This window comes from Panthera leo, chromosome B2 (genome assembly GCF_018350215.1).
Source record: "Panthera leo isolate Ple1 chromosome B2, P.leo_Ple1_pat1.1, whole genome shotgun sequence".
In the NCBI taxonomy this organism is placed as follows: Eukaryota; Metazoa; Chordata; class Mammalia; order Carnivora; family Felidae; genus Panthera; species Panthera leo.
In genome coordinates, this window is record NC_056683.1 from 46112055 (window position 1) to 46184143 (window position 72089).

At 35.3% G+C, this 72089-nt stretch overlaps 1 non-coding gene across 1 annotated transcript; it reads left to right on the top strand.

The window, feature by feature from the left end:
- The first annotated feature begins 15768 nt into the window (after positions 1-15768).
- LOC122220818 lies at positions 15769-15875 on the top strand. The gene has a single exon (XR_006202998.1). It is a non-coding gene; the product is annotated as a U6 spliceosomal RNA (small nuclear RNA).
- Positions 15876-72089: the final 56214 nt, after the last annotated feature.

Consider the following 72089-nt stretch of genomic DNA (forward strand, 5'->3'; position numbering starts at 1 on the left):
GGCGGATGTCATAGGGGAAAACTGGTTTGTGATGTGATGCGTCAGGTACAGGCATCCTTTAGGGCAGTTCAAATTTAAGAGTTGCTGTATCTGAAGAAATTAACAGTTAAGTCCATGTTCTTCCTTATAAAGCTTGGTGATAAGGAATTTCCTCAGACATGTCTGTTTATCAAATCTGACTCTCTCCTGTCATTTTCAAATTACTATCTGAACATCCTCCTTTCTTTTTTCTTCTTCCCTCCCTTACCCACACATGTAAGTCGCCCAACATTTATAACATTTATGAAAGAAGAAATAAAGGAAAACTGATGAAGAATATGGAAAGTAACTATTAAAAAAAACAGTTGTGACAGGAGCACCTGGGTGGCTCAGTGGATTAAGCTTCTGACTTTGGCTCAGGTCATGGTTTCATGGTTTGTGGATTTGAGACCCTCGTACGGCTCTGTGCTCACAGCCTGGAGTCTGCTTTGGATTTTGTCTCGCTATCTCTCCCTACCCCTCCCCCGCTTGGACTCTGTCTCTCTCTCAAAAATAAACAAACAAACAAATAGACAGACAGACAGACATTTAAAAGAAAACAGTTGTGACAGTGGTGAAGACATGATAGAAACTTTTGTATCTCTTGAGAGTAACAAGCATAAATATTCCTGAAAAGATAATCTTTATTGAGCTTTTATTTCAAGTTAGTGATGTGTAGGTACTGTGGTCAAGGCACTTGCAAGTTTTAAGGAAAAACAATCTTAGTAATGAGCAGAGTGTGCTGAGTGCCTGAATCATGGTGGTAGTGGGTGGTGGTGGGAAACTGATTAATGCTGAAGATATTTGGAACAATATCCAAAGCAAGTGTTAATCCAAAGACCACAATGGATTTCTGTAAAATCAAGTAATAGTAGGCTAAATAGAATACCACAAGGGTCATTGCAAAAATATTAAAATTGTAGAGAATAATACAATGGTTTCTCTTTTTCTGGAATTCTGGTAGTGTCTTTCTATACCTCTATGTGTGTCTTTATTCCAAAAGATCGATTTAACATGGGAAAGGCTACAAAAATGAAGAACCATGATTAATAAGGTAGGGATACGAAGGGTTACAATAGTATAATAAATTACATGTATGAAGAACCAACGGTAATAGTTTAAGTAACTCATGAATAGAATACCTTCTTCTGGAAATCCTATCACATAAGAGATAGCATTGTTCTAGAGTGATAAATCCAAGCACTTGTGACACAGGTGAGAAAATTTAGCTCAACAGAGGTTGAGTGACTTGCTCAAGATCACAAGGGAAAATATTCCATCTCAAATTTCTCATTTCTTCACAAAAACTCTGAAGTATTATAGGACCCTCATATCCAGCTATTCTAATAGATTTATCCACCTGCAAGGCAATAATCTCCAAAAACATGCCCACATCTAACTCATTATGTTTCCAGCCTTAACCTGCTTCTTCTGCAACTTTTAATCTCAATGAAGATTAAAGAAGACCATTTTCCCCAGTCCAAGAGAAAACACTACCAGTTATGTTGGGCCCTGATTTCTCATGTACGCTATTAATTATGGTAGCCTAGAATTTGAAGTCAGAAAAAAAAATGACAGAATTTAAGTTTCCATGTTCTCTGCAAGGATAAGCACTGGATACATATCTATTTCAGATGCTTAAGATGGAATGCTCAAATCAAATGCATATCCACAAAACTATATTTTATGGATGGTATAAAGTTTTTCACTTATTTTATACTATGTAATTGGAGAGAGCACTTAGTATACAAAATGGTGTAGAATTTGCACAGGATCATAATTGGCATTTTATAACTGGCAGAGTTTGTTTAAACAATTCTCCAAAATATATCGTAAATTCATTCTTTAAAAACAGGCAGAGGGGCGACTGGGTGGCTCAGTTGGTTAAGTGTCTGACTTCAGCTCAGGTCATGATCTCATGGCTCGTTGGTTTGAGCCCCATATCGGGCTTTGTGCTGAGAGCTCAGAGCCAGAAGCCTGCTTCACATTCTGTGTTTCCCTCTCTCTCTGCTCCTCCCCCACTCACACTCAGTCTGTCCCTCTAAAAAATGAATATTAAAAAATTAAAAAAAAAAACAGGCAGGAAATTTTTCTTGAATAGTATTAAAAAACAACTAATTCCATAGTTTTAATAAAGTCAAACAAAAAATTTAAAAACTTTCTTTTCTTGAACACATATATGAAAAGGACTGAGTATCTACATTTTTATAAGTTAGAAGAATTAACATTTGAATTATTAATATGTGGCAAGTTGCCAAAAGAGGAGATAGATATTCACATTTAAAAGATGGTAAAAATGAAGCTCAGGGGCACCTGGGTGGCTCAGTCAGTTGAGCGGCCGACTTCGGCTCAGGTCATGATCTCGCAGTCCGTGAGTTCGAGCCCCGCATCAGGCTCTGTGCTGACAGCTCGGAGCCTGTAGCCTGTTTCAGATTCTGTGTCTCCTTCTCTCTGACCCTCCCCCATTCATGCTCTGTCTCTCTCTGTCTCAAAAATAAATAAACGTTAAAAAAAAAAATTAAAAAAAAAATGAAGCTCAGAGGGGTGCCTCAATAGCTCAGTAGGCATCCCTACTGAGTAGTTATGCGTTCCACTCTGGCTCAGGTCATGATCTCCAGGTCCATTGGTTCAAGTCCCAAGTCAGTCTCTGTGCTGACAGCTTGGAACCTGGAGCCTGAGGCGGATTCCATGCTGCCCTCTCTCTCTCTGCCCCTTCCCTGCTCATTCTCTCTCTCTCTCTCTCTCTCTCTCTCTCCCTCCCTCCCTCCCTCCAAAATAAATAAACAAAAAAAAAAAAATTTAAAAGAAATGAAAGTCACAGAATTCAAGTTATATGGAAACACTTGAGGTCGGGAATAAATCAACTCTATATGATTATAAAACTCATGCTCTTTCTGCTGTACTTAATAATTCACCAGTTAAAAAGCCATTAATGAGGTAAAATTAATCTGATGCTCTTCAGAACATGTGGATCTTTGAATCATTCAGTTTAACAAGCATTTATTGACTCCCTCCAATGGACCAGGTGCTGTTTAAGATAAAAAATGTAATCAGTTCAGTTTGTGCCCTCTAGGTGCTCACACTGCAGCAAGAAAAATGGACTCATGATAGGAACCTACTATAACAGTGAACAGAGATTGAAAGTATAGTGTCAGAGGAAGGAAAAGAAGACCAAAAGTTGATTGAGAATTAATTAATTAAGATTGAAATCTTCCCTGATGCGATATTTAACAGCCCAAATTTCTGTAAATCCTTAAATAGGAGTAGTCATTCTGAATAAACCCTGAGGCAGGAGGAAGGCAAAGGCGCCTTTAGTGCACATTCCTGAGCACAGAGAAATGAAGAGAAAGCCCATCACACTGAGTGCCTGACAAGAAGCTGAGGTTCTGAACAGCATCCATCAGAAGAGAGAAGCCAGGTACACAGGACTTCCCTGACTGGAATGGCCTGAATCCATTTGGGGGCGGGGGGGTGAACCATTTATAATTTTCCCTCTAGTCAATATTTCACAAAATTATGGGCAAGTACAGAGAGAAAATCCAAAAATCAGAAATTAAAATAAGTGATGTTTTAGATCAAAGAAACCACTAAAATAGGAACAAGCTAAATTGATAGAGGGAGGTAAATGGAAATCTCTCAACTGTGAAATTGTCATCCTTTATCCAAAATATAGTAGCCTTTAGAACTGTAAATTGCCACCTAGTACTGACTGAAGGAAGAATTGTCTTAACAAAAAACAGTCACTCTGTTCTTCACTAACCTTGGTTCTATCCAAATAACGCCTGAATAGCTATGAGGCCAGAGGAGGCTTTTAAATTGTACAAATAAAACATATCATCAATATAAGCTATATGTGAACATTGGGAGTTAAACTAAAGACTCTGTGGCAAAAATGGTCAGTAAGGTTGCTTTAGAATGGTAGAATATGTTTATAGTCCCATTGCAGTTGGTGGATATATGTTTTTTTCATAAAAAAAGATACTTCAATGTAATTTTTTCCTCCCCGATTAAAAAACATTTTCAGCTCTTTTTAGTCCTCAATTAACTTGGAGGACAAAGACTCCGTCTCCTTCACTTGAGAGGATGTTTCCTTCCTGGCAATAATGAGATGAACATAGCTAGAGTATAGGGAATTCTTACTATGCACACTTATGAGGACTTTGCATGTCCTGCGTTCTCAGGAATATTGTACCAATTCACACAAGCCTAGTCCAAAGAGGAAGAGCTTTCAGGTCCAATGGGTGTTTCGTGGGTATTCGGTCAGAAATCTCTCAGTGAGGATGTTCTGTGCGTGCATAACACATTACTACAGTGGCTGAAACTCCTAACAACATTGCCGCTCAACCACGGCTTTTCTCAAAGATGTCTCAAATCAGCTCTTTTTCTTCCTTTCCAAACCATGGTAGCAGGGTACCAATTTCTGGTACCTTTTACACATGATGACAGAAAAATGACATTTATAGGAGAGACCTGTTAGAGGAGTAGGGAGAGAATAGGACTAAATTAGTCCCATCTCCACCATGTGCTCCGATCTTTGGTGCAAAGAACCCTCCTTCACTGTGACAGATGCATTTTGCTATTGGATACAGAGGTTAGGGAACCAAGTACAATAAAAGAAGCATCAATTTCAAGTCATCAATTTCAAGACGTGCCGTCATGGGACTGCTACAGGTTTTATCACAAATGAGGTTTGTTACTGTGTGCAAATCCCTTTGCTTCTGTAGAATTCACCCTCTGTGTCACCATAAAGTGAAGACAAAGAGAATTCCAAGGTACTGTTTACTTATAAAATGACATTTATCTATTCTTGAGGATATATAAGGATCAGAGAGTCAATGCCTCTAAACTCTATAGATTTGTAATGAAAAATTCTTAACAGATTGAATTTAAGAGGGAAAAAACCCACATATGTTTGAGTTACACTAATATTGCACTTTTATGGTTATAGTTAAAGTATTTTTCAAAAGTACAATTATGAATTGTATAAATATTGATAACATACAAGTATATTTCCTAGAGATTACTTCAATAATGGTTTTTCTGAATGTTAAAGAAACACCAAAATGGCAGCTACGGCTAGAATATACCCTTAGGATCATACATACACCCATAGCCACATAACCAAAACTTGAAACTATCCTGACTTCCCTGAAATGCTAACTCTAAGAATAATCCCAGCTGATATTCTTTGGAGATTCACAGGGATTTTCTATGTACCAGTCATGTCAACTGAAACTTCTACTTCTTCCTGTTTTTGTTCCTTCCCAGTCTTTGTGCTTTTTATTTTTCTTGCTTTAATCCACTGGCTAAGAACTCCAGTAAAATATTAAATACAAGTAATTGGAGTGTACATCACTGAATATTTCCAAACGTAGGGGGAAACCATTATTCTTTCACCATTATATATTAGCTGTAGATTTTTCATAGATATTGCTGAATAAGCAATTCCCCATCACACATAATTAGCCAATTTTTTTTTATCATGAATTGGTGCCAATTCTTCTAAATCACCCACTCAAAATATACCTTTATTTCCTTTTTATTAAGAAGCTGAATAACAGAAATTGATATTCAAATATTAAGTCAACATCCAACTTTACATTGCTAGGATAAAACCCAATTGGCCAATATATATTACATTTAGATAATGCTATTTTGAATTACTAATATTTAATTAATAATATATCTGTGCATGAGGAATATTTGTCTTAACTTTTCTTTTCTTATAATGTCATATTTTAGTATCAGAGTTGGGCTGGACTCAAAAGATGAGGTGATGAATTTTCTCTTTTCAATTTTTTCAAAAAGAATGTGTGGAAGTTTTGTGTTTTTTCTTATTTAAATGTTGATATCCTTCTAAGAAACTGATTCTTTAATCGTTATGAAATGCCTCTCATAATCTTTGATAATGCACCTTAAATTTTATTTTGTTAGATATTAAAAAGACTATATTAGTTTCATTGTATTTATACCTCAAGGTATATCTTTTGCTGTCTACTTTCAATCTCCCTGAGCACTTAAAAGTACATCTCTTATAGATAACAAAATTGGATTTTTCTCTTTTTCAGTGTGAGAATGTCTACCTTTAATTAGCTTGTTTAAGCCACTTATATTTAATGTAATCATTGATATGGTTGAGTTTAAATTCACCACTGTACTAATATTTTTCTATTATTGTAGCTGTTTGCTGTGTTGTTTCCTCCCTAATTTCCAATATTTGGGGCTTGAATTTTTTTAATATTTCATTTAAATTATTGGATTTTTAGCTCTTCCTCTTTATATTATTTTTAAGTGGTTTCTCTAGGAATTGCAATACACATCTTTAGCATCTCCTACTCTATATAGAATTAATATCATACCAATGAAGTTTTGGGGTGATGGTGGGGAGGTCTGGAGCCGACAACCAAGAAAGAATTCTTGAAGATGTCTTTGGTGCAAAAAGGTGATTTTATTAAAGCATGGGGACAGGACCCATGGGCAGGAAGAACTGCACTGGGATTGTGAGAGGTAACTCATTATATACCCTCAGGTTGGGAGGGTGTTAAGAGTAAATCTTTAAGGTATTTTGGAAGCAAGTTTTCCAGGACCTTGAGGGCTAGCTGTTGCTAGGGAAATGCCACTTATTGCCGTTTAATAAAACCCCAGCCATGAGATCCTTCAGATGTATATCAGGAGGCCATAAGCTTGGAGTATGATTGCCAGCCTATATTTTGGGGGCAGTTGAGATAAAGGAAGTAGACTTACAGTATCCTTGAGGTTGGGATAATGTTAAGTTAGGGTTCTCTTTTGCCCCTAGCAAAGTGTCATCATCAAAGTAACTGAGCTTCTAGAGGGAGGTCAGTCTGACGGTTTCAAGGACTTGTCAATGGACTGTAGGCAGTAAGGGAATTTAATTTTTCATTTGCCTTAGTTTCCCACATTACCATAGCAAGCACTTAAACCCCTTTCCTTTGTTCTTGGGTAGTCAGGAGTGTCTGAGGAATATCACACATATTCCACCTGGGATGGGGCAGGTGGGTGCCAGCCTGTATTTTGCCCTCAGCTTGCTCCAAGCTGTCTCATCAATGCCACTTCATTTAAAATGCATTAAGTTTACAATAGCATAATCACATTTACCCTTTCATCCTTTGTAAAGATGTTATCATAGATTTCCTTTTATATGCATTATAAACTGCCCAATAATCTTTGCTTGTTTGCACTATACAGTTATTTTATAAAGAAACAAAATAAAGAAAAATAGTCATGTGCTTATAGAATACTTAGTATTTCTTTTTTTAATGTTTAGTGTATACTGATGCTCTTTATTTCATTTTATAGATTTGAGTTTTCAAATAGAATTATTTTCTTCAGCTTCAGAAATTTCTTGTAATATTTCATTTAGAGAAAGTCTGCTATCAACACATTCTTACAGCTTTTATTTTGTTTAAACAAAATATTTCACCCAACTTTTGAAGGATAGTTTCAGCAGATATATAACTCTAGGTTGATTTTTTTTTTCATCTTCTGAAATATTTCCTTCCATTTTTATCTGGTTCTTCTTTTTTCCTGATAAGAAATTAGCTATCATATCTTTTCTTTTTCCCTCTAGTTCATAATATGTCTTTACTTCTTTTGTTGCTTTCAACATTTCCTCTTTATTTGTGGTTTTCATCAGCTTGACTGTGATGTACCTAAGTGAGTTTTTCTACATATTAATTTTTGAGTTGCTCTGAACTTCATGGATATATATATTAATATTTTCACCAAAGTTTCAAAGTTTTAAACTGCTATTATTCTCCAGTACATATACATTACCAATATATACCATATCTATTAGTATTTCTTCTTCTAATGTTTAGTATTTATGATGCTCTTCATTTCATTTTTCAAGTAGTATTATTTTTTCAGCTTCAGGAACCTCAATATTCCATTTAGAGTAAGCCTGCTGTCAACAGGAGATAGATATAGACATAGACATAGACATAGACATAGACATAGACATAGACATAGATATAGATATAGATATAGATATAGATATAGATATATAGTGTTTTTTTGGCCTGTCCTTCTGGGACTCCAGTTGCACCATTACAGCACAGATTATTGAGACCATTCATTATTTTTTTCCCAATTCTCAGAAAACTTCTATTGATTCTATTGATTTCTTTTTAAGTTTACTAACATTTTTTTTTTCTCGGTAACTTCTAATCTGTTTACTATGCCAACCCAGGACAATTTTCATGTCCAATATTGTACATTTTAGCTGCAGAATTTCCATTTGGTGCTTTCTTCTTTGCCTTTTCCAATTATCTGCTGAAATTTCCCCCCCCCCCCCATACTTTCTCATTATATCTGCCTTTCTTCTTGGTGATCTATAGCCCTTAATGTATTCATAGTCTGTTTTATAGTCCTTGTTTGTTAGTTCCAATAACTTGGTCATTTCATGGTCAGTTTCAACTGACCAGGTTGTACTTAATGTTATTTAATTTTGGAGTCCTATCTTCTAGGTTGTTTTTCCCCCATATGTCTGGTGATTTTTATTGCATACTGGAAATTGTGAATATACGGGGTAGGAAATTTGGATAATGTTATCTTTCTTTATGTGTGTTATATTTATTTCTGTTTTTTTGTTAAACCACTGGTGTATGCTTTTAATCTCATTAAGCCCAATTTTATTCTCTGTTAGGGAACATCTATTCATCTCTGTTTTAAGCTTTGGGCATGTATCTTACTCTGTAGCATAGTCGTTACTTTCAAATTGTGAACTTACAGGGCTTTCTGCTTATGGCAGAAATACACAGCACAGTGTCTCTACTGGAGGTAGTTGACCCTGCAGTTTCTAGTACTGCATGTCTTTTCACATGATGGGCATGAACCAGATACTCTGCGAGCGTTTCCAAATCTTGTCCTGCACACCTAAAACTCAGCCCTGAGTTTGCCCTGCAAATTTTAATTTTTCGACATCACTAAAACATCAAAAACTCTTACTACTCATTATAAATGTATAGGAAAATGGAAAAATAGTAAAAGTAGCATTTATTTAGTATGTAATTTAAAACACTAGAAATATTGACAATAAAAGGTTTTTTTTATTCCCTTTAAATTTAGCAGAAGTTGTGAGCATTTTCTCTATGCCTTAATGAATTATCATTGGCATACTCCTTTCTAAGTTGGTCCAATGGACTGAATGTTTATGTCACCCAAAATGTATGTTGAAATACTAATCCCACTGTTATTGGGTTCCAAAGTGGGGCCTTTAGGGGATAATTAAGTCATGGTCATGAGGACCTATAATCTTGAATAGGATTAATGCTTTTATAAGAAGAGGCCAAAGAGTCATGGGAGGATACAAGAAGTCACCCATTTGCAACCCAGAAAAGGGTACACACCATGCTATCACCCTGATCTTGGACTTCCAGCCTCCAGAGCTATTAGAAATTAATTTCTGTTGATTACAAACCACCCAAGTATTTATATGAAAGCCCAAGCTAAGACAGTTGGAATCAGCTTCTAATGTTTTATATTTTATACTTTTAATGTTGTGAAATATCTGTCAGAATTCCTTTAGTTATGAAGGTTTGGGCCAGTACCAATTTCCCTATAAAATATTTAGCCTTACACCACGGCCACTTTTCCTCATTTTTCTCAATAAATTCAGCTTTACCAAACTCCTCCATATGTCTACTGTCTATCAAAGGAAAACTACATTAACATTCCCTCTGTTGGTTATTTCTTCTGTAACTCCATGGGTGTGCAATTTGAGTTTCACTTCCAACATTACCACTTTTTGTTTCTTTTCAGCACTCTTTCTTTGTTGGGCAACCTGTCTTTCAATTTACATTTTTGGAAAGTGCCATATGGGTTTATCACTGGGGGCCAAGGAGGAAATGTAATTCTATGTTTTGCTGTCTGTACATAAACTGAATAACAGATATGCAAGGACCAGTCACTGACAGATTTTAGGGGGAAAAACACAAAAACAAAAACAAACAAAGAAAAACACAAGCCATACGTTATTCACATAGTTGTGTGTGTATTGAAGATTTAGCAGCAATGTTTGTACTTTGGGTAATTCCTCACAGTTAATACATAGTAGTAACTGAAACATAAACCATGTTTTTGGGGACTGGTGTTATTGAACTAATTTCAGCGATAACTGGAATTTTTGCATAGCAAAACTGTGAGAAATGAGGACTGTCTCTACTAAATTCTGTGTTTGTAAAAAGATACAGTTCCTGCCTTCAGAAGGGAAGAAGCAAAAATTAAGTAAAACAAGAACAAAAACAAACACCCAACTAATTACACATTGTAGCAAGTTCTCTGAAGGAAAAATTAAAGGAGGTAGAAAGAGGCTATGGTACTGGGAAATTATGTATTCAAAGATGGGATCAGGAAAAAGTTTGCTGATGAAGGGATATCTGAGTTGTTATCTAAAAGATGAATGTTAATTAATGTACCAAACAGAATATATGCATATGGATAAGCAAAGAGCATAGAACAGTAAGTATGATTTTGAAAATGAAGAAAAAAAAGGAAGAACCTATTTTACTGGATTTCAAGACATAAAGTTATAGTAACCAACACAGTCTGGTATTAGATTAAAGACAAATACATAGATCAAAAGAATAGAAGAGTCTAGAAATACACATGCATAATCAACTGATTCTTAATAAAAGTACCAAGGCAATTCAATGGGATAAATTATAATCTTGTTTCAAAAAGATACTGGTTCCAAAGAAATAAGCTTCAACCTTACCTGACACTATATATAATAGTTCCCATACAACAATGTTAACAGCTTTGCCTACAAAATTTCTAGAAGAAACTAGAAACTAGGTAAAACTCTAAGTAACTATTTTCTTGCCCAAAATTCTTAAGTACTAACTAAAGGAAAATAAATCAATAAATTGGACTTCATCAAAATGAAAACTTTGTTCCTTATATTTTTATTTAAAATTTTTTATGTTTATTTCTGACAGAGAGGGGGGAGAGAGAGAGAGAGAGAGAGAGAGAGAGAGAGAACACAACTGGGGGAGGGGCAGAGAGAGAGGGAGACACAGAATCCAAAGCAGGCTCCAGGCTCTGAGCTGTTAGCACTGAGCCTGACATAGGGCTCGAACCCACAAACTGTGAGATCATTACCTGGCCCTAAGTAGGATGCTTAATCAACTGTGACACCCAGGAACCTCCAAAATTGTGTTCTTTAAAGGACACTAATATAACTGTAACAACAAAATTATATTTTATATAATAGAAAAGCAGGCTACAGACTGGTAGCAAATATTTACAAAACATGTATCTCTCAAAAGAAGTCTATCTAGAGTATATAGATAACTTGAACAATTCAAATTTAAGAAAAATAGAACCAATTTTTAAAATGTAGGTGAAAGACTAGAAAGAATATTCCACTAAAAAAGATATGGGCGGAAAACAATCACATGAAAAGACTTTTCAATATCACCACTAGAGAAATACAAATTGAAACCACAATAAGATACTAAATCACACACAGAATAATATTTGAGGTTAAAAATACTAAGTATATTAAGTATTGGTGAGGATGTGAAGCCAATAGAAATTTCACTTTTGGCTGTTTGGAATGTATCATACAATTACTTTGGAAAGCACTTTCGTAGTACCTTAAAAAGTGAAATATAAGGCTACCCTATGACCAATGCATTCTGCTTCTAGGTATTATTTACCCAGATAAATGTATATTCAGAGAGAATTTTACATAGTGTTCATTGCAACTATATTTATAATAGCCCCAAACTGGAAGCATCTCAAATATCCGTCAACAGGTAAATGGATAAAAAAATCAGTGGTATAGCTACACAAAGGAATATTACTCATCAATACAAAGGAATACATTATTGTTAGTGTAACATAGATAATCTCAAAATAATTAGGCTAAATAAGTAAAGCCAGACAGAAGAGTATATGCCTCATGGTTCCATATATATGGAATTCTAGAAAGTCCCAACAAATTTATTGTGACAGAAAGCAGCTCAGCAGTTGCCTAGAGCAAGGAGTGCAGATAAGGAGGGGAATAAGACAAGGAGTACAAGGGGCAGAAGGAAATTTTGTGTGGTTTGTTCATTATCATGGGTTTTTTTTTCTGTAATTTTGGGGATTACACATATGTCAACACTTATTAAATTTTACATGTTATATGGGCAGCTTATATTCTATAAGTATGTGCAGTTTATTCTATGTCAATTATCTCATATTAAAGTTATCTATAAGTAAGGAAAGAAAGAACATTTTCTGTTTGTACTTTTTAGTTTCCTTATTAAGAATGGACTGAAAGGGGGAAGGAATGGAAGGAATGGGAGAGGTTAGAAAGCTTCTGAACCTTGGGAATGTGGCAGAAGTTATTGATTGCAAAGGCATATACAGAATTGAGAGATATTTAAGAGGTAAAATATATAGCCCTCAATGCCAGATTGGATATAAGGAGGTGAGGGAAAAGAAGAGAGAAGACGGAAGCAGGACTCCTAGGTTTTTGTCTTGTTCAACTATTAATGGAGATTCCTTTACATGCTATAGGGAAACTTGGAGCAGAACCAGGTTTATAGGAAGAAACCGTTCAGTTCAACTTTAGCAACGCTGAGTTTGAGGGGTTTTTTAAACTTTACAATTCCAAGGGAATACAATTTTTGACCTATGAGAGTGGTTTGGAGGTAAAATTTTGGGAGTCATGAAACAGCTGATGGTAAACGAAGCTTTAAAAATATTAAGGAGGGGCTCCTGGGTGGTTCAGTCAGTTAAGTGTCAACTCAGCTCCTGTCATGACTTGCAGTTTGTAAGTTCGAGCCTTGCACTGAGCTGTCAGCACAGAGCCTGCCTTGGATTCTGTGTCTCCCTCTCTCTCTCCCCTCCCCCACTTGTGCTCTGTCTCTTTCTCTCTCTCAAAAATAAACAAACATTAAAAAAATAATTTAAAAATGTGTTAAGGAGCAAGAAGTAAATGGAGAAATATTTTTTGAAAAGACAAGAAACCTCGGAAAGAGACTTGGCAAAACCTTATCTATGAAAATGAATGGACAAGGAGACTAAAAGGAATCTCTAGGGTATTACAGGGACCATAATTCACATTTGTGCTCAATTAATAATGACACTTCCCATATCTCTTTGTTGCAGTCTACCACCCCTCCCTACAAGTTGTAGAGAGTTAATGATATCATCTTTCTTCAAAAGTAGAATTAGTGACTGTTGATGAATAATTTCAGAGTCTCCTTACAACCAAAGGGTTACCATTAACTAAAATTTCAAATTAGATATACAGCCCTTTTAGATAAAGTCTTTAGACCATCTGTTATATTAGAAATATATATATAAATACATTTCCTGGGAAAATTCACTTTTCAACACAACAATTATTTATATCTGCATTGAATAAATCAAAAACTATATTAACTTTAGAGAAGCATTTTGAGAAGGAGAAAAGAGAAGAAACCACCATGAAAAAGTAAAATAAAAAGGAGTGAAATCAGGATGATTCACATTGCCTTATACCTAGATGTGCACCTAATAATCTGACTCTTCAAAGACTCTGTAAAAGGTGTCAAAAAATGTAGATACCTAATAATGAATGAGTCATAATTACCAGCAGTTCTAAATATCACCACTACCAAAGAGGATCCAAGACAAAAATTCTACAATTTGTTTACAGGAAGCAAAAACTTGCATACATGCTTCACTACAGCGAGCATTTATCACAATCACTTTTATTATTGGAGAGGTCTAAAATCTAGAAGAGAAACTAATATGTATTGATCCTTCACTAATATTCCAAATGCTCCAAATGGTTTACTTGTATTGATCCATTTAGTATTCAACAGAGCCCATTGTACTTTTTTTGGTTAAGATAATAGGATACACAAGGTTGAAAAATCAAGCCCAAGATTATACACCTAGGTAAAGAAGGAGACTAGATTTTTTTAATGTTTGTTTATTTCTGAGAGAGAGCGAGTGAGCATGAGCACAGGAGGGGTAGAGAGAGAGGGAGACACAGAATCTGAAGCAGGCTCCAGGCTCTGAGCTGTCATCAACAGAGCCCGACACGGGGCTTGAACTCACAGACTGCAAGATCATGACCTGAGCCGAAGTCAGATGCTTAACCAGCTGAGCCACCCAGTGCCCTGAAGATTGAAACCTAAGCAGTCTGGCTCCAGAGCTTGCACACTTTGCTGCTCTACCATGCAGTTTCTTATTACCCAAAATGTCTCACTCCTACCGAATCGTTGGTCATAGCTCAGCCCTCTGGAGCAGAACAACACAAGTGTGTTCTCCCTCAGGGCTTTTCAGATGTTTGATTCTGACTCTCAGTTATTCTCTTCATTTTCTCCTTTTCAGAATTGATAGCTCCAGGTCCTTCATACTTATTTATACATCCTGGATTCCAGATCACCATTGAAATGTAACCTGTTTTATTCAAACAATGTGCCTTGAATCTAAATCAAGCCTCCATATTTGGCTACCCTCTCCAAAATAGTGAAGAACAATTAGTTTTATTGATCTAGTGAATGTCCTTTTATTAAAGCAGTCTCAAAATCACATGTGGGTTTTGACAAGTTCTGTCTCAATATTTGCTCCAGTAGAATTTGTGGTCGTTAAAATCTCCTGGCCACATTAATGTGGATACTGAAGGCAGACCACCACAGTCATCTGAGAAGCTGTTTGTATTTTAATCTAAATGCAAGCCTTAATTTTTATACCTGGTAAATCCCATCACATTATCATTTACCCACTGTTTGAAAATACTATCTTTTAAAAGGATATTAGTGTTTCTTTCCACTTTATTTCAATTCTATATTTGAATATTATTCTTTTTACATCTCCATTTATGTAACTGACACTATTATTAGAGAGGACAAAGTCAAATGGCATTTTCATAGACCCATAGCAATTATCAATATCTTTTCCTAATATCTTTCCTGTAGTATATATTTAAATATGGGGAACATTCAATTTTACATGATAAAGTCTTTAATATGAATTTTTGTTGATTAAGGAGTTCTCTGGCCACAGTTTGCAAGGAAATCAGCATTTTCTTAAAACATCTGAAATCTTACAGTAATATGGATATATTATTAATAAACGACTATATCTTGTGGAAATTTTCTTTATGTAATTTTGAAATGTATTAGTTTGTATTATCACCTAACAACTCGTGTGTTTATGTTTCGGTTTTCCACTTTTAAAGTGAAACTCAGAAATATTGCGTCAAACTAACTACTTGTCATAAGGGCATGTTTTACAATTGCATTTAAGCTTTTCTTAAAAAGATTACATCAGATGGCTTTGAATGAAGAGAGTTAAGGGTATAAATGATTCCAGGTTTCTCTTGGATTCTGGTTTCCATCACTAAGTCTCACCTTGTTCCTCTTCTCTCCTCTAAACTCCCTTATTTATAACTAGCCAATTGATTATATAGTTGTCCTCTCTAAGACCTTTTTGTAACACTGTTCCAGAGCCTTCTCCAGTTTGAATAAATGTTCTTGGTGCTACGCAGCTTTTTCTCATCAGTATGCAAACTCAATGACAAACTATGACAGAGAAAATTCAAAAGACATAAAAGATGGGAAATATTAAATGACAGAGGTGGATTTTCCTGTACTAACAGGGAATCAAATGACTGTCTAGGTACCTGCTTGTGCTTTTCTTCTAGGAAATTCTCTAGCAGTTAAGATAAGCAACTAAATTTATCCAAAGACATATCTAAAAGACATATACGTTAAGATCACCTACCTTTACAGATCATATACAGTGCTCACTTTGGCATCGCATACACTAAAATTGGAGCAATACAGAGAAGGTTGGCCTGGCTCCTGTGCAAGGACGACGTGCACATTTGTGAAACATTCCATATTTTTATCTGTATCTTAGGAGTTCGAGAAGAAACAGAGAAAGAGAAAGGGGCAAACGGTTTACTTGAACAAATTATAGCTGAGAACTTCCCTAATCTGGGGAAGGAAGCAGACATCCAAATCCACGAGGCACAGAGAACTCCCTTCAGATTCAACAAGAATAGGTCTTCACCATGGCATATCATAATGAAACTGGAACAATACAAAGATAAAGAGAGAATTCTGAAAGCAGCTAGGGAAAAATGGGCCTTCACCTACAAGGGTAGACACATAAGGGTAGTAGCAGAACTGTCCACTGAAACTTGGCAGGCCAGAAGGGTGTGGCAAGAAATATTCAATGTGATGAATAGAAAAAAATATGCAGCCAAGAATACTTTATCCAGAAAAGTTGTCATTCAGAATAGAAGGAGAGATAAAGGTCTTCCCAAACAAACAAAAACTGAAGGAATTCATCACCACTAAACCAGCCCTGCAAGAGATCCTAAGGGGGATCCTGTGAGTGAAATGTTGCAAGGACCACAAAGTACCAGAGATACCACTACAAGCATGAAACCTACAGATATCACAATCACTCTAAACCCATATCTTTCAATAATAACTCTGAATGTAAATGGACTAAATGCTCCAATCAAAAGACACAGGGTATCAGAATGAATAAAAAACAAGATCCATCTATAAGTTGTCTACAAGAGACTCATTTTAGACCTGAGGAACCTTCAGATTGAAAGTGAGGGGATGGAGAACCATCTATCATGCTACTGGAAGTCAAAAGAAAGCTGGAGCAGCCATACTTATATCACACAAACTAGATTTTAAACTAAAGACTATAACAAAAGATGAAGAAGGACATTATATCATAATTACAGGGGTCTATCTATCAAGAAGAGCTAACAATTATAAATGTTGATGCCCCCGACTTGGTATATCCATATATATAAATCAATTAATCACAAACATAAGCAATCTTATTGGTAAGAATACAATAATTGCAGGGGATGTTAATACTCCACTTATAACAAAGGACAGATCATCTAGGCAGAAAATCCATAAAGAAATAATGGCTTTGAATGATACTCTGGACCAGATGGACTTGAAAGATATATTCAGAACTTTTCATCCAAAAGCAGCAGAATACACATTCCTCTCGAGTATACATAGAACATTCTCCAAGATAGACCACATACTGGGGCACAAAACAGCCCTCAATAAATATAAAAGAATTGAAATCATACCATGCATATTTTCATATCACAACGCTATGAAACTTGAAATCAACCACAAGAAGAAATTTGGAAAGCCTCCGGATGCATGGAGGTTAAAGAACATACTACTAGAGAATGAATTAATGGGTCAACCAGGCAATTAAAGAAGAAATTAAAAATCTATGGAAGCAAATGAAAAGGAAAACATGACAGTCCAAACCCCTTGGAATGCAACAAAGGCAGCCCTAAGGGGAAGATACATTGCAATCCAGACCTATCTCAAGAAACAAGAAAAATCTAACACACAAAACCTAACCGCACAACTAATAAAACTAGAAGGAGAACAGAAAAGAAATCCCAAAACCAGCAGAAGAAAATAAATAATAAAGATTAGAGATGAAATAAACAATATAAAATCCAAAAAAACCCCCAGTAAAACAGATAAATGAATCTAAGAGCTAGTTTAAAAAAAAATAAACAAAATTTATAAACTCCTAGCCATACTTCTCAAGAAGAAAAGAGAGAGAATCCAAATAGATAAAATGAAGAATGAAAGAGGAGAGATCACAACCAACACCACAGAAATACGAACAAGTATTAGAGAATACTATGAAAATTATTTGTCAACAAACTGGACAACCTGGAAGAAATGGACAAATTCTTAGAAACCCACACACTGCCAAAACTCAAATGGGAAGAAATAAAAAATTTGAACAGACCTATAACTAGTGAATAAATTGAATCAGTTATCAAAAATCTCTCAACAAGTAAGAGTCCTGGGCCAGATGGCTTCCCAGGGGAATTCTACCAAAAGTTTAAAGCAGACTTAGTACCTATTCTTCTCAAGCTGTTCCAAAAAATAGAAACGAAAGGAAAGCCTCTGGACTCATTCTATGAAGCCAGCATTACCTTGATTCCCTAACCACACAGACACCCCACTAAAAAGGAGAATTACAGGCCAATATCCCCGATGAACATGAATGCAAAAATTCTCAACAAGATACTAGCAAATCATATGCAACAGTATACTAAAAGAATTATTCACCATAGTCAAGTAGGATTCATTCCTAGGCTGCAGGGCTAGTTCAATATTCACAAATCAATCAATGTGATACCTCCCATTAGTAGAAGAAAAGATAAGAACCATAAGATCCTGCCAATAAATGCAGAAAAAGCATTTGACAAAATGTAGCATCCTTTCTTAATAAAAACCCTCAAGAAAGTCAGGATAGAAGGAATACACCTTAACATCATAAAAGCCTTATATGAAAAGCCCACAGCTAATGTCAAATGGGGAAAAACAGAGCTTTTCCCCTGCAATCAGGAACATGACATGAAGGTCCACTCTCACCATTGTGAAGAACATAGTGAAGGAAGTCCTAGCCTCAGCAATCAGGCAACAAGATGAAATAAAAGGCATCCAAATTGGCAAAGAAGTCATACTTTCACTTTTTGCAGATGATATGATATTCCACATGGAAAACATGAAAGACTTCACCAAAAAGATGCTAGAACTGATACATAAATTCAGCAAAGTCTCAGGATATAAAATCAACGTAGAGAAGTCAGTTGCATTTCTATACACCAATAATGAAGCAACAGAAAGAGAAATCAAGAAATAGATCCCATTTAGAATTGCACCCAGAACGTAAAATACCCGGGAATAAATCTAACAAAAGATGTGAAAGATCTGTATGCTGAAAACTATAGGAAGTTTATGAAGGAAATTGAAGAAGACACAAAGAAATGGAAAAACACCCCATGCTCATGGAATCGAAGAACAAATATTGTTAAAATCTCAATACTACCCAAAGCAATATACACATTCAATGCAATCCCAATCAAAATTGCACCGGCATTCTTCTCAAAGCTAGAACAATCCTAAAATTTATCTGGAAACAGAAGAGACCCCAAATAGCCAAAGTAATGTTGAAAAAGAAAACCAAAGCGGGAAGCATCACAATCCCAGACTTTAGCCTCTACTATAAAGTTGTAATCATCAAGACAGCATGGTATTGGCACAAAACAGACACATAGGCCAATGGAAGAGAATAGAGAACCCAGAATTGGAGCCACAAATGTATGCCCAACTAATCTTTGACAAGCAGGAAAGAATATCCAATGGAAAAGAGACAGTCTCTTTAGTAAAGGGTCCTGGGAGAACTGGACAGAAACATGCAGAAGAATGTAACTGGACTACTTTCTTACACCATACACAAAAATAAACTCAAAATGGATGAAAGACCTAAATGTGAGACAGGAAACCATCAAAACCACCCCCCAGAGGAGAAAACAGGCAACAACCTCTTTGATCTCATCGCAGCAACTTTTTGACAGGTATACAAAGGCAAGGGAAATAACAAAAATGAACTATTGGGACCTCATCAAGATTAAAAGCTTCTGCACTGCAAAGGAAATAATCAATAAAACTAAAAGGCAACTGACAGAATGGGAGAAGATATTTATAGATGACATATCAGACAAAGGGTTAGTATCCAAAATCTATAAAGAAGTTACCAAACTCAAAACCCCAAAAACAAATAATCCAGTGAAGAAATAGGCAGACGACATGAATAGACACTTTTCCAAAGAGGACATCCAGATGACCAACAGACACATGAAAAGATGCTTAACATCACTCATCACCAGGGAAATACAAATCAAAACCACATTGAGATACCATCTCACACAAGTCAGAATGGCTAACATTAACAACTCAGGTAACAACAAATGTTGCAAGGATGTGGAGAACGGGGAACCTTATTGTACTGTCGGTGGGGACGCAAATTAGTGCAGCCACTCTGGAAAACAGTGTGGAGGTTCCTCAAAAAATTAAAAATAGAACTACCCTATGACCCAGCAATAGCACTACTAGGAATTTATCCAAAGGATACAGGAGTGCTAATGCATAGGGGCATTTGTATCCCAATGTTTATAGCAGCACTTTCAACAACAGCCAAATTATGGAAAGAGCCTAAATGTCTATCAACTGAAGAATGGGTAAAGAAGATGTGATTTATATACACAATGGAATGCTACTTGGCAATGAGAAAGAATGAAGTCCTGCCATTTGCGACAATGTGGATGGAAGTGGAGGGTATTATGCTAAGTGAAATAAGTCAGTCAGGGAAAGACAGACTTATGCTTTCACTCATATATGGAACTTGAGAAACTTAACAGAAGATCATGGGAGAAGGGGAAAAAATAGTTTCAAACAGAGAGGGAGGCAAACCCAGGAGACTCTTAAATACAGAGAACAAACTCAGGGTTGTTGGTGGGCAGTGGAGGAGAGGGGAAAATGGGTGATGGACATTGAGGAGGGCATTTGTTGCAATGAGCACGGGGTGTTGTATGGAAGTGATGAATCATGGGAATCTATCCCTGAAACGAAGAGCACACTATATATACTGTATGTTGGCTAACTTGACAATAAATTTTATATATATATGAAATAAATTATAATATATAAAAATATATAATATATATTTAGTATATATTTATATATAAGTCCCATGATTCATCACTTACATATATATAATATTTATATAAATCAATAAATTTTATATAGATAGATAGATGGATAGATATATAAGAAAAGCTTTTAAGCATTTGGGAAACTATCATATCAAGCTCCCGGTGATAAATACAATCTTTCCAAAATTCTAATTTTTGCCTGAAAGCTCAAATTTTACCACTGGCAACAAATACCATCAGTTATTTTTTCTTGAAGTAAAGTTCATCCATTTGTAACAAAAGAGCAGCCAAAGACTCAATTCTGAGTAACCATAGCATTTCTGTCAGTTTTACTTTGTTTTATATTTTAAAACATTTTTTAAGTTTATTTTTTTTGAGAGAGAGGTAGAAAGACCAAGTGCAAGCAGGGGAGGGGCAGAGAGAGAGAGAGAGAGAGAGAGAGAGAGAGAGAGAGAGAGAATCTGAAGCAGGCTCCAGGCTCTGAACTATTAACACAGAGCCCAATGCAGGGCTTGAACCCACAAACTGTGAGATCATGACCTGAGCCGAAGTTGGAGCTTTAGCCAACTGAGCCACCCAGGAGCCCCTGTCAGTTTTACTTTTAAATAAAAATGATATTCTGTGATATTCTGTGTGATATATATATATATATATATATATATATATATATATATATATTTCCTCTTTGATTCCTTCATTGACCCTTTGGTAGTATATATATATTTCGTCTTTGATTCCTTCATTGACCCTTTGGTAGTTAGTAACATATGATTTAGCCTACAAGTGTTTGTATTTCTTCTAGTTTTTTTCCTATAATCAATTTCTGATTTCATTGCATTATTGTCATAAAATATGCTTGATGTGATTTAAATCTTCTTAAATATATTGAGAATCGTTTCATGGTTAACATGTGGTCTCTTCTAGAGAATATTCCATGTTCACTTGAAAAGTAAAGAGCATATATATTGATCTTATCTTCAGCATACGAAAAATAAAATATATGGCATTTTGAGAAAAAGCTAAGTGCTACAAGAAATACCATTCCACCATTAATCTATAATCAATCTTGAGGTCTATTAATCAATAGATACACAAGGAGACCTAAGATGAGAAATGAACAGTTTCTCGTTAATTAACTTGCTAACTTAGGGCTCTTGAGATTCACTTTTTTTCTTTTATATTTGTTTGGGTGTTTGAATTTCTAGCATGTAGATGAAGCTAATAATTTTTATTGTAACATACATATTCTTTTTTGTCTGACTATTATTGGTAGGGCTCTAAGTTTAATGAGGAGATAAAAATAGAAGGTTTTGATAGGATCGGTCTGATAAAAAGCAGTAAAAAATAAGGCCAAGAATAAGGTCCTAAAGTTTAGAAAATTAGATTAATTTTAAGTCTATATAAGATGTACATGTGTATTTCTCTTAGAGAATGCTCAGATCGAACACAAACTGTAGATTCTCCCTTAAAACAATGTATAAAAAACACAAGACTGGTACACAGCACAAGTTTATACAGGTGGTTTTAATCCCATCTATCCAACAGATCATTTACCTTCTAATAATTTCCAAACATAATTTATATTGCCCTCTTTACAATTTTGCAGCAAAATTCATGGAAAATCTAGTCTGTTAGACTAAGACCAATAAAAGTCTAACTGTTGTATGAAATTGAAATAAAAATCATTTTCCTAAATAAAATAAGCCAGAAGAGGAAGACAATCTCATAGGCTAAAGAAATTCACAAAACTAACAAAATGTCTGTGTGAGGATCCTTTGAGAACCACTGGCTTATAGGGAGGGTTACTATGTGAGTCTCCATGTAATACATGAATGATTTTTAGTTTTATTTGTAAGGCAGGGAAACATACTTTGAAGCCAGTCTTAAGCAGAATTCCTACATGAGAAAGAGTTAAAAGGCAGAGTTCCTCCCTAATGGGAATAAAGGTCTAATCCACCTTTTTGCTCCTTCATTGTGCACAGCTGTCTACCCTCCCAATCAATATTATTGAACAGCATTGATATGCCAACTGGCGATGGTCTGCAAAACGTTGATCACTGTCTGACATGATGCACAGAATTTAAGGGTAATCATTTAGAAATTGTATAGCAATTGAAGAAAGTAACTTTATGCCTGTTAAATCTATTAATAACAAAGTGGGAATTGAATTTTGTGTCTTTTCATTTTTTCTAATTTGTTTTTATTGTATTTTACAAATGCATTGGCCAATGACTGATGGGGAAAAATAGTTTGCTCCTCACCCCCACATAATTGAGACGCATCCTCCTGGACAACAGCTGTGGCTGCATTTCAGAAAGAACTTCTAGATAGCTGGGAAGATGTAAAACTGTTGCTCTAGTGGTTTATGCAATTCAAATTTTCTTTATGTCAATGGGGACACAGATACGATATGTCTCTATGGATGTAGTTCCATTACTGTTAAAAATAAGTCCTAAAAAAAAGTACAGAGGCAAAAGCAACCTGTATTTTCCCCATCTCTTTTATATTTGTTGAGGGCTGAAGATTCTCCTCTTTCTCACATGTATCTAGAACTGGCCTTTCCCATCCCCATTTGATGTCTTACTCAGATCTCTGCTCACCAACAAGTTACCATATTCCATAATTAGTCTTCAATACTTACTATCTATGTAATTGGTTGTATATTCAAAACTGGTAAATAATTAGTCAGGTGGTTATAAGAAATCAGTAAATATCAAGTTACAAATGACAATGTGTTTACATTTCTATGAGCACTTTCCTTTTTAAAAAAAGAAATCTCAGCATTCTACAGTAGTGTATCTTTATTGGGACAACTTAGTAGGGTCTATAAACAATTAGGAATATGATATTAAGTGCCCTTAAATGACACCATCCTTAAATTCCCCCCATAGGCCTCTTTCCTTTCTCCCTACATTATGTTTAAATCTGCTTCTTCTTCTCTTTCTGCAAAAAGCATACCACCAGTAGTATTAGCAGATGTACTGCAAGGGATGTTCTCATTTTCTTTTCAAATGTAAGTGAGGGCATTAGGAAAAGTGTGCTATATATATTACAAAGGAAAATTCCAGGATGGTAGTTACTAACAAACTGGTATTTGGAGACTATAACACCAATCCTACATTACCTACATTATGTTGGAATGTCCCTGGGGTGCCAATAACATTTTAGAGTTTCTGGACTCTGAAGAAGTGTGTGGTGTGTGGGTGTGTGAGTGTGAGTGTGTGTGTTTGTGTGTGTGTGTGTGTGTGTGTGTGTGTGAGAGAGAGAGAGAGAGAGAGAGAGAGAGAGAGAGAGAGAGAGAAGGAAGAAGGAGGGAGGATGGAGGGAGAGGGAGAGAGAAACAAAATGCCAACTCCCAACATTTCACAGCTTTAGGGGATGTTTGGGCCTTTGGGACCCATATATTACATTACATTCATTAAATCCCAGAGGTTAAGAATTCCTTTTCTACACTACCGAAAGGAGGACAACGGCCTTGAGGAGATAATGCTATGGAAAAAGAAATTGTCATCTATTCAGAATACTTTTAAAATCAATAAACTGTAGATAAGTTGTCATTAATAACATACGCAAAAGACCCACAACCCTCCACAAAGTTTTATTGCTGAAGAAATTAGGCTATGATAAAAACAACTTTATAAATTGGTACCATTTAGCAGTAGTGATGGTAGGATGGATATAGGTAAATCCGTGTAAGAAAAGATGTGGTTTAGGAACATAGACTTTATGCTTGTAAATTACACCCCCCCCTTTTTTTTTCAATAAAAATAGGGACACCATGAAGAAATCCTTGTGCACTGATTAGCATGTCACTGACTGGATATAGCATCCCACTTTAATAAGCTTTATTGAGAGTGACACAAATAGAGCTCTGGGTAAAATGACATGCTGTATCTTCTAAGCTAGAGATTGAAAAGGAAGAACAAAGGATGGTATAATATAGAATGCTCACAACTTTATTTCTCTGTTTAAAAAGTGTATTATAGTATGGCTTCTGTGAATCCAGTAACCCACTGCTATATATTTTCATTCTATAAAATGCCCCATTGCTTCTGTAAGATCCAGTAAATGATAACAAAATTAAATCACTTCAGAATCCATAGGCCTGGAAGTCTCACACGGAAAAAGTTGCAAACATCTGCTGAAAGGTTAAGTCCCCTTTAAAGACTTACCTGTATATTCAGATATTTCAGAAAGAGATTTGAGAACTCTGTAATGTTGATTATTGGGTATGTGTGTCTGTCTGTGTGTATGTGTATTTAATATTGGATATTGATATATCAAGCTTAACAGGGTTAGCAGTATGCCAAAAATGGCGCCCAAAGTGAAGGGAACATATTGAGGTAGTGTCCAGGGGGAAAATAATGCATCTCTTCCCTATGGACTTTTCCACAGAAGATTCTATTATTTCCTGATATACTTTAGCTTGATCTCCATTATTTCATCAAAACAAGATGTAAATCATCCAATATTGACATATGTAATTTAAATTGTTACCTGAATGACAATTATACAAAATTCTAAAGTCCTTCTTCACTGTTATACCTAAAATCCATGCAAAAAATAAACCTTAACAAAATAATATAGGCTATTCAGGTAAGTAGCAAGTATTTCGTAGGAGTGCACCCTTCATAACTACCAATTTTTAATTTTCTCATAATAAACCTTAATTCTTTAAATTCTTCCCTTTTAACCTTATACTATTAAGGGTTCACCTTTATTTCCTTGTATCAAATATGTTTCAGTCTCATTAAAAATTATGATCATCTCTTTTTGATCTCTGCATACTGAATTTCTCAAAAGCTTAGTTCTGCCCTACTATCCTTTTTTTATATTCACTTTTTAAAATCTTTTCCAGTTGTATCTGTTACCATATCAATGTCAGCAATTCTATCATGAATATCTCCTATAAAGATCATTCAGTGAAGCCCAGATTTATACATCTAACCCCACTGGATGGTTTTATTTCACTAGAGAATATATTAACATCAGTATGTGGCAAAGTGAAACTCTGGTAATACTTCCAAAACTTGCTGACCCTTAGCCTCCTCAGTCTCAATGTCACCCTGTCTTTCCAGTGCATTGACCTGTTTCACTTTTATTCTCTTATACCTCCATCTAATCCAACAGGACATGCTGTTGAAATACCTTAAAAATAGACCCAGAATCATTTCCTACTTTTTACCATTTTACCATGAACCTTCTAGAGAGTGTCAACAATATCACTTACTTTAGTAACTCTGTTTCCTACATAATCTCTCTGATTTGCTTTTTAACTTTCTTTAATCTATTCCTCATAGAAGAGCCACTGTGTAGATTGTATTTTAACATAAAAGTTGTTTTTTAACATACAACTTGTATTTTAACATACAAGTCTTTCAACTTAAGGAAAAGGAGTGTTTTACCTAATCCATAGAAACAAACAGAGAAAGTCAACCAATATGGGGAGAGAGGAATATGCTCCAAAAGAAAGAACAAGAAAATAGCTCAGAAAAAGAACTAAATGAAACAGAGATGAGCAATATGCCTGAAAAATAATTTAAAGTAATGATCTTAAAGATACTTACTGGGCTAGAGAAAAGAATTCAAGAAATCAGTGAGACATTCAGTAAAGAGATAGAAAATATTATAAAGAACCATCAGAGTTGAAGATTACAATAACTAAAACAAAAACACACTAGAGAAAATCAACAGGAGATTAGAGGATGCAGAAGAAGATATCAGTGATCTGGAAGACAGGGTAATGGAAAACATACAAGCTAAACAACAAAAAGGGAAAAGAATTTAAAAATTGAGGATAGATTAAAAGATCTCTTAGACAACATCAAGTGGACAAACATTTGTATCATAGGGTGCCCCAGAAGAAGAGAGGTGTAGAAAACTTACTTGAAGAAATAATTGAAAACTCGCCTAACCTAGGGAGGGAAATAGACATCCAAATCCAAGAATCACAGAGACTTCCAAACAAGATGAACCAAGAAGATCCACACCATGGCACATAATAATAAAAATGTCAAAGGTTAAAAAAAAAGTCAAAGGTTAAATACAAAGAATCCTAAAAGCAGCAAGAGAGAAAAAAAAGTTACCTGCAAGAGAAACATAAGGTTACCAGCTGATTTTCCAGCAGAAATTTTGCAAGCCAGAAGGGGGTGGCATGATATATTCAAAGTTCTGAAAGAGGAAAAAACCTACAACCAAAAATATTCTACCTACCAAGGTTATCATTCAGATTTGAAGGAGAGATAGAGAATTCTCCAAACAAACAAAAGACAAAGGAGTTTATCACTACTAAACCATTCTTACAAGAAATTTTGAAGGGACTTCTTTAAGTACAAAAGAAATGGTCATATACATAAGAAAAAATATGAATAACATTTTTAAAAATATAACAACATATACATAAAACATGGAAAAGGGAGTAAGAATGGAAGAGTAGGAAAATAATAAAATAATTTCTATTTTTTTAAGTGTGTTTGAACGTAAGTGATCATCAAATGAATATGGACTCTATTTACTTATGGTATTATATATGAATGTCATGGTAACCACAAATCCAAAACCTACCTAGAGGCAAAAAAAGAGAGTGTGCACGTGCCAAACAAAAACTATTGATACTCATTGATTGCAAAGAAAGAGAGCAAGAGAAGAAGAAACAAAGAACTCCAAAAACAACCAGAAAACAAATGTAAAAAATCTAGGTAAGTACATACTTATCAAATATTATTCTAAATATAAGTGGTATAGATGCCCTAAGCAAAAGACACAGAGTGGTGAAATGAATAAATAAACAAAATCCATCTATGTACTATCTATGAGAGACTCACTTCAGACCTAAAGACAAATACTGACTGAAAGTGAAAACATGGAAAAACATTTGCCATGTAAATAAATGGAAGTGGAAAAAAAATATAGCCTGAGTAGCAATACTTACATCACACAGAAGACTTTAAAACAAAGACACTAACAGGGAGCCTGGGTGGCTTGGTTGGTTAAGCCTCCAACTTCAGCTCAAATCAGGATCTCACAGTTCATGAGTTCAAGCCCTGCATCAGGCTCTGTGCTGACAGTTCAGAGCCTGAAGCCTGCTTCGGATTCTGTCTCCCTCTCTCTCTGTCCCTCCCCTGCTCATGCTCTGTCTCTCTTTGTCTCAAAAATAAACACACATCTTAAAAATTAAAAAACAAAATCTAAGACACTAACAAGAGACAAAGAAGGATGTTACATATTGACAAAGAGATCAATCTAACAACAGGATATAATAATTGTAAATGTGAACCCAACACTAGATCACCTAAATACATAAAAAATATATTAACAGATATAAAGAGAGAAATTGATGATAATATAATATAATATAGTAGGTGACTCTAACAGTCTGCTTATCAATGGATAGATCATTCAGACAGAAAATCCATAAGGAAACATGTCTTTGAATGACACATTAAACCAGATAGACATGAAAGATATATATAGGATATTCCATACAAAAACATCAGCATACACATTGTTTTCCAGTGTACATGGAAAATTCTCCAGAAGAGATCACATATTAGGCCATAAAACAAGCTTCAATACATTTAAGAAGACAGAAATCATACCATGCACTTTTCTGTCCACAACAGTATAAAACTACAAATAAATCACAAGAAAAAAAACTGGAAAAAAACAAACAGATGGAAACTAAACCACATGATACTAAACAACCAATGGGTCAATGAAGCAATGAAAAAAAAATCCAAAAATACCTGGAGATAAATGAAAATGAAAAAAATGTGGTCACAAATTCCTGGGGCACAGTGAAAACAGTTCTAAGAAGAAAGTGTATAGCAATACAGGCCTACCACAAGAAATAAGAAAAGACTCACATAAACAATCTAACCTTATCTAAAAGAACTAGAAAAATAATAAAAAAAGCCTAAAGCTTGTAGAAGAAAATATATAATAAAGATCAGAGGAGAAATAAATGATGTAGAGAATAAAAAAAAAATGAAAGGAAAAAATCAATTAATCTAAGAGGTGGCTCTTTGAAAAGATAAACAAAATTGACAAACCCTTAGCCACACTCATCAAGAGAAAAAAAAAAGACCAAAATAAACAAAATCAGAAATGACAAAGGAAAAGTAACAACTGACACCACAGAATTATAAAGGATTATAAGAGAATACTATGAAAAATTATATGCCAACAAAATGGACAACTTAGGAGATATGGATACATTCTTAGAAACCTACAGTCTTCCAACACTGAACAAGGAAGAAATAGAAAATCTCAGCAGACTGATTACAAGTAATGAAAGTGAATCAGTAATTAAAAACAACCAAAAAATAAAAATCCAAGGTCAGGTGGATTCACAATTCAATTATACTAGACATTTAAAGAGGAGTTAATATTTTTTCTCTTCAAATCATTCCAAAAAATAAATGAATAAAAGTTTCCAAAAGCATTCTATGAGGCCAGCATTGCACCAAAGATACCACGAAAAATAATACCACAGGACAATGTCCTTGATAAACGTAGATGAAGAAATCCAAAATATTAGCAAATCATGTACCCAGAAATCCATAGCATTTCCATACACGAAAAATAAAGTCCAGAAAGAGAAATTTAAAAAACAACACCATTTATAACTGTACCAAAAAGAATAACTAGGAATAAACTTAACCAAAGAGGTGAAAGACTTGTACTCTGAAAACTATAAAACACTCAAAAAAGGGATTGAAGATGACACAAACATATGGAAAGATATTCCATGCTCATGGATTCAAATAATGTATTATCAAAATGTCCATATTACCCAAAGAAATCTATAGATTCAATGCAATCCCTATCAAAATACCAGTAGTATTTTTCACAAAACTAGAACAAGGAATACTAAAGTCTATACAGAATCACAGAAGACCCCAAATAGCCACAGCAATCCTGAGAAAGAAGAACAAATCTGGAGGTATTAGAATCCCAGATATCAAGATAAGCTACAAATCTGTAGTGATCAATAGAGTACCTACTGGTACAAAAACAGACACATAGATCAACAGAACAAGACAGAGGCCTCAGAAATAAACCCACATTTATATGGTCAATTAATCCCTGACAAAAGAAATAAGAATATGCAATGGAAAAACATAGTTGTTTTTTTTTTTAATAAATGGTGTTAAGAAAACGGGATAGCTGTATGTAAAAGAATGAAACTATTTTAACACCATACACAAAAATAAGCTCAAAATGGACTAAAGATCCACATAAATCCTAGAAGACAACACAGGTAGTAAGTTTTCTGACATTAGCCAAAGCAACATTCTTCCAGGTATGGCTCTAAAAACAATGGAAACAAAAGCAAAACAAAAACAAAAACAAACAAACAAAAAACCCACAAAAAACAAAACAAAACAAAAAAAACTATTGAGATTACATCAAAATAAAAGGCTTTTGCACAGCAAAGAAAGCCATCAAGAAAACAGAAAAATAATATACTGAATGAGTGAAGATAGTTGCAAATGATATATCTGATAATGGGTTAATATTCAAAATATATAATGAGCTCCTACAACTTAATACCAAAAAAAAAAAAACCTGCTTAAAAAATGGGCAGAGAACCTAAATAGAAATTTTTCCCAAAGGAGACATACAGATAGCCAGCAGATACATGAAAAGATACTCCTCACTGATCATCAGGGAAATGAAAATCAAAACCACAATGAGATATGAGATATCACCTTACACCTGTTAGAATGGCTAAAACCAAGAAGACAAAAAACAACAAAAGTTGGTGAGGATGTGTAGAAAAATAAATCATCATGCACTGCTGGTGAGAATTCAAGCTGGAGCAGCCACTGTGGAAAAGAGTATGGAGATTCCCCAAAAATCTAAAGTAGAAAAATCAATATAATCTGATAATTCTATTGAAAATTTCTATTCTATACTATTGGGTATTTGCCCAGGGAAAACAAAAACACTAACTCAAAAAGATACATGCACCCCTCTGTTTATTGTAGCATTATTTACAATAACCAAGAAATGTAAACAACCTGCGTCCCTCAATAGATGAATGGACAAAGAAAATGTGGTACATATAAACAATGGAATATTACGCAGCCATAAACAAGGATGAGATCATGGAATTTAAGACAACATGGATGGACCAGAGAGTATTATGGTAAGTGAAATAAGTCAGACTGAAAAAGACAAATACCATATGATCCCACTTGTGAATGGAATATAAAAATAAAACAAAAAACAAAAAGCAGGATCAGAACTATAAGTACAGAGAACAAACTGATGGTTGCCAGTGGGGAGGGGTTTGGGGGTTCTACAAAATGGGTGAAGGGGAGAAAGAGATATAGGCCTTCAGTTATGGAATGAGTAAGCATAGGAATAAAATGCACAGTGTAAGAAATACAGTCAGTGAGAGGAGCCAAAATGGCGGAACAGCCTGGAAGTTTTTTGTGTATCTTGTGTCTGTAAAATACAGCCAGACCAATGCTAAACCATCCTGCACACCTAGAAAGCTGATGTGAGGATTAATGCAACAATCCGCACAATGTGAAACCAAAGAATTCAGCAGGTATGCAGCATGGAGAGGTGAACTTGGGGAGAGAGAAGCTGCAGAGGGCAGGGAGCCACTTTTCCTTGTGGAGAGAGGATGGAGATGCGGGAGGAGAATACAGGGAAAGCATCCCTCCCCAAAAGCAGCTGGAGAGAAAGTGGAAAATTGGAAAAAGCCACAGAGACTGAAAAAAAAGGGAGGAAGGAGAAAGGAGAGGGTTTAAATTCCATTAAGACTGTAAACGGGGGAGCGCAGAGTCAGAAACTCTGCAGATGGATAACTGGCAGTGCTCTGGTGGGAAGGGTGAATCCCCAGGAGCAGAGTGGGGTCTGGGAGCTTCTCGGGCCACAGGGGGAAAAGTGGTTCCACTGATGGAAGGACATTTGGTAGAGGCTCTGAGGTCACCTGGGCCCAGCAGACCCCCAGAGAATGGCCACATTCGCTGGTGCTGGAGCAAGGGGGTAAAGCCTGGTGCCAGATGTGTGTTGTGATTTTCCATAATCCCTGAGGCGCTGCTGCTACACTGTCTCGCAAACTTTTTCTGGGGAGGGCTGGCACCTGGCCACAGTCTCTGGGCATTGGCAGCAGCACAGTCCTGTGAACATTCCTGAGTGCAGCTGGCACCCAGCCATTGCTTGGTGAGACCCTCTTTCAGAGGGTCAGAATGGGTCAAAGCAGCAGTCCCTCAGAAGTGAGGGGTCGGGAAACACAGCCACATCTGATATAAAACACATGAGGGAGGAGTTGCCTAGCAACCTGACAGCTTAGTCACAGACAGTGTAAAAGCGGGGAATGGATGGAAGCTGGAGACAAAGGACAGGTGCATGACTGCTGATCAGGGACAATAGAGTTCAATACTAGGGACTGGGTAGCTGGGTGATGCCATTTTCACCACTCCCGCACATGCGCATAGGCACCTACAAGCACCACAACAATCCACCCTAATAGGCTAGCAGCGCCATTTAGTGGAGAATGGAGCCATTATACTAAGCCCCGCCCAACTGGGCCAACCTACACTCTTCAAGAACACAAGTCTCACCACCTGTTTTGTTTATAGACTATAAAACGCTTCATAGTTTGAGTTCTAAGGGAAAACGAAGTAATTTCAGTCATATTTCAGTCTGTTAGCCAGTCCATCTATTCAATTTTCTTTCTTTTTTTTCTTTCTCTCTTTAATTTATTTTCTTTTTCTTGAATACAAAAAGAAAAAATTCATTTTTATTTTCAGTTTTTATTAAAAATATTTTTTATTTTTTTCTACTATATTTTTTACTTTGGTGTAAATTTTTCAAATTCTATTTTACTTCCATCATTTCATTTTAGTCTATTTCAGTGTATTCATTTTTCAAATTTTCAAACGATTTCCTTTTTTCCCCACCTTTTTTCTCTATCAAGCCACTTTCAACACCCAGACAAAAATACACCTAGGATCTAGCATCACTTATTCCATTTGTGTGTATGTATGTGCGTGTATGTGTGTGTGTGTGTGTGTGTGTGTTTCTTTTTAATTTTTTAATTTTAATATTTTTTAATTTTAATTTTTTTCTACCTCATTAATTCCTTTTCTCCCTTCAAAATGATGAAACAAAGGAATTCACCCCAAAAGAAAGACCAGGAAGAAACGACAGCCAGGGACTTAAACAACACAGATACAAGCAAGATGTCTCAACCAGAATTTAGAATCACAATAATAAGAATATTAGCTGGAGTCAAAAATAGATTAGATTCCCTTTCTGTGGAGATAAAAGAAGTAAAAAATAGAATGAAATTAAAAATTCTATAACTGAGCTGCAATCTCGAATGGATGCTGCGGCAGCAAGGATGGATGAGGCAGAACAGAGAATCAATGATATAGAGGACAAACTTATGGAGAATAATGAAGCAGAAAAAAAGAGGGAGATTAAGGATTAAGAGCATGATTTAAGAATTAGAGAAATTAGTGACTCATTAAAAAGGAACGACATCAGAATCATAGGGGTTGCAGAAGAGGAAGAGAGAGAAATAGGGGTAGAAGGGTTATGTGAGCAAATCATAGTGGAAAACTTGCCTAACCTGTAGAAAAAGACACAGATATCAAAATCCAGGGAGCACAGAGGACTCCCATTAGATTCAACCAAAACCAACCATCAACAAGGCATATCATATTTCAATTCACTAAATACTCAGGCAAGGAGATATGAAAGCAGCAAGGGAAAACAGTCCCTAACCTACAAGGGAAGAGAGATCAGGTTTGCAGCAGACCTCTCCACAGAAACTTGGCAGGCCAGAGAGGAGTGGCAGGATATATTCAATGTGCTGAATCAGAAAAATATGCAGCCAAGAATTCTTTATCCAGCAAGGCTGTCCTTTAAAATAGAAGGAGAGATAAAAAGTTTCCAAGACAAACAAAAATTAAAGGAGTTTGTGACCACTAAACCAGTCCTGCAAGAAATTTTAAGGGGGACGCTCTGAGGGGAGAAAAGATGAATGAATGAATGAATGAATGAATGAATAAATCCCAAAAGCAACAAAGATTAGAAAGGACCAGAGAACATCATGAGAAACTCCAACTCTACAAGCAACATAATGGCAATAAATTCATATCTTTCAGTACTCACTCTAAATGTCAGTGGACTAAATGCTCCAATCAAAAGACATAGGGAAACAGAATGGATAAGAAAACAAGATCCAATCTATATGCTGTTTACAAGAGACCCACATTAGACATAAAGACACCTTCAGATTGAAAGTAAGGGGATAGTGAACCAGCTATCATGCTAATGGTCAACAAAAGAAAGCCGGAGTAGCCATACTTATATCAGACAATCTAGACTTTAAAATAAAGACTGTATCAAGAGATGAAGAAGGGCATCATATCATAATTAAGGGGTCTATCCACCAAGAAGACATAACAGTTGTAAACGTTTATGTGCCAAATGTCAGAGTACCCAAATATATGTCAATTAATCACAAACATAAAGAAACTCATTGATAGTAATACCATAATAGTAGAAGACTTCAAAACCCCACTCACAGCAATGGACAGATCATCTAATCAAAAAACCAACAAGGAAACAATGGCTTGGAATGACACACTGGACCAGATGGACTTAACAGATATATTCAGAACATTTCATACTAAAGTAGTAGGATACCCATTCTTCTCCGGTGCACATGGAACATTCTCCAGAATACACCACATACTGGGACACAAATCAGCCATCAGCAAGTACAAAAATATTGAGATCATACCATGCATATTTTCAGACCACAATGCTATGAAACTCAAAATCAACCACAAGAAAAAAATTGGAAAAGTAACAAATATTTGGAGACTAAAGAACATCCTACTAAAGAATGAACGGGCCAACCAAGAAGTTAAACAGGAAATGAAAAAGTATATGGAAGCCAATGAAAATGGTAACACCACAGACCAAAACTTCTGGGATGCAACACAGGTGGTCATAAGAGGAAAAGTATATAGCAATCCAGGCCTTCCTAAAGAAGGAAGAAAGATCTCAGATACACAACCTAACCTTATACCTTAAAGATCTGGAAAATGAACAGCAAATAAAACCCAAAACAAGCAGAAGACAGGAAATAATAAAGATTAGAGCAGAAATTAATGCTATCGAAACCAAAAAACAGTAGAACAGATCAATGAAACCAGAAGTTGGTTCTTTGAAAGAATTAAAAAAAATTGATAAACCCCTAGTCAGTTTGATCAAAAAGAAAAAGGAGAGGACCCAAACAAATAAAATCAAGAATGAAAGAGGAGAGATCACAACCAACACAACAGAAATAAAAACAATAAGAGAATGTTATGAGCAATTATACACCAATAAAATGGGCAATCTGGAAGAAATGGACAAATTCCTAGAAACATATAAACTACCAAAACTGAAACAGGAAGAAATAGAAAATTTGAACAGACCCATAACCAGTAACGAAATTGAATTAGTAATCAAAAATTTCCCAAAAAACAAGGGTCCAGAGCAAGATGGCTTTCCAGGGGGAATTCTACCAAACATTTAAGGAAGAGTTAACACCTATTCCCTTGAAACTCTTCCAAAAAATAGAAATGTAAGGAAACGTCCCTACTCTTTGTATGAAGCCACCATTATCTTGATTCCAAAACCAGACAACGACCCCACTAAAAAGGAGAACTATAGACCAATTTCCCTGATGAACATGGATACAAAAATCCTCAACAAGGTATCAGCAAACCGGATCCAACAATACATTAAAAAATTATTCACCATGACCAAGTGGAATTTATACCTGGGATGCAGGGCTGGTTCAATATCTGCAAAATAATTAACGTGATTCATCACATCAATAAAAGAAAGTACAAGAACCATATGATCCTCTCAATAGATGCAGAGAAAGCATTTGACAAAATACAGCATACTTTCTTGATAAAAGTCCTCAAGAAAGTAGGGATAGAAGGATCACACCTGCAGATCATAAAAGCCATATGTGAACAACCCAATGCTAATATCATCCTCAATGAGGAAAAACTGAGCGCTTTCCCCCTAAGGTCAGGAACATGACAGGGATGTCCACTCTTGCCACTGTTATTCAACACAGTATTGGAAGTCTTAGCCTCTGCAATCAGACAACACAAAGAAATAAAAGGCATTCAAATCGGCCAGGAGGAGGTCAAACTTTCACTCTTTGCAGATGACATGATATTCTATATGGAAAACCCAAAAGATTCCACCAAAACCTGCTAGAACTAGCCCATGAATTCAGCAAAGTTGTAGGATATAAAATCAATACAAAGAAATCAGTTGCATTCCTATTCACCAACAATGAAGCAACAGAAAGAGAAATCAAGGAATCGATCCCATTTACAATTGCACCAAAACCCATAAAATAACTACACCAAAACCCATAAAATAACTAGGAATAAATCTAACCAAAGAGGTTATAAATCTATACACTGAAAACTATAGAAAGCTTAAGAAAGAAATTTAAGCTTAAGAAGAAGACACAAAAAATGTAAAAAGATTCCATGCTCCTGGATAGGATGAACAAATATTGTTAAAATGTCAATACGACACAAAGGAATCTATATATTCAATGCAATACCTATCAAAATAACACCATCATTCTTCACAGAGCTAGAACATACAGTCCTAAAATTTGTATGGAACCAGAAAAGACCCTGAATAGCCAAAGCAAACTTGGGAAAAAAAAAAAAAAAGCAGGAGGCATCACAATCCTGGACTTCAAGCTATACTACAAAGTTGGAATCATCAGGACAGTATGGTACTCACCCAAGAAGAGACACTCAGATCAATGGAACAGAATAGAGAACCCAGAAATGGATCCACAAACATATGGCCAACTCATCTTTGACAAAGCAGGAAAGAATATCCAGTGGAATAAAGACAGTCTCTTCAGCAAGTGGTGCTGGGAAAACTGGACAGCGACATGCAGAAGAATGAACCTGGACCACTTTCTTACACCATACATAAAAAATAAACTCAAAATGGATGAAAGACCTCAATGTAAGATAGGAAGCCAGCAAAATCCTCGAGGAGAAAGCAGGCAAAAACATCTTTGATCCAGGCTGCGGCAACTTCTTACTCAACACGTCTCCAGAGGCAAGGGAAACCAGCAAAAATGAACTATTGGGACCTCATCAAAATAAAAAAAAACTTCTGCACAGCTAAGGAAACAATCAGCAAAACTAAAAGACAAAAGACAAAATGGGAGAGGATATTTGCAAATGGCATATCAGATAAAGGGTTAGTATCCAAAATCTATAATGAGCTTATCAAACTCAACACCCAAAACACAAATAATCCAATGAAGAAATGGGCAAAAGGCATGAATAGACACCTCTCCAAAGAAGACATCAAGATGGCCAACTGACACATGAAAAAAATGCTCAATGTCACTCATTATCTGGGAAATACAAATCAAAACCACAATGAGATACCACCTCACACCTGTCAGAATGGCTAACATCAACAACTCAGGCAACAACAGATGTTGGCGAGGATGGGAAGAAAGAGTATCTCTTTTGCATTGTTGGTGGCAATGCAAGCTGGTGCAGCCACTCTGGAAAACAATCTGGAGGTTCCTCAAAAAATTAAAAATAAAACTATCCCATGACCCAGCAATTGCACTACTAGGCATTTATCCAAGGGATACATGTGTGCTGTTTTGAAGGGATACATGCACCCCAATGTTTATAGCAGCACTATCAACAATAGCCAAAGTATGGAAAGAGGCCAAATGTCCATCAATGGATGAATGGATCAAGAAGATGTGGTATCTATGTATACACACACACACACACACACACACACACACACACACACACACACAATAGAGTATTACTCGGCAATCAAAAAGAATGAAATCTTGCCATTTGCAACTACATGGATGGAACTGGAGGGTATTATTCTAAGTGAAATTAGTCAGAGAAAGACAAAAATCATATGACTTCACTCATATGAGGACTTTAAGAGACAAAACAGATGAACATAAGGGAAGGGCAACAAAAATAATATAAAAACAGGGAGGGGGCCAAAACATCAGAGACTGTTAAATATGGAGAACAAACAGGGTTACTGAAGGGGTTGTGGGAGGGGGGATGGGCTAAATGGGTAAGGGGCACTAAGGAATCTACTCCTGAAATCATTGTTGCACTATATGCTAACTAATTTGGATGTAAATTTAAAAAAAATAATAAAAAGAAAAAAAAGAAAAAAGTTTATCAACAGAAACCCTGAGATACTTTCAGGTGTTTTAAATCAAACAGTTTTATTTTTTAATAGTTATGTGTTTATTTCAATATTTATTATAACTGCCAAATATGTATTTTTGCATATGATGTTGTTGAGAGCAAACTAAAGAATATATATTGGGAAAACATTAAGTTAATTTAAGGAAAAATACAAAATAATACTATAATAAAATATGATGGCTGTAAGCAAAACTCTTATATTTAAAAAATAGACACACTGGGCATCAAAACACTTTTTTTGTTTTTTATATCAAAACTAGACCCAAGAAAACTTGGTCCAAGAGAAGTTTTTAACAAGTAAAAAAAGAAAAGGAAATACAGTCGGTGATATTGTAATAGCAATATAATAGGACAGATGGTAACTATACCTGTGGTGAACATAGCGTAATGTATAAACTTGTCAAATCAGTTAAGTTGTACACCTAAAACTAATGTAACGTTTTATGTCAACTATGCTCAAATTAAAAAAAAAAAATTACAATTTGTGCCTCTAGATAGTCACCATGCATGCCACATCATCTTCCACTTGTCCTTTTTCATCATTCTTTAGTACTTTACCTTTTCAAACTTACTACCAAATACACTTATTTTTGTGTTTATCCCTTACTGTCTTTCCACGTATGAACTGATATACAATCTGTCTGAGGACAGGGATTTTCTTCTGTTGCATGTATCACAAGCATTTAAACAGATGCTGCATATGAGATACTAAGTGAGTATTTTCTACTCGTAACTTCCTTATATAGCTTATTATGTTTTAAAGGAGAGCATTATTTTTTTTTTTCCATTAAATACCTGAGAAAGGAAATCAGACATTATGGGAAGGACAGCAGCAACAGTGTATGAGAACTGAACAGTAAAAATAAATGATGTCACAGTCAGATTTCTTAATAGACCAGTTAAATGGCTCCATATTTGCCTTAGTCAATTTACTGATACCTCATGAAACATTTATAGCACACACTTCAATTCCATGTTCTGAAATGGGGGTGTCTGTCATACCAAGGACTCCACTAAAATTTGCAGGACGTACTCAGACTACCAAATAAATCTGATCCATCTCATCTGAGGCGATTTCATGTGGAAACTTTGCATAAAAACATATTTTATACGTGAGCAAATGTAATTGTTAAAAGTAGAACAAATGCATTTCCTTTCCTTAAATCTGAAGAACTCAAAAAACAAAGAAATTTTACTCTTCCACCTCAGTCCAAACAATCAGAACCTAGTGATGTGTGGTTCAATCCTTTCCGCCATTAAATGCATTAGAGATTGAGAATACCAATTCAGGTAGGAAAATTTTTGACTTTGGTATTTTGACACCTATTATAGCCTAAGTACCTAACAATTGGCTTTTTTTTATTGTAATATAAGTGCTTGACATTAAGCTTTTGATTCCTGAGGCATCCATTTCAAAGGCACTCATCTTGAATAAACCCATCCTCTGCTATTCAACTAGATAAACAGCCATGCCATCCCAACCCTGAAATACTCCTCATTTTAGAGAGCTCTGGTCCATAGACCTGTCAGTTTGACCACTTGCCTTTCCCTTCCCACACATTATTTCTTGCTCTTATGTTTTAAATTTACCAACAAAGAATGAACCCATGAGATCTGAGGCACCCCATCATTGACCACAAAAGGCAGAACCCCAGATTCACACTCTCTAACACAGACCTTGCTGTTTTGTCCTGGTCATGGCATGTACCCTCCAGGACTTGTGAGTAATGATCCTTGTTTTTTCAAAATGCTCTGATGGTTATTGCTGAGGTGCATCTTGAAATCATAGTAAGAACCACCAGGGCAAGTCCAGCCACAAGATTGGTTTTCAAAGGTGATGTGACTGTAGGGGTTCACCATAAGTATTATGGGCCCAGGTGACTGACCCAGGCATTTCTAGCAGATAGCCTAACTACAGAAAGGCTGAGATGATTCAAACACCTATTTTCTTCTAAAGGTGAACTGTATTTTATGCTTTACTTTTTTTTTTGAATCCAAGTTTTTCAGGTATTAGTCTTTCACAGAGATATTAAAGAAATGTTTGCTATTGCTGACATAATCTTGTTTTGAGAATATCAAGCATTGGAGAGTGAATAAAATAAATGAACTTCAATATTTTACACCTTATTGACCATAAAATGTAGCTTATTGTTGAGGTACAATGCCTCATTTTAATTACGAATAGTGTGAGCAAAATAAATGTTATTTTTAATACATTCATTAAGTATATCAAAATTAATATAAATTCAGGCCTCAAGATCCATTATCTCTCACTAAATAAACACCAACATTTAATTTTACACTGAAGATAGCTCCCTGTTGATGAAATAGATTTAATCATAAAGTAATATTTAAGCCATGAAATTACCAAAAACTAAGTAGTGAGTTGCTCGTTTTGGTCCCCAAAGCATTTTACTTTTAACTCATCCTAATCATATAGTATATATGCAGTCCATGAAACTGTCTTTTGCTTCTTAGAAACAGATCCTCTTTGAAGGATTCCTAAGAATTAAGAGTTTAGTTCTGTTGGTTTTATATGTGCCACAAGAGTGTCAAAATAAATTTATGCTTTATAGCTTGATGAACCAAACTGCTCTGACAAACGTTTGCATCTTTAGTCACAGAGGAATTAGACATAAGCTGTTATTCAAATCTCATTTAGAAAACACAAATCTCTTCTAAAATAACTCCTTCAAACTTGTGGTACACCTTTCTGCATCCTTATAAGTCAGACACAAAAGTGCATCCAGGCTCTGTCCTCCAGGAACTTACTTTCCAAAATAAGAAGATGAAGAAAAGTAAGCAGTAGCACTTTAGCAGACATGACAAATCAGATAGATTCTCTATTGGAATCTTGGATATGCTTTATATTCTTTCAGGATAAATAAGTAAAAAAAACCAAAAACAACAGAAGAAATATTCACTTATTTCTGCTTACTGAAGGAATGTATCAGGTATATAGCAGATTCACACAGATGTGTAGTTTGCAATTTTTATGATGTGTATCCCTGAGAAATTCTTCTAAAGAGATCACGCAATGGCTATGCAGACCAAAAGTATTTTATAACATCGATAATATATTCTGACCATGTTTTTTTTTTTTTTCATCATTAGGTAATTTCTAATAAGGACAACATGGAAATACATAATGTTTCTGGCTGTGAATACTTTGAGTATCTAAGAGTAGACCACAAATTCAAAAACTTGAGAGGAGAGGAGATACTGATCAAGAGAGCAGAATAGGAGGACCCCACGCTCCCCTCCTCCCATGGACACAACAAGGCTTCAACTCTGTAGAGATCAACTCTGAGATCTATCTGGAGACTAGTAGAACAGCTATCCCACAGCTAAAGACATAAAGGAAAAGCTACATCGAGAAGGTTAGGAGGGGCAGAAACATGGTCTGGTTGAGACCCACGCCCCCAGCAGAGTGACTCCCAAGCTAGGGAGATATCACAAGGATCGGGGTCCTCTCTGAAGAGTAAGAGGTTCAAGCCATACACTGGGCATGCGCCACCCTGGAAATGCACACTGGGAAGACAAGCCAATCAGGTCTGGCTTTGAAAATCAGTGAGACTTTACTCTAGAGGAACTTTGTATATTGCATGTCAACTACACTTTAATTAAAACAAATAAAAAACTTGAGAGGAAATTGCTATGGGTTCCTGAAGGAAAAGATTCTGTCTATTTGATTCAACTTAAAGATGAAGACTATGGACTTAGTTTTTCTAATATGGAGCATGCATACATAATGCAGTTTAAGCATGTTGAGATTTTCCTCTCCTTATCCCCAGAGATCCAATTTTCCCAATATTTTTCCAAAGAACAGAAATGAGAAGGGTATTTTAGGCATAGTTGGACACAAATGACAGGATATGGAGTCAATAAAATAGGGATAAATTTGATCATAATTTAGGAAGATAAAGCCAGTGAGTTGGGGGGAAAATGACAGAACAAGAGAGTCTGTAAAGGATGAGACAAATCACCAGAGACTTTTATATGAAGGTGAGAATATAGATGCAGAGCTGAAATCCAAGAACCAGAGTCATTCTAATACTGCTCCATCATTTAGATAACTATAAAATCATAACAAAATAAGATCAAAATGCCAGTGTCATTCACTCTCTCATTGGGAAAACAAGCTATTTAGAATCTAAAATATGAAAAAAATTAAGGCCATTTACAGGACTTCCAATTCTGTAGATACTATTTCTTAAAGCTGAACCATAGATATTAGACTTTCATGCAAAATAATTTTATTCCAGGTTACATAAAAAGGCAAATAGTTTGTCTATCACAAATCTTATTATGGTGACTTGCCCCATGCTGTAAACTCTTCTTGGTTGCCAACCAAAGAGAAGACTTATGGTAGACACTATAATGCTCATCAAACATTCCATCTGCTTTCCCATATTTCTCATCTCCCCATTAGGTGGGGGCAAAAAAAAATTAGTTCTGATTAATGGGCTGTGGGTAGAAGTGTTGTGTGTTATTTCCATTGCAAATCATATATGAACTAGAATGTCACTCTTTATCTATTTCTTCTCCTGCCAAATCAACCACTGATATTCCAGATGCTGGGCTGTTCATCAGACTGGATCCCTTAGTGATTGTACTACCATAGAGTACAACACGCAACCATCATGGCACACATACACAAACACATGTACACATTAACCTTTATCTGACATATAGTATGTGCAGGCAACACATGTCCTATTAAGCCACTGAGATCTGAGGCTGTTTGCTACCAAGGTATAATCTTGTTACTGTAACATATCTTTCTAAACTGTATTAGTGTTAAACTATAAGCCACTATATATTGATGGCTCAATATACTCAGGAGATGTGTTTTTTTTTTTTTTTTCAGGCACATTCCAGAAGTAAATTTTAACTAGATTGTTTCACAATCTTTGGGCTGTGTTCGGCTGATGAGATAAATGGTAATATCAGTGAATACTATGAAATTATTGTTTATTTTACTATTAAATGAATTTCTTCAGAAGGAATTTTTAGTGACTGGCACAGGATGACATGTTACCCAGCATTCCCAGGGATGATAGTCGTGGAGGAAACATAATTGGTAGAGGAAGCAGTTCAAATCTAATTAAGAGAAAAGCATTTTACTATGTTGATATTTCTACACCATATTTGGGAGTTGCATTGACTTGCTCCAATGTAGAAACCATATTTAAAACTGCAAATTCAAATACAGTTACTGAGCTATTCAACTGATGACAATCTACTGTCATTTCTGACACTTACCTCCTTTTACTGATGACTTTGATATTTGGCTCAGTCTCTTCTTATCACAAGTGCTGTCATCATCTTGAGACATGGTTCCAACCATCTATTCTTTCAGTGTGTCTATACCCTCAGCTTCCCCAACCAACACCTTTGCTCTGTTTCAGCCACAAATAAATTGGCACCACCTAGAATGTTAAATTCAAACAGCAATCATTCTTGACACAATGTATTTTCTTTCTTCTTGTTATTTCCATGCATATATTCTTTTACATTAGTGACTCATCAGTCACTACTTTCTCATTACATATAAGCCCTACTTTACCTATCACTTTCTTCTTATCTCATTAGAGCTTCAAAAACCCCCACAAAACTTTACGTAGTTTCTTTCCAATATCTTTATTTCCTTTACATCAGAAAACAAAATAAAATGAAACAAAACAGGCTCATCCATGGAATAATAAAATCATCTGGTTTATTTCCTCCTACACCTGGGATGTGAGATGTTTCAAAAGAAAATAACAAAACAAACAGGTAGAGATGTGTATAAGATTCATGGTCTGTAAAAGTGTCTGTGTATTTAATGAAACCCGGAAAATTTTCAGTGAGTTTCAAGTAATTTCTTTTTCTGTTTCTACTAGTGATTATTTTAAATAGCTTTTGTTCTCCTGAAAAGAAAATCGCCACTCTTCTCAGCAATTTCCCACTCTCCTTCATACATGTGCAATTGGACTTAAACACCTTCAAAGTTTTTCATTATAGAGCTTTTTTCCAACAATAGATTGTTTCAAAAAAGCACAGATATCTAAACTCTTGCTCAGAGGCACTGATAAGACCTAATTATAACTCGAATATCTCATTTCAGGCAGTTTGATTGACAGTTTCCTCTTTGTATTTCAGTAGCAACATAAAACAAATTAAGTATAATTTTCATGCAAAGATATTTCCTGTAAGAATTTTCAAAAGTTCTGTATGTTCTTTATTTCAGTGTGTGAAATATTTGATGGTGGTGATATATTTCTCACTGTGTCTAGCTAAATAAGCACAGATTTTTCTTTTCTATAAAACAGAAGAAAATGTAATGATAGATGAGTATAAGCTTTTGGAACTATAAAGGGAAATTTTTATTGTTTCCTAGAACACTAGCCAGGTAAACTATTTGCACTGGGGAGATAGTACAGTCTTTGGAGGTAGATAATTTGAATTGGAATCCTGGTTCCAGTTAAATATATTTGGGCTAGTTTACTTTAGCTGCCTGAGTTTCAGTAGTCCTCTTTGTAAAAAGTATCTAATGACACTTTTTTCATCAGATTGTCCTTAAAGACTAAACAGATTTATATGTGCAAATCACAGAGTTGGCGCCCCATATATGAAGGGTTTTTGGTTTTTAAACGCAGGTAAAGGTTGAAGTAACAAAGTTGAAGTGAAATGATGAGAACATATTATCTTGGACGAAGATCTCAGTTGCAAATCTGACTACCTGAAACATACACTTTCAAGAAAATTTAGGCAAGTCCAACAACCCTGCTTACTAACATTCTCATCTTCTATCAGCTGATAAGAAGTCTATGGTTACAGTCCCAATTTTAACCCTAAGATAGTATTTGACACTCGTTAAAAACAGATGGACAAGGGCTAATATAGCATTATTCTGTGCGTAGTCAGATTGTAGCAATAATATTTACTAGAGAAAATTTATAAATTGTGGCAAAACCTAAGGATCAATATTTAAATTACATACAAACCCTCTACCTAGTAATAACCACAGCTAACATTTGCTTAACATTTGCTTTACATTTTAATGGGATTTAAAAATATATTTAGTGGTATTCATTTAAAGACTAGTAACATCTACATGATATTCACTATTTGAATATACCACAATTTACCAAAATACTGTATGTGGGCGTTCCAGGTATTTTTTTGTTTGTTTGTGACACTAATAAATAATAAAACAATGAAGTAATTTTCGTTGATCTCTGACAATTTAGGTACCAAACCATTGTGTCAAAAAGTTTGAATATTTTTGCACCTTTTGTTGTGGATTGCTAAACTGCACCCTCTTATAAGTGAAGTAAAGAACCGGAGGGCAAGATTTCATTCAGTGAAAGGAAGGAAGGCAATAGAACAGCGATCTTAAAACTTTAAAGAATAGGTTGAAATGTGGTAGATCATAGGACTAGGAAAAACCTAGGTTTTTCCAGACTGGTTAGGGGTAGCCTGCTTTGTGCAAGGACTGAATAACAAGCCATGTCTCAGTCAAGCAAGTGTATTTAGTGGATTCTGTTCATTACTTGTCTTCTATTGAAAAACTGTCCATTTTTCTAGACACAAATATATATCCTCTCCCTATTAATATTATGTGATAAAAGTAAACTATGCTTAATGGTTCTTTCACATGATCTGTTTAATAAAAGCCACCAAGCTTTTATCAAAAGAGCATATACAATAGAAAACAAGTGACCAGTGCACTCATCCTGGTACTAAAGAGGATAAAATGTCTTATTTTGTTCTTACTGGTCAGAGTTTGTGGATTATCAAATATCAATTCCTCTGGGAAACTTTGACTTATTTTCTAGGAAAAGCTTCTTTCCTCTCTACACTTAGACCATGATTTGTATACTACAATTACTACTTTTACCATGCATTGTGTTTCCTTTGTTTCTACCTCAAATAAATTTTAACTTAGAGTGAACAATTATTGAGACCTTCTTGCCAGCCAGAGGATAATCCTTCTATGCATGAGTTTTTTGTTCCCATCTCAGCATCCAGTTCTGTGCTCAGCACATACATAAAAAATGCTCAGAACTACTTGAATAAATAGATAAAGGGATAATGCAATAAAACAAAGATACAGCTTTCAAGTGCAGAGTGTTATTGAAATAAATAATGGGCCATGCAAAGTGGACTCATTGCATCAATTGCTCTGAATCACAATTATTCTTTATCTCAAAGGGCCTCTGGTTCGTGTGTGTCCCATCATGGGGCAGAATCCTAGTGTACTCTACAAATAGCATCCTTGATGGATGAGATTGGGATACATTATTAAATTTGGAAAAATCTAAGCATACTGAATATAAAGATCACTGAATTTGAAAAATTCCTAAAGGTCTGACTTTGAAGAACTGTTGTCTTCCAGTGAGTGTTGACAATGTTTAGCCTGATACATAAATATCAAGAGAGAGTATCTTCATCCAGCCTGTTTGTAGAGGATGTCACCCTCTGCCCTGATAGGAAGTCTATATATGAAAGAATTACATCTAATGGTACCTGTTGCTACAGCAGATCAGACTGTATGCTACTAGAGGTAAGCACTGTTTGGGTTGTATACAAGTTACCAATATTAATTCTATTTTTGATGTTATTCTCCAATTGTGTAAACCTGTGTAGTTTTTATTGCATGGAGCTATTGGCTTGCAAAGTAGAAAAGTAGGAATAGATAATTATATTTCACAATGCTTAGGAGATGGAATAATGGGATATACAGTTAATAAACAAATGATATCACATAATCATTATACACACATGTGTGTGTGCATATATATATGTATGTATATGTATTTGTATTTTACAAATGTATGTATTATATGTGTATATGTATATATATTTTATGTATATGTATATATATTTTACTTTAGTTATCTAACCTAATTGGAACTCAGACTCATCACTAAGATGAAGGTTTGTGGGAGCATTTCTTTAATTTCTAAAATGCTATTTTTGTGTATAGAAATGGTAGGCATTGTCCAGATCTAGCCCTGAACTCTAATAACAGCATTTCTATTATCAAAGAGAACATTAGAACTGACAAGAATAAATGCTGGAGAAGCCAATTCCTATGAATGTTATCTATTCCATTATGAAAAACAGAAGACCCTGGTTTGTTTTGGAAGCACAACAAACTACCTTGACTAGGAAATTATCTCTCCTAAAATCTGTCCCTTTTGAACTATTATTCTCTGTTTAATTTTATCTGAGTTTCATTTTTCCAGATTTTCTGTAGCTGGTAATAAGTAAATGCCCACAAATGTTCAAGGCTCTTTTGTTCTCTTATCAGCACTGTATATTTCACAAAATAAAACAATGGAGAGGCCAAAATCCAGATCCTTATAACCTTGCTTCCTACATAGGCACTAAACATGCATTCAACATTAGATTGCAGCTGGATACACTTTGTTTGGTTAACACTGATTTAAAGTTTTTGGTTATGAATACTAACAGGCAGACAAGAAGTCTGTTTCTCTGTTCCCCCACTAATTCGTTCACCGCACCTTGTATTTTACTCCTCTTTACTATTTGTATGGTTTCTGAAAGTATTTACCACTGGGTCCCCTGACTTGGGGATCAGCTGTGCTTATTTGTTTACTTGTTTGAATTAGATTTGCTTGTTTTTCTTTACTTTTAATTATCTTGACTGCAAATTTCTGCCACCTTAGAGGGTAATAAAATGTCTGGCCTGAGATTTAAGCAACTGGATATGGGGATCCCAGCAATTTCTGTTTATGGTGTCACACACCGAAGGGAGGGGTAGAGTGTGTAAAAAAACTGATGCAGAGTTCTCTATTTGGAAAATGACCCGCGGTGTAGAGAAAATATGAAACCATTTTCTGCCTTCCTAATATAAACATTAAAAGACATAAAACCTAAAGTCATTTAAACTCAATGTAGATTGGTGGGGGTTTCCAGCTATGCACATGAGTCACTGTGCAAAGTGTTGATCTAATAAAGAAAAAATATCCACTGATTTGGTAAAATTTCAAATGTTAACAGCACATCGTGTATAATCCATGTAGTTCTTTCTTTCTTATCACCACCAAGCATGTAAGGTCAGAAAAATGGAGAATAGATAAGCATGTCAATGAAGCACTACATCTTTTCTTGCTGTTTATCCTCAAGAGAATTATAATTCACCACATAATGAATACATTCTGAATCAGGGAAAGTGGAGGGAAAACAAATGTAAGCTGTTTTCTTTAATAAAGGAGATAATCTGTATATTACCATATTTCAAACATGTCCTAAGACACACAGTATTAACTTTAGATCACTTGGAAAGCAATATGATTATCTGGATTTTCTTGAGTTAGATGACCTTTTTTTCCATGGTATTTAGAAGGGATTGCAATTCACAAATGGTAGCTGACTCCCACGCAAGAAAACATGCAAATAATAGCAAGTATAGCTCAAGGGAGCCACCTGCTGCTGGAGGGATATCCAGGGCAGAGAAAACTCTGTGGTACAACATTAACATCCATTTAACACTGGTATGGTTGTGTTGAAACTATAGTCAGTAAAACAAGAAATAACCAGTGAGGTTTTAAACTCTTTGAGCTTCACCTGCCTCATTATATTTTTTGAGGGACTTATCAAAAGCATTAATTATTAAGAAATGCATGAAATCGCCCTAAATTGTATATTTAAGTTCTAGACTCTTCCCTTTCATATTATCATAGAAACTTCCTGTGGCTGCCTTTCCAAAAAAATAAATAAATAAAAGAAAAAGAAAATACAAAACAGAGAATGTAACCTATACCTTAAAACAAAGGCTTTGAAGGTTTAGCCAATGGCGGTGACAGGCTAAACTTGGAATGAGGATCCATCCTGGGATTATCGATTTTATCTGTGTGGCCAATGGCTCCAATTTGGAGAGTGTTCTAGATTTCAAATCCATTACCTCGTGTTGCTTTCACAACAATCATTTAGTTCTCCTTTTATATTTGAAAAATCTGAAGCACACAAAGTTGAATTAATTTATTGAAAGTCATATTGCTACTTAGGGGCAGTGCATGACTAGGATCCATGATTCTTGATGCTTCCTCCATTGTGTGTTAGTACAACATCACTGTGCCCACCGTATTCTTCTCAGTTAACTATCCATTAACCACTTCTGACCTGTAGGATTATGGGTGAAGTGATGTTGAGAAATGCCAAGAGGGAGGGAGCCTCAAGCATCGTTGAGTCAAAGATCCTAGATGTGAGGCACACAAAGCTGAATTCAGATCCCAGATTTACTTTCTAACATGCTGACTATGAGACTTTCATCAAGGGTTTTAAACTTTGTGAACTTGGGTTTCCTAAAATGTAGAAGAAAAAAATGACATGTACCTATACAATTATTTTAAATATTCTATAAATGCATCTTAAAATGCTTTGCTCAAGTGACTGGCACATATTAGTAGTAGTAAATAACTATAATGTCAGATTTTTTAAAATGAGAAGCACAAAAAGGTACACTCGCTACTGATATTTCCTAGGCAAATATTAATATTATGCAATTATTTATACTATATATTTCTCCCTGCTTAGAAACACAGACTCTCTGGGTCAGAATGCACAATAAAGGTTAATTCAAACATCATTATTACAGCTGTGGGGCTTAGGGTTTTTTCCTTGCGATTTAACATTTTCCCCTATAGGACCCGTATTGGTTTTCAGCAGTAATTTTTCATTTCTTTATTCCACAAATGAAGTAGTGAACAAAACAAAACAAAATCCTATTTTACCAGCACACACTACTCACTCTAACAGTAACTACACATTAACTCCATTTCCTTAAATATCTTGAAACACAACCCACCAGTGACACAAGGACCTACTAGGTGTGTGTTGAAAATACTAATCACATCAATATTGCAATATTGTTACTGTTATACCATTATCTAACACTGTTATCTAATATTACAGATATAATTTCAAATTTTATGTGGAAATATGTGTGAGATTAAGATTTTATCATTAATCTTTTCAGAAACAAAACTAATATATAAGGAAATATATACTAATATATTGGGAAAAATTGTTCCAATGACTTTGAGATAACATTTTGTAAAATCATTTGCTAAAGGTTTATGAAATATTTACCACTTCATGTAGTAATATTCTTTAGCCCTTGACTAATTTTTCTTGCTTTAATAGGTGTTTCTAGCAATATGTACATAAATACAGAATCACCTTTTTTTTGTTTGTTTGGTCTCTTGTTGAAAATTATTCCTTCTAATTCAATTTACATTTCAGCCTTCACCATTGAATGGTGTGAAAACTATTATTAAATGTTAGGTAATTATAACTAGGAGGTTAGTAAAAAAATCCTATGGAAGCAAATATATTTCAAATAAAAGGCCTACAACTGGTTTGCAATTAAAATGAAATCGGATGAAAAGGATTTACAAACCATGCATTACATAAATAAAAACATTCTAAAGTGCATTTCTATTAATACCGCCCCATCCTTTAAGTACACTAAAGACATTATACCCAATGTCACAAATGGTGCAATTAGGAGAATAGGCACTGGGAGAGAAGATGGCTGACCTTCCTATGATTTTTTAATTGTTATTAGCTACCACTTATTATTATATATTTTAAGTTGGAAGTGGTGGTGATGGTGGTATGAATAGTGGTAGCTGTGGTGTCTGCTCAATTCTGCATGCTCAAATCATTGTGGAAAAAAAATGAGAGAGTTGCAGAATAATTTGCTTAAGTACATTTCAATCATAAGAGGAAAACAACCCCCTCTTAAAAGTATGGACTTGGAGTAACCTGACTTCATAATGTTAATGAAAAGTGCCAAAGGTGTCCGGTGGTGCAGAAAGAATCACCTGGAAGCATATGGTCTTCAGGTCCCTCTTTTTGACTTTAAATCACTGATGGAAAATTGACAACATCAAAACTGTCAGCTATCAATCTACCATTTTCTGCCTTCCAGAGATGACAAGGAACTAGACCAGAGAGCTCTTCCTGCTGAAATAATAAACCATCCTCTCCATTATTAAGCTGATTGATTTGATTTGATTTGATAAGACAAGGAGAACACAAGCGGAGGAGAGGGGAGAGGGAAAGAGAGAGTATCTTAAGCAGGCTCCATGCTCAGTGCTGAGCCCAACGCAGAGCTCGATCCTATGACCTTGGGATCACAACCTGAGCAGAAATCAAGAGATGGACACTCAGCTGACTGAGCCAAGGCACCCCTAGGCAGATTTTTAAAAGTAGGAAAAGTGACAATTAAGTACAAAGACTAAAGTGTCAATCACAATTATTGGATAAATACTTTTTTGAAAAGTTTGGAAAGATACTTATAAAGTAGAGAACACGATGGAATTAGTTTAAGTCAAATCCTCTGCTTCTGGAGCCCGAGCCCCATTGTCATGTCTCTTTGCACAAGATGAGGAAAGATAATATGAAAATTATTGTGTAGAAAATATGATAGTCACCATCTTTCCAACCTTATGTATTTGTAAATATATAGCAAATCCTATGAGAAAATTTATTATATATTACAGTTTTATATGAAGAGGTACTGATCTCATTCCCTCTCTCAATTTCATTTTAAGCATAATAAGTACTTCCCTGTATCTTTGCATAGCACTGATGTTAGGTTCATAGAAATTAAAAATAACATTAAAAAGTCTAGTCTTAGCCACACATTTTTTATGGTGCACGTCTCTTACGGCACTTAATAAATTTATATATCTATCCCTTTCTCAAAACTGTTTAGTAAGAAGAAACCATTAGCTAAAGCACTCAAGGGAATATTGTAAAAGACACAGTTTCTACTTGATACCATTGTTTTGTTCTTATCTTAGTTTTTGCTTTGTTTGCTCCCATAAATCTCACTGTGCACAATATACACACTTTAACTATTTCAGGTGACCCAATGTTGCCTAATTTTCCCCATTTTTTTCTTGGCTACAGAAAACCAATTATATATATATATATATATATATATATATATATATAATCTGAAATATAATTTCAGATTGCAACATAGAACAAGGTAATCATAAGTTAATGTCTATTCTTTTCAAAGTATTCCAAAAATCATGGAAATGGAAGAAAAACTTCCAAATTCATTCTATGAGACCAGTATTACTCTGATACAAAAACCAGATAAACGTCTCCACCAAAAAAAGGGAACTATAGGCCAATATCCCTGATGAATATGGATGCAAAAATTCTCAATAAAATACTCGCAAACAAAATCCAACAGTACATTAAAAGAATCATTCACCACTATCAAGTGGGATTTATTCCTGGGCTGCAAGTGTGGGTCAGTACTTTCAAATCAGTCAACGGTGAGCCATATGACCCTTTCAATAAATCCATCTAACTTGATTTTTTTAATGCAACTTCCAAATAATGCAGACCAAATATACTGTGAATTATGTTTTGATTGTTTCTAGCAGATTCTTTTAAAAGTTAAATTGTTCTTTCTAATTGAAATTTCCAACTGAAAAACTTGAGATCTTACAGTAGTGTTTTGGAGGGAGAGGTTTAAGATTGGAGTACACATTTATGATATGTGGATATACACTTTCATTCCATTGTCTCCTATGTCACCAATGACATTTTATTTGTGAGGAGTAAAGTAGAAAGCTAAGGAAAAAAGAAAGCATGTTCAAAAAAAAACTTTATAAGATGTTGCAACAAAATAAATATTATCTAGGATAGCACCCATAAAAAAAGAAGTCCATAAATCCTCTGAAATGCCATCAGAAGGTGAAAATGATAAAAGAGGAAGAGCATAGAGAAAGACAAATACCATATAATTTCACCCATATGTGGAATTTAAGAAAAAAAATGAGCAAAGGGAAAAAAAGAAAGAGAGAAAGAGGCAAACCAAAAAATAGACTTATAACTATAGAGAACAAATTGATGGTTCCGAAAGGGGAGGGAGGTGGGAAGATGGGCTAAGTAGGTGATGGAGATTAAGGAGTGCACTTGTGATGAGCACCAGGTGTGGTATGGAAGTGTTGAATCACTATATTGTACACCTGAAACTAATATTACACTGTATGTTAACTGGAATTTAAATAAAAACTTAAAAAATAGAAGAACTTAGCAGATTGAGAGAAGAAAACATGTAACAACTTTACAAAAGTAGCATATATGGTGATCATAAGAAACACGCTTTTTATTTTTTTAAAATTAATTTTAATTTGTTGAATAAAGCATTTTACATGATTCAAAAGTAAACATTATGTAGAAAGGCACATACAGAGAAGTCTTGTCTTAAATACTACCACTTCCTGTCTCTAACCACCAACTGCCTTCATGTGACCATTTTTCAATAACTTGAAAATATTTTTTTTGCAAATTTTCTGTACCATATAATTCATCCTTTTCAAGGGTGCAGTTTGAGTTCTTAGAAAATTTACTAAGATGCGCAACCAGGGCTATAATCTGTTTGAGAAGATTCCATCATCCCAACAAAATTCCTCATGCACATTTCAGTTAATCTAACCACTAATCTATCTCAAGCTACCACTAATCTACTTTTTGTCCCTATACCTTTGCCTTTTCTGAATATTTTATATAAATGGAATCATACAATATGCAATCTCTTAATTCTCACTACTCTAAACACATTTATGAGGTTTATTCATGTTGTAGTATGCACCTGTAGTCCCTTCCTTTTATTCCTGTATAGTATTACATTGTAGGCATAATATCCCATTCTGGCTATGCATGCACCAGGTGATGGACACTTAGATTGTGACCAATTTGGGGCCGTTTTGAATACTTCTATGAATATCCACATACAAGTTTTTGTGTGGATAAATGTTTTTATTTCTCTTGGATAGATACTTAAGAGGGGAAATGCTGTGTCATCCAGTGAATTTATGTTTAACATTTTGAGGGACTGCCAAAATGTTTTGTAAAGTGACTACAGCCTCTTAAATTCCCACCTACAAAGTATGAGGATTTGCATTTCTCCTTATCCTTCCCAACATTTGTTATGTCACTTGTCCTTTAAATTATGATTATATTCATTCTAGTGGGTATGGAATTGTGGCTCATTGTGATTTTAATTTGCATTTCCCTAATGATTAATGATACTGAAAAAACTTTTCATGTGATTAATGTCCATTTGCATATCTTCTCCGGTGGAAAGTTACTAGTATCTTTTGCTTATTTGTTAATTGGGCTGTTTCTTGACGAAATATACATTTTATTTGTATACTTTAGATACAAGTTCTTCATAGACTTTTGCAAATATTTTCTCTCAATCTGTTGCCTATCTTTTCATTTTCTTAATGGTGTTTTTTAAAGCTTAATATTTCTGAATTTTCTTTTTTTTAAATTTTTTTAATGTTTATTTATTTTTGAGACAGAGAGAGACAGAGCATGAACGGGGGAGGGTCAGAGAGAGAGGGAGACACAGAATCTGAAGCAGGCTCCAGGCTCTGAGCTGTCAGCACAGAGCCTGACGCGGGGCTGGGACTCACGGACCATGAGATCATGACCTGAGCCAAAGTCGGACGCTTAACCGACTGAGCCACCCAGGCGCCCCAATATTTCTGAATTTTCATGAGGTCACATTTATCAATTTTTTTTTTTCTGAATATTGCTTTTGTGTCCTATCTAAGGAATATTTGTCTAACCCAAGGTCTCAAAGATTTTCTCCTATAGTTTTCTTGAAAAACTGTTTTTGTTTTAACTCTTACACTAGCTGATCCTTTTTATTAGTTTTTTGCCATTCAAATGAGTGTGTGCACATGCACATACTTGCATACACATGCACGTGCACAGGGTCTGTAAACTTGTATGTGTGTATATATATATATATATATATATACATATATATATATATATATATATATATAACTAATTTCTCACTGTATTCACTATTAACTTACGTTACAAGTGAAGGTAACAAAACCATAGTAGTATTAGCAGTCCCTGTGAATTTGTTCCCAGTAGAGGTCAGAGATATTTTTATATCACATTATAGTTGTTGCATTTAACTAATAACATTTGTACATTTTATTTTTTTTTAATTTAACGTTTATTTATTTTTGAGACAGAGAGAGACAGAGCATGAACAGGGGAGGGGCAGAGAGAGAGGGAGACACAGAATCTGAAACAGGCTCCAGGCTCTGAGCGGTCAGCACAGAGCCCGACGCGGGGCTCGAACTCACAGACCGTGAGATCATGACCTGAGCCAAAGTCAGACGCTTAACCGACCAAGCCACCCCGGCGCCCCTGACATTTGTACATTTTAATACTCAAAATTAAAATGGTTACTGCTACACCTTAATTAATATGCTAATAAAGTAAATCTAACATTTTAATATTTTAAAAATATTTTAAATTATATTTTAATATATTTGGTTTCCTTTGTAATACTATTATTTTACATTATGAATACATTTATACTATTTTTCTAAAGTGAGGTCCATGGATCCAATTGTGAAAGGGGCCTTAGCAAGCACAAAAGTCTAAGATCTTCTATAAAGGTGTCTTTTAAAGATATTTTCTGCTATTTTATATTGTTGAAATGTCTCATTTTCCTGTATGATCAGTAACAATGATATATAGAAGGGAGTGAAAGATTTTGGCAGAAAAATTGAAATTTTTAGTCAAGACTGCTAGCCTTTGTTGGTGTAGTAAAGTTCAACTTCTTTCATTCAAATACTGTTTGAATGTAGGAGGGAGTTGGTGTGTGTTCTGACTTTATGGGTTTTTGTTTGCTTGTTTGTTTCTGCAGAACAGTTAATGTCTTCTTCTTCTTTCATATACTTATCTTAAAGTCTGAACAGGCACCTCCTCTTTTCCAGCTGCCTCTTTTCTCTCCTTAAGGGAAACATTCGTGAGGCTGCTACCTCTGACCCTGTACATTTCCAAGCCCCCTTTTTGTTCCTTAGCAGCCTATGCTTTGATCTACCAAGCACCAGGCCTTTGGAGAGATTTTGTGTTAACTATTCCTAGGCTGAATCTTCATCTGTACTTTTAGTGGTGCAATTTCTGTTGAATCTTTGTGACAGTTTGGGTTTTTCTAGATTCGTATAAACTTTTTTTTTATTTTTTTGTTTTGTCTTCTAGTGAATTTGCATGCACAGGTTATGGATTATTTTATTTGCTGTCATAGTTGATGTGTATGGACATTTCCTTCCTCCTATCCTTCTCCTCTCACCTTTGTGCTTCTCCTTCTCCCACTCTTTCCCCCTTTTTTTTTTCTTTTGATAATATGTGAAGAGATTTGGATTTAGGTGGTTGTCATCATCTTTGGGATATAAGAACATTCAACTTAAGAATATGTTCTTAATTATATTACTACTTCTGAATACAGTGCCTAACATATAGAGGTTGTTTAATAAATGTTAACCAGATAAATTCATCTAAAGAATTCTGTAACTGGGGTGCCTGGGTGGCTCAGTCAGTTAAGCTTCCAACTCTTGATTTCGGCTCAGGTCATGATCTCACAATTTGTGAGTTAGAGTCCCATGTGGGGCTCTGACCTGACAGCACAGAGCATGCTTGGGATTCTCTCTTTCCCTCTCTCTCTGACCCTCCCCAGCTAATGTTCTCCTTATTTCTCTCAAAATAAATAAATAAAATCTTTAAAAAGGAAGAACTCTGCAGCTATCATCCCAATCAATAAGAACAAAACTTCAATGACTCATCTTACCTAAAATGGAAGCCTCCACAAAAAAAACGGAACCCCATTTTTTTTGCTATGACATTTTAGTACTTTTAGAACATTATTCAGTTGTATTAAATGAATTTACATTCAAGTCCTCTTCTTTACAAACCTCCATTGCACTTAAAATAGTCAATACATTTTCCTCTATATGAGGTATATTTATTTCTTCCAATTTCTTCTCAAAACTCTCCTTCCAGAAAAATAATCTTTCTCCAATACTGTTATTTATATTTTACCATTTGCTAGGTTTCAGGTTAGGTTTCAGTTCTTGAAATTTCCACTAACCTTCACATATTCCTTTGGGATTTCTTCCTTTTCATAATTTGAGCAAAACTTAATGCTAAAATTTCCCACCTGGAAATTAGTCTTTATGATGATAGTTTATGATCTCCACAGGCCCTCCACTGCCAAAGCAAACCATCACTGGACATGTGACATCTCTCAACAAACTAAGGAAGACCTAGGACTAAATCATGACCTTTATAAGGTAGTTCATTTAAACCTCAGTGTATTAAGTCACACACACAAGTCTTGTGTTTTATCATCTAAAAAATACATCATTTTCAGGGTGACTGGGTGGATCAGTCAGTTAAGCATCTGACTCTTGATTTCAACTCGTCATGATCTCATGGTTTGTGGGATTGAGCCCCCTGTCAGGCTCTGTACTGACACTATGGAACCTGCTTGGGATTCTCTCTCTCACTTTCTCTCTGCCCCTCCCCTGCATGTGCGTGCTCTCTCTCTCTCTCTCAAAAATAAACTTAGAAAAGTAAATAAACACATAAAACATACAGCATTTTCAAAGCCAGTATAGCCCAAAAGCTATGTTGTGGTGGCAAATGGAGTGTCCCTCTATTTCACGTTTAAATAGTTTGAATATGATAAAGACAATATTCTCTTTACACGTATGTTGCTTGGATTCTGAAGCTTTTGCCCATTAACTTCAACCATCACTGAATACTGTTTCACCTATTTCATGTAGCCTCACCTTCTGGGTTTGAATTGCATTTATATATCTCCCACACTGAAAATAAGTGGAAAGTATAGACAAAATAGGCACATCTTCCAACTGTGAACATAAAGATTGAGAAGCCAAGAAGCCGAACAAGATTTCTACACATTCTTCAGCTTTAGGGCACAATTGGAGCTGCAGCCACCCCATGTGGGAAGAGCTCTGGTGAATATCCAGGCTCTTCACTGGAACACACAGAAAGCTACCACCTGGGAGTAACATTATACAGAAATTATACCAGACCTCACAACGAGTGCTATCCAGCTTTGAATCACTGAACTCCAAGATTCAGTTGTTATGGAATTGATAGATATGCTTGAATAACTGCCTTCCAGAAGCAAACTAAATCCTCTCTAAAGGAAGATACATATTCCAGAGTCTCAAACTCTCTCCCTACATTTTTTTTTTTTTACAAAACCAGGTAAGATAACCACATGTATGAATGATAAGTCATGCTTGAATAAAAACTTACAAGGAGGCGATAAAAATGGCCCAACAGGGGATATAAAAACTTGATCAGGGGTGGATTTTTAAAACTTTTGATTAATTTTTTTAATAAAAGATAATAGCGGAGAAATTTTTAAAGACAATTAAAGTTCATGGGCAAAAGATTTAGAACCAAAGAAGGATAAATGTGAAATATAGTTAAGTACATCTCACTAAAAGCACTGAATATTAAGGAAAAACAAGAGGGGAGGTGAGATCCAGAAAAGTATCTCAAAACCATATATCCCTGTGGCTAAGGAGGAGCACTTTCATTATTGGGTCTTCTTACTAGTGAACTATTTTTTTAATGTTTATTTATTTTGAGAGAGAGAGAGCTTATGTGTGAGTCAGGGAGGAACAGAGAGAAGGAGGGAGAGAATCCCAGGCAGGCTCCGTGTTGTCAGTGCAGAGCCTGACAAAGGGCTGGATCCCAGGAACCATGAGATCAAGAGTCAGACGCTTAACCAATTGAGCCACCCAGGTGCTCCACTGGCGAACTTCTTAAAACTTTCTATGCATTTATTTATTCATATAAATTTCTGGGCCTTAAATGAGGCTCTTATATTCACATAAGGGTTTCAGCCTCGTGTGAATGAGCCCAAGGCTTTCTTCTTTTTACCAGATAAGCAACAAAACCTGAGCACCTAATTAAATATAAACCAAATGATGAGGAGGAATTTTATGGTGATAAAATAGGCTAAATTTTGTGAGCGTTAGTTACTACGTGGCAAATAACCTTTCTACATGGCTCAGAGTTTATTCCATTTAATACACACACACACACACACACACACACACACACACACACACACACCAAGAAAATCCTAAGTACAATTCTATGAATTTCTTCATTAAAGAAGGAAATTAAAAATTTAAGTTAGGAAGGAAATTAAAAACAAATTGCTTGAGCATATACTAATGGTATGAGTTGGAGTCACTGTTTTAAACCAATATTTCACAGTCCACATTTTTAACCAACATGCCATATCATTTACTTAATTTCAAAATGGCTTGAAAACTCAATTCAATATTATGCAAAAGACATCCAAATAATACGAAAGAATAGAATTAGATGTGCGGTACATCCATGTATCATCTGATTACAAATGTGAAAATTATTTTATCCCCATATATACTATAGAGATGATATGACACTAGTTACTAATTCTTTTACTTCATTTCTCTGCCTGTAGTTTATTTCCTTTTGTCAACCACTTGAAGGTTTTCAATAAAGCAAAATAATATATTTTAAGGGATTACATGTCAATAAAATTTGATAAAATAAAACAGTGAACATAATCAACATACGTTTCCTAAAAGCATTACATTTTTTGTTGACATTGTAAATTAATCTTAATTTTTTACCATTATTAACCATGAAAATGATAAATAAATAATTGGTTTTATGAAAGAAACCAAGTAAAATAAAAAATTGTTACAGGTGAGGAATGCCATATGTGAAGTGACAGTTCACTGCGGGACAGGGCTTTAATTGCTTTCTTAATGTACTTGGTTCCGCCTGTGTTATAAAGGACATATGGTGCATTTCCCTGGGAATGAGAACTGTTTTAGGATTTTTATTATTTTTCAATAGAATTTGGAATTTAAATGTGAGCTTTCCTCAATTTAATCCATTGTACAATTGACATTCTATTTTCTTGTGACTTTTTAAACCAAAGGAATCACCATCTAAGATGTTGGCATTCAGAGTCATCAAAGGTTAATGCCCTTTTGCAAAGTCACAAAGCAATCATTTTGTAAATTTTGTCCTTCCAAAGATTTCTAACTAAATCTGAAGATGAAAATGCCTTCTTCAGTGTTATCAGCAGAGTAGATCGTTCTCCTACCAATGTTTGTCATTTAAAATATTATTTTGTCAACACTGAAAGTCAATTTTTCTAAAGCCCTAAGACCAGGCAAAGTTAGTAAGTGTTTTCACTCTCATTCTATGAGTGAAATGAAATATGCCAAGAGTCATTTTGGGTGCTTTCACTTCATGTTTTGTTTTGGAATTTACGTATAAATTGGCAATTAATTCATAGGAAACAAAATAGTTTTCTTTGAAATGCAAATTTCTATAAGCTATAAGGTTGTGAGAGATTAGTCCTATTTAAAATGTATGAGAAATTTCCAGCACATCATTATTATTTCTCACAGGACTGTCTTGGAATTTAATATAATTTTTTTAAATCTGTGCACAAGGGTATGCCTATAGATTTGGAGTCAGAAGACATACTTCCAAATCACTGCTCATTACAACCTAATTTCATTCTATTCAGCAATATAATTAACCCACCTAAGCATCAAATCTTTTATCATAAAATGGAGCGTAATATAAAACTTATCCAATAGAGTTGTTGTATAGATTAAATGGGATATTGTATTTGAATGTTTTTTTGAATAAGAAAACAAATCTGTACAAATTTTAATTACACATTCAATAGCCTATGACCCATATGCCCTACGACATCATCTCAAATAACTCAGTAGCAGAAGCCAGGTTTGTATAGTGTTCTCTTGATGTAAATTTTCAATGCTTTTCAAACCCTGTATGATTTTTTGCTTCCAGGTTTCAAGAAGAAATTTTGTGTCTAAACTCAACTTCCCTGAGGTTAAAATGCTTTGGCTATTTCCTTGGATTGACAGAGGAAATGATATGGGGGGAAAATGCATGATGGAAAAATTCAAATGATTATCTCAATTGTGTATCTTGCAAATTACCTTTACATATTTATGAAAAGCAGTATCATAATTACACTTTTCATTATATTGAATTGTTTCAGCAACCATTTTGAATATATTGCCTTTCTTTCACTTCATATCCATGATTTTTGCAATCATACATTTTCCCTATCTTACTGACATCCAAACTATTATTTCTGCAATTTCTCAGGAACCAGACACAACTCTGAATCTATGCTATTAATGTGGAAGTGAGGGATATAAACCACCACCAAGGTAAAGCAGATGATGAGCTTAGATTTTCCTCAGTGTGTTGGTCTTTAAATGAATTGCAGTTTTGGTATTAATAATTATTTCCATTAGTTACCATCTCTATAAATTTGCTTTACACAGTTGGCCCTAGTCTTGGAGTAATCCTATTTCCACTGCTGGTATTCACAGGAGTCATACATTAACCATACACATGCATTATATAAAATGTGTGTGTGTGTGTGTGTGTGTGTGTGTGTGTGTGTGTGTGTGTGTGTGAATAGCCAAGAAAATAATGCTGAGCTAAACACCCTTAGAGTCAAATGCAAGCATGTATTTGCAAAGCCTCACTTAGTGACGGGAGATACTATTTGAACCAATAAGATAAGGATAATGTGTGATGCCTCTGAGACCAGAAAAACCATACTTAAAGAAATGTGGGTCCCTAGGGGCACCTGGGTAGCTCAGTTGGTTAAGCATCTGACTTTGGCTCAGGTCATGATTTCACAGGTTGTGGGTTTGAGCCCCACATCGGGCTCTGTGCTGACAGCTTGGAGCCTAGAGCCTGCTTCGGATTCGGTGTCTCCCTCTATCTCTGCCCCTCCGCCCCCTCTCAAAAATAAATAAACATTAATTTTTTTAAAGGAAATGTATCCTTAAAAGTGTTAGTTGGATGTGGCTAGTGAGTAGTCAAAGCAGTAGATCAAGGTGAGACTGAAGAGGGAAGAAGGAGGGCAGACATAGCTCACCAAATATTTTCAACTCTGAGAAAGGGAGTTGTTTTGGAGGAGGGAAAATGGAGCTGTAGTTCTGGAAGATGAAGTTTTTATTCAGACGACACTGATAGACATCTGGAACAATGTGGAGATGCTGTAAGGGGTGAAGGTTTTCATTATTTTTCTTTTGGGCTGCTACTTTTGTTTTCTAAGCATCATTTTTGAACAATGTAGGGTGGTTGACAGTGTTCCTACTTTAGGGTTATCTCTTTTGTTACTGGAATATAACATAGCATGTGGTATTTTATATCTCATTGTAGCCCATGCTCATATCCTTATCCTTTTTTCTTGGTTTTCCCCTTTGCAGAGTGGCTTTGCATGTTTTCAGAGCTTGTGGTGGGAATATACACTCACTGGTGATATGGATGTTATCCTAACAATAGTCACAACAGAGACACATCTCTGAAATTGGGCCCAAGATCAGCTTGTTGCTTCAGCCATCTGTCTGCCCTGAAGTGAAATGGCATATCAAGAGTCTCCAAGAAAGAGAAACATGCCTCTGAAACACTTTGCTCTACTGAAACATTGTCTTGAAAAAGGGAATACCTATTAGGGAGGTCACAGAATCTCTGTATTTCTATAAACAAACTTTGATGCCAAGAAAAACACCAAACAACATTAAAAGAGACTTTTCTAGTGAGAAAGCTTTGCCAGGGCCAACCCGTACTTAAGACACTCAGAAAAGATGCCAGAATATATACCATCAAAGAACCCAAAGCATTTGCCTTCAACCTTCTCAGAAAATCATGGCCATGACCCAAAAATAGTCTCTTGTAAATTTAATTTCCATTTGAGAATTTCACATTTGCAAACTTCATTACATGCCTATACTCTAGTTTCAAGGTAGTCTGAGCAAATGAAATAGCTTCCTGTGTCTATGAAAGAATCTTAATGCTAAAGATTTTAAAAATATAGGAGAAATATTCACCATACCCTTATCCACATGCTTATCACTTCTATCTATACATGGGCACAGCTCAACCATGCTCATTGTAACACCACTCTCCAGCTCAGTGGTGCTTCTGGACCCTCATGGGGAACAGACCAGCTGCTGATGGCAATGCCTCCTCCAAAACTCAATTCAAGCATATTTTGTTAGCACATTTCCCTGCACAGTGACCACTGGGATACTGGGAAATTTAAATGAACTCTTTCTCATTAAAATTGTAGAAACTTTGTCCTATAATCTTATAATCACCACATGGTTTAACTGTTAGGTTACTTTATTTATTTCATATTTATAAATTGCATTATGTCAATGCAATTTTTTGCTTATATTCCAATCCTAAGGTGAATCCATGCCAATCCATCCCAAACTTTGAAATAGTACAAACTATCCTAAAGTATGCATGGAAATAATTTTCCAGGTTAAGCTTATTTGTTTGCCCTGATGGGAGATTATAATAATCCTAATGTGGAACAGAAACATCTACATTTGCACCAATCCTAATTCTAATCTTTGTAGCCAATAAAAATGATCACATCCATTTTGTATATGATAACTCTTAATTATATTTATAAATGTTTAATCTTTCTCCCTATAGGTCTAACATGCTCTCTTCTCCAAATATTTCATTAGTTACTACTTTCATTTCGATTCTCACGGCTATTTTTCTGTTTCCCTTCCAGAGCACAACTCTCAGAATGAAATGTAACGAAACCATTTCCTTTTCTTTTCCTCCAAGGTATCCTAACTGATGCAGGGCACTTCGTAGGTGCTTAATTAACTTTGGGATTTTCTTTACTGGAAACATGATTACATTTAGAAAACCATTGCATTAAGACCAAGTGATAGAATATGCATATATTGTTTGCTCTGTACTCTAAAGTAGATGTCTATACCATGCATGTCTATCTTCCATCTCCTTTTGTACCCTTCTCCAATATATTCATTTGCTTATTAAATACATAGTTTGAAGCACAAACCTCCTAGAGATTTTGGTCATGTTGTTTTACAGTGTTTGATGTACTTTTAAGACTGATTTTGCTACGTGGAAAGGAAAGATAGAAGCAATAATACATAACCACCCCTGCAAGGGAAGATATCTTACATCAATGACCATCTATTACATTGTCTGGCTCCTTGGGCAGCATACAAATTGTCACAAAATTTACTTGTGACATTACACAATATTTGTAATCGAGAGAGTCCCCACTTCCTGAACCCAAACATACTCTCTGCCTCACATTTTAATATACAATTTTGACACCATATCTGTATGCTTGAAATGAATAATTCATTTCCCTGATAGGTCTGGCAGAATGTTGGAAAGAGGGTACTCTCAAGAAACTAAAATTTGTATCAAGAAAAAAATTCCAGAGTTTGAAGTTCAAAAGATAATGTGGAATGCAGCAAGTGTTGGATAGGGAGATGAGAGAAATGTGAATAGGTAACAATGAGTTTTGAAAGATATACTCACAAACATATTAGTTACTATGGCAGCCCTAGTGCAATATTTAGACTTTATAACTGACTTTAAAGTGTGGCATCATATAAAGACATACATAATTTAACTCCCAGATCCACTCTATTCTTATGACCAAAAAAGCCTTAAACTCTTGTATTTTGATTGATGTGAAGAAAAAACAAACAGCAAGGATATAGCTTAAGGTACTGAAGTTACTTAAAATAAGATGGGATTATGTGAGACAGTATGTACCAAGAATCTTTAAAAGTAAAGTGTCTTAAAAATGTAAGGTATCATAATCACATATGACAGGGAGAATGGCCTTGCATATGTCTCTGAGTTGTGGTCAATCACTGGACGCGGTATCTTTCTGAAGGCTATAATAATTTCATAGCAGGATGGACTTTTATCCCACAAAAGTGTTGTTTTAGTATATCCTCCAAAGCTTTTCCAGCTATTTCCATTTAGGCAATGCTTTGTCTCAATATCTTTGATATTTTAGGAGTTTACTTTTTTCCAATGTGATTCACATTCCAAAGAACATGAGTAATTCAATAGTGACAACATTTGAGTTTCCAATTCTCATTATTTTTTTTCAATATATGAAATTTATTGTCAAATTGGTTTCCATACAACACCCAGTGCTCATCCCAAAAGGTGCCCTCCTCAATACCCATCATCCACCCTCCCCTCCCTCCCACCCCCCATCAACCCTCAGTTTGTTCTCAGTTTTTAAGAGTCTCTTATGCTTTGGCTCTCTCCCACTCTAACCTCTTCTTTTTTCCAATTCTCATTATTTTTTAAGGTTGCATGGTATTCCATCATGTAGATATGCCACATTTATTCAACCCATTTCTTATGTATGGGCATTAAAAGTGATTTCTGAAATTTTGCAATTATAAGCAATGCTTCAATGAATAATGAGCCTATTAATTTATACGTATCATTGGAAATATGCTGTCAGAATAAATTATCTGAAGTAGAATTACTGAGCCAAAAGACATTAGTTCACTCCTCTATTTGAAATGTATTCTTACACATACAATGAGGTATGGATCAAATTTTATATTTTTCCAAAGAGATACCCAGTCTACTATATATGCCAACACAAAGTCTATTTTTATATTAGTAATTTGATTTGTCTTTTTACTACATTTCTGTTTATACTTGGCTCAATTTCTTGACCTCCTATCTATGCACCAGTGTTTCTAGTTATGTACTCAGTACCACACATAAATACAGAAGTTTTATAGTATATTTTAGCATATGGTAAGCTTCCAATTCTTGTATATTATTTTTACATGAATTTTAGAATGAAAATAGCTAGCTCCACAAAATAGCTTTTGGATATATTTGGTTTCATTAAACATACAAATTACTTATGGAAAACTAATATATTTATGATGGTGAATTTTCCCATCCAAGTACTAGTAATGCTTTTCTATTTGTTCAAGTTACTTTTATTTATATCTTTCAGGACTAGTATAATCTTTTCTCCTATAGATTCTGCACAGTTATTGATAAAATTCTTCCCAAGTATTTAATGTCTTTTTTGTTATTGTAAATGACATTTAACACTGTATTTTCTTAATATTTTTTAATGTTTATTTATATATTTTGAGAAAGACCACGACCAGGGGAGGGGCAGAGAGAGGGAGAGAGAATCCCAAGCAGACTCTGCACTGTCAGCACAGAGCCCAACATGAGGCTCAAACTCATGAACTGGGAAATCATGACCTGAGCCAAAATCAAGAGTCAGATATTCAACTGACTGAGTCACCCAGGTGCCCCAACATTGTATTTTCTAACTTGTAATAATTTATGCATATAAAGTATATTGAATTATCTATGCTAATTTTACACTTTACTAGCTTAATAATTCTTTTGCCATTGTGTTAGTTTCATAATGGATTTTCTGAGATTTTTTTTTAGGTATACCATCATGTCATATGCAAATGCAAATAGAGACAGTTTCCATTCTTATTTTCCTAATTAATTTATGTTGTATAAATACAATGACTAGTACAAATCACTTTTGATCATATTGGAGATACTGGGCTTTTTTGCTTTGTTCTCAACCTTAATGGAGATTTATTTTGTGTTTTCCTGTTAAGTGAGATGATGGCTTTATGATTAGTAAGTTCATATGTATAATTAGTGTTAAGAACATGTCAAAAAATGCTGAGTGTTTTTGTTTGTTTTTTAGTATTTTAATCAGGAATGCATGTAGCCAACAATTTTCCTACATGTCAAGATTATCATATTAAATCATATCTTCTTAGATCTCTGAATTTAGTGATGGATTTTTAAAATATTGTGCATGTAAAATTACAAAATATTGTGGGGAAAGATCTGATTAAATAGAGCGATATACCATATTCATGAATTAGAAGACTGAATGTTTCTAAAACATCCGTTCTCCCCAAGTTTATCTACAGATTTAAAGAACTCCCAATAAAATCCCAAAAACTAAATTTGCTTATTTTTGTAGAACTTGATAAGCTGATTCAAAAAAGCACATTAAAATTTAAGTTACATATACTATCCAAACAATTTTGAAGAACAACAGCTAGGGAACTTAAGATGATTTCAACACTTACAGTAATAAGGGGTGCCTGGGTGGCCCAGTCCATTGAGCAACTAACTCTTGAATTCAGATGAGGTCATGATCCCCAGGTCATGGGATCAATCACTGGGTCAGGCTCCACGCTGGGCATGGAGCTTGCTTGAGATTCTCTTTCTCCCTCTCCCCTCTCCCCCACTTGTGCTCTCTCTCTCTCACTCTGGCTCTCTCTAAAATAAAATTAAAAAAAAATAAACAAAAGGCTTACAGCAATCAAAACAGTGTAGTATTGGTGGAAGAATACATTTATGGCCAGTGAAGCAAAATATAACGTCCTTAAATAGAGTCACATGTTTGGTCAATTGATTTTCAACGAAGATGCTAAGGTAACTCAATGGAGAAAAGAAAGGCATTTCAACAAATAGTGTTGAAATAATTGGATATACATATGCATGCAAATAAATGAACCCCACTCCTGACACAACACTGTGCACAAAAAAAAATTAAATAAAGTCCTACTCATAAAAGCTAAAGCAATAAAACTCTCCAAAAATGCATATGAAAAGTCAAGAGAGAATGGGTAAACAAAATGTTTATCAGAAAGTGTACTTTTACTCAGTAATAAAAAGTAAACATGCAGCACAGATAAAACTCAAAAACATTATGGTGAGCAAAAGAAGTCAGATACAAAATTTACAACTATATATGCCCATTTATGTGAAAGTTTACAAAAAATAAATCAATGCGCAAGGGCAGAAAGAACAGATGTTGGCTGGACTCAGGAGTAGAGGTTATAGTTGATTTCAAATGAGCTTAAAGAAATTTTCTACTGTGTATTCAGTGTTTTCTCTTTCAATTGTTGTGTCTAAAACTCTTGAAGGGTATATTTAAGATGGAAATATTTATTATATGTAAATTATTTAACAATATTGATTTAAAAAAAGAAATAGGCAATTTTTGAGATCTTTCTTCACGATCTTTCTTGAATTAAAAAAGTAGAAAACAGCTAGTGAATCAACTCATGCAAAATCAAATATCTAAAGAAGGTCATTCACTATCTTAACTACAAAGATAGTTTTGTAACATGCTTCAGTGGAAATACGTACTTTCTTCAGCAGCCTTTACTTATACATACAATTCTCGCTGACTGACCATTTCATTCTAATAAATTAAAAAAAAATTAATGTTTATTTATTTTTGAGAGAGACAGAGAGAGACAGAGCATGAGTAGGGGAGGAGCAGAGAGAGAGGGAGACACAGAATCTGAAGCAGGCTCCAGGCTCTGAGCTGTCAGCACAGCCCCACGTGGGGATTGAACTCACAAACTGTGAGATCATGACCTGAGCCGAAGCCGGATGCTTAACGACTGAGCCACCCAGGCCCCTTATTCTAATAATTGTTTAGTGAATTTTTTTTAAGTCTCATGAAATCATTTTTGTTTTTATGTCATCTTTTATTCACTCTCAAGTCCTTTATACAACTTAGGTTTTAGTCCATCTACGTCAAATACATTTGTAATATTTGCAATTTGTTCTTTTTGTGAACCTCAAAACTCCATATATGTGTAGTTGATAATAAAAACATGCATGTGGGCTATTTGAGGAAGATGGTGGCATAGGAGGACACTGGGCTCACCTTGTTCTGCTGACTGCTTAGATTCCACCCACATTTGCCTAAATAACCCAGAAGACCACCAGAAGACTAGCAGAATGGACTCTCCAGAGCCAAGCATAGATACGAGGCCCATGGAAGAGGGTAGGAGGGGCAGAGAGGCAATGCATGCTACCCGGACTGGCAGGAGGGAGCCAGGAGTGGTGGAGGGACGGCCCCCCCAGCAAGGCAGAGCCCCAAAGTCTGGCTTGCAAAAGTGGAGGGGTCAGACTCCATGAGTTCTAACAGCCAGCGGGACTTAGTATCTGGAATGTTACAAGTCAACAGCTCTGCTCTTGGAGAGCGGGGAGGACAAGATGATGCTGGGAGGGAGGGTAGTTGAGCCCCGGGAAGACAAAGCTCAGCTAGGCAGGGAACAAAGGCGCTGGCAAGGGCCATCTCCCTCTCCCATATCCCAGGCAAAATCCCAAAGGGAACCAGTTCCCATCATCAAGCATGCTTGCACCGCGCAAACACCCAATGCTGTGCTTCTGTGGATCCATCCCTCCGAAGGGTCTGCCTCCCTCCCAGTGCTGTAGGGCCCCTCCTGCAGGGGACCACTGATGGTAAAGCGAGCTAAGCCTGCCCCTCCCGCCCCTGTACACCTTGCGGATCCACCCCGGCTAATACACCAGATCCCATCAAAGCAGCCCCACAAGCCTGGCAGTGTGCAAGTAGCCCAGACAGGGGCCACACCACTCCACAGTGAGTCCTGCCCCTGTGAGAGGGGAAGGTAAGGTACGCACCAGTCTGACTGTGGCCCCAGCGGTGGCCTGAGAAACTTAACAGAAGACCATGGGGGAGGGGAAGGGAAAAAAGAGTTATAGAGGGAAAGAGACGAACTATAAGAGACTCTTAAAAACTGAGAATAAACTGAGGGTTGATGGGGGGTGGGAAGAAGGGGGGGGTGGGTGATGGGCATTGAGGAGGGCACCTGTTGGGATGAGCCCTGGGTGTTGTATGGAAACCAATTTGACAATAAATTTTATATTTAAAAAAATCATGCATGTGCATTAATCTTATTGTTTATAAAAATCTAGTTTATTCCTAAAACATTAAATTTAAATGAATGTATATTTTAATTAATGTAAAAAAATATAGATATCCTATTTTCATGAGAGGAAATGTCTTTTATAAATTTAAAACCTCAAGGAAAACAGTATTTGTGAGGCTAATACCTGTTCAGGACTTGGAAATAATAAAATACAAATTAATGTCCTTTTACACATATCAGAATCTGAGAAAATGTTTTCAAAGTGTATCCCATTCAAACTCTGTTATATTGATGAAACAGCTAACAAATGATGGCGAAGGTAGTATTTATATGTTTATATGTTATTGACATGTTATATGGACATTTCTAAAAGCTGCTGCACTCTGAAGTCTTGCTGTCTTACACTATGATAAAATATGTAAAGAAATGTGCGGTAATTGGTAATTGTATTCATGGTACAGAAAAACATCCTGAGATTGGCTTTTTTTTTTTTTTTTTAACATTTATTTATTTTTGAGACAGAGAGAGACAGAGTATGAACGGGGGAGGGTCAGAGAGAGAGGAAGGCACAGAATCTGAAACAGGCTCCAGGCTCTGAGCTATCAGCACAGAGCCTGACTCGGGGCTTGAACTCATGAACCGCGAGATCATGACCTGAGCCGAAGTCGGTCCCTTAACCAACTGAGCCACCCAGGCGCCCCACTGAGATTGGCTTTTGATGGTCAGTTTAAGAATTTGTTATCTGAATGAAAATAAAATGCTGTGTCTAATATTTGAAACTTGTAGCAATATCCAGTCACATTTTTCTTCAAATAATGTGTGTGTAGCTTTGTGAAAACACAGCATTGGGATGTTTTAGTGTCACGTTTGGCTTAAATGGAAAGCCAAGACGTATTTGGTGAAATATAAGTGGATTCTTGGGAAGAGTTTCCCGGCCTCTATGACTGATTAGAACTATGAAATATTTATGACTTCTAAGTTCTTTTATAGCAGTGAGAACAATAACATTTCTATAAACAGGGAAAAGTAAAATTATTAAACGTATAAACAGAACTTAATACTTCCCCAATATATTTGGTCATGAATCATAAAGGGACATTTGACAAATGAAAATATATTCTCAGAGGTTTGACAGAACTCCATCTGAGTTAATTAAATTCTTTTGCTTGTGTTTACATTTTTCTGTACCAATTTTGGGACACTGTTATCTTCCCAGATGAAATATTAATGATGCATATATACAGCCTGGCAAAATAAGTTTTTGTTGTTGTTGTTGTTATAAGCTAAGGAGCTTAAAAAGCTTATAGCAGCAAAATATCTGGAATGTAAAATTAAATGAGATTTTGGGGACATAAAATTTATCATGTAGCTGCAAACTCTGATTACGCCCTTGAAGTTCATTCTTTTGTTCCACAAATATTCTCTTAACTACTATCTCTAAAATGTATTTAAAATGCCTTGTTAAATGTGTGGGCAATTAAGTGACTAAGAAGATTAATCTTTGCCTGGAAATAATTCAGTGAGATTTAACCAACAGTTTCTGTAGCATGTTCTGTCTCCACATGAATATTAATCCCTTAGAGCCCCATGATAGGGCAGAAGCACCTTAGAGGCAACAAAGATGCTCAGTGAATGGAATTTTCCTATTCTGCTTTCTTTGCTATTCTTTCTTTCTTTGGAGTTCTTTCTTTCCTATTCTGCTTTCTTTGCTATTCTTTCTTTCTTTGGAGTTCTTTCTTTCCTACTCTGCTTTCTTTGCTGTACTAATTTAGCCAGAAGTGTTCTACTTTTCTCCTTTTATGTAGGGGTATCAACAAAAGTTTTTGTTTGATAAATCTGTTCAATTTCTAATGAAAAAAAAATTAAATCCTTACCATGGAACTTCATATAAGTATTAAAATAAAAGGTTTATTCAGACGTCATATATTTATTCATTATTTCAATAGATACTTACTGAGTTTCTAAAAATGTGAGATGTTTATTAATATTTTATATGTTTACTTAGTCCTAAATCCCATGTAATCTCCTAATCTTAGTAAAGAGTTGACTTTATGTACTCCCCAACCAACATTTGAGAGGCCCAATTTAAAGTAGCCTATTCTACAACTTTGACATTTCTCCTTTCCACTGTAGTGACTATGTAGTTTCCCATAGTGTGAATAAAATGGAAAGAAAACTCAAAGCCACATTCTTCTGCATGGCCTTAATCTGCTCTTTTTTTCTAAATTACTTGTCTGGAGAGAAAAAAAAATCATTTATCTTCCTTCCTATAAACTCATCACCACCGCAGATCCTAAAACCCCTTCATAATTTTATTTTTAATTTTTGCCTTTAAAAAATTGTACAGATTAAAAAAATCTATATCATCTATATCTATATCTATATCTATATCTATATCTATCTATAGATAGATACTAGTATTCCCCCAATTGAGAGGCTTTCTTAAAGTTGAACGTGGATTGCTCCTAAATTCTCATATCCTATCCTACATGTTCCCCTGTGAAAAGGTACCTGCTGACATGGTCTCTGCAGTTTCATGACAAGATCATGTTTTCAGAACAAGATCATGTGTTCAGAAAAATCTATTTGCTAAAGAAACCTACTAGAGAACCCAATATATTAAACAAGTAGCAGTAAAGCTCATTTGTCCCCTTGGTTTTCTCAACCTTTACCAAGTATCAAAATACAGATAAAAGCCACTGGTTTTTGTGTTCTAATATCCCTGTGTTGTAGATAAATTCAGTGAATTCTGTCACATTAGATATTATCTTG